This window comes from Triticum urartu, chromosome 6A, assembly GCF_056163025.1.
Source record: "Triticum urartu cultivar PI428250 chromosome 6A, HENAU_Tu73, whole genome shotgun sequence".
Classification (NCBI taxonomy): Eukaryota; Viridiplantae; Streptophyta; class Magnoliopsida; order Poales; family Poaceae; genus Triticum; species Triticum urartu.
The window spans coordinates 600332209-600404297 of record NC_141878.1 but is presented as its reverse complement, the minus strand read 5'-3'; the positions used below and the strand labels follow the sequence as shown (position 1 = coordinate 600404297).

The 72089-nt window shown below is 46.5% G+C and overlaps 2 protein-coding genes and 3 pseudogenes across 3 annotated transcripts; 1 reads left to right on the top strand and 4 right to left on the bottom strand.

Moving 5' to 3' along the window:
• Positions 1-22754: 22754 nt before the first annotated feature.
• LOC147967098 (uncharacterized) lies at positions 22755-28882 on the bottom strand (annotated as a pseudogene). Its single transcript, XR_015609136.1, has 7 exons — positions 24698-28882; positions 24389-24594; positions 23905-24034; positions 23576-23698; positions 23414-23490; positions 22915-23081; positions 22755-22828 (listed from the first exon to the last, which is right to left on the bottom strand). The product of XR_015609136.1 is annotated as an uncharacterized LOC147967098 (transcript).
• Positions 28883-32099: 3217 nt separating this feature from the next.
• Positions 32100-39402, bottom strand: LOC147967097 (putative disease resistance RPP13-like protein 1; annotated as a pseudogene).
• Positions 39403-44289: 4887 nt separating this feature from the next.
• On the top strand, positions 44290-45382 carry LOC147967096 (uncharacterized; annotated as a pseudogene).
• A 2451-nt stretch (positions 45383-47833) lies between these two features.
• On the bottom strand, positions 47834-53127 carry LOC125515610 (regulator of nonsense transcript protein). The gene is made up of 5 exons (XM_048681112.2): positions 52981-53127; positions 52608-52677; positions 50253-51058; positions 48751-49018; positions 47834-48145 (listed from the first exon to the last, which is right to left on the bottom strand). Exons 1-5 carry the CDS (start codon positions 52984-52986, stop codon positions 48126-48128), a joined length of 1170 nt encoding a protein of 389 aa, XP_048537069.2. The 5' UTR covers positions 52987-53127; the 3' UTR covers positions 47834-48125.
• Positions 53128-57284: 4157 nt separating this feature from the next.
• On the bottom strand, positions 57285-60770 carry LOC125515608 (uncharacterized). Its single transcript, XM_087529254.1, has 11 exons — positions 60525-60770; positions 59571-59843; positions 59334-59408; positions 59173-59231; positions 58954-59089; positions 58767-58863; positions 58584-58650; positions 58319-58417; positions 57995-58084; positions 57745-57899; positions 57285-57631 (listed from the first exon to the last, which is right to left on the bottom strand). Exons 2-11 carry the CDS (start codon positions 59824-59826, stop codon positions 57427-57429), a joined length of 1239 nt encoding a protein of 412 aa, XP_087385380.1. The 5' UTR covers positions 59827-59843; positions 60525-60770; the 3' UTR covers positions 57285-57426.
• Positions 60771-72089: the final 11319 nt, after the last annotated feature.

Below are 72089 nucleotides of genomic sequence, written 5' to 3'. Positions count from 1 at the left end.
TAGATTTTAGGGTTTGATCCGATTTGTGTAGGGGTTGGTCTATATATAGAGACAAAAAGATTAGGTTTGGATCCTCCGATCAAAATTGGACGGTATCGGATAACTAGGCTAGGGAGCGCAATGAAGAAAACGGAGACGTTTTGTAGACGTTTGGGGATGATCCGGATCCAACGGTGACGACTGCCCAGGTCGGGCCCGGGACAAATTTCGGACGCGCGCGCGAGACGGGCTGCGGGCTGACGAGAGAGGTTAGGCTGGGCCTAGGTGGACTGCGAGGGGGAGAAGAGAGAGAGAGAGAGGGCCCGGCAAGTGTTTTCGGAGACCGAAAACGTCCGACGTTAGCCCGGCTACTATTGCCGCTATATTTATCCGTTGGGGCGTCAAACGAACTCCGATTGTGATGAAACTTGACAGACGGTCTGTCTACACTATAATAAGACCACACGTCAACTCTCATCCCATTCCGAGAACATTTTCCAGCCACTTATAAAATACTATTTCGGACATGCCGCGGGCACGTGCAAGTGTGTCTGGGCTCAGAACGGACAACGGAGAGAACGAGGAGGCCGGGACGGATGCAAGTTTCGAAAACATGATGATGCAATGCACATGATGACATGATAAGATGCAACACGCAAGCAAATGACATGGCAACGACGGCGAATAACTGAACGACACCTGGCGCATCGGTCTCGGGGCGTTACACTTCCCATACCGGTATTTGTGTTCGTCCACCTCCATTGTAACAAAATGTGCATCGTCGGGCAGGTAATCACCAGGATTGGTACCGGGCAGCATCCCCGGCAGATTTGTGACAATATCGCTAGGCACCATCAGCGGGGGGCACGATTGGTTAGCCTGTTCGCCGAGCTAGGGAATTTTTTCCCACTTGTTCGTTCTTGTAACCTTTTATCACTTGAAGTAGTTCCCGACCGGCGCGCTTCTTGCGCTGCCTTTTTAAGAGCGCGGACATGGTTGTCATCTGGCGGAGGCGGTGGTGGTCGCTTCAGGGCATCCAAAGTGCGCTTCAATTTCACCGGATCTATCTTCTCCTCCGGAGGTGGATTTTTCTTTGCACAAAAGTCCTTCACTTGGGCTTTACAGATCTTCGCGTTTTCCTCCTCGGTCATCTCGTATGGTAACTTCTCTAGAGACTTGAGAGATGTACCGAATATGTATTGCCTCCTACCTCTAGCTATACTGCTAGACGCCAGAGTGGCCAGAGCGGCGGTAGTTGTCTTCCTTTGTTGCTTACGAGGCGGAGTGCTATGACGTGCTGGAGCAGCCGGAGCGGCGGCGGCTCTCTTCCGCCCTTGCTGACAAGGCGGAGGAGGAGGCGGGCTGCTCGACACGCCGGCGCAGGCGGAGAAGGAGGCGGAGTGCCGCCACGCGCCGGAGCAGGCGGAGAAGGAGGCGGAGTGCCCTGGTCACTCACCGCAGGAAGAGGCAGAGGAGGAGGCAGAGTGCCCTGACTCGCCGGAGGAGGAGGAGGAGGCGGAGGCGTCCAGTTCAGAAGGTTGATGAGCTCCTTCCACCATAGACATGGAGTCTTCAGAGCAAGACCCAGCTGAGTCTCCCCTTCACCGGTATGGTCGTCAAGCTCGAGCTCCTCAAATCCCTCCGTTATTTCATCGACCATCACAACGGCTTAGCCTTGTGGAATCGGCCGGCAGTGAAAAGTTGCGCTGGGTTCAAGAGGTGCAACAGAGCCGACAGCCGCCTTGACTTTGAGGTGCTGCCATCGCGTCATAAGGTGGCAATCTTGAGACTCCGTGATAGCATCCACGGGGTAGCTGGGAACCATGAAGTCAGGCTCCTGAAGCAGCTCGGTGGAACCCACGCTGCTTCTCCGCTGAGATGGCGGGGTAGCTTTGGCAGGTCGCTTGCTGTGAACTGCTTGTTCCTCTAGCGCTTGTACCTTTGCGTGCAGCTTCTGCAGTTGGGTTTGCTCCACTTTCCTCCTCCTCTCCCGGGTTTTGTAACCGCCTGCGCCAGGAAACCCAGCCTTCCACAAAACGGAGCATGGCGTGCTTCGTGTCCGTCCAGGGTGCTCAGGATTCCCGAGGGCCTGTGTGAGCTCGTCGTTCTCTCTGTCGGGAACGAACGTCCCTGTAGGGAAACGTAGCAGAAAACAAAAAAATTCTGACTTACGCACCAGCCCAGGACCACTATGGAGACTGCATACAAGGTTCGATCTTTTTCCTTACCGACTCGTAGCGCAGCGGGAAGTAGAGTCGATGACGATCGGCGGTGCAGATCCCCACAGCTAGGATTTAATACCTCCCAACCGCGAGGATGTATACCCTCATCTTCCCCTCGGACAGCCCTCCAGGAGGTGGTCAGACAGTCCCCCGGACGGTGTCGCGAACAGCCCTTCGGGAGGACCTTCGAAATCGGACAGTCACTCGGGCAGCCCTTAGGGAGGACCTTTGAAACTCGGACGGTCACACGGACAGCCCTTCGGGATGCACTCTCAAACTAAGACCAAAACTACGATCTCTCTACAGAGTTGCACACATATGATGTCATCTATCTGGCAGGGCTTTGCCGTCCAGAACTAGTTCCTGCCGGAACCCAGACAGCCTTTCGGCTCTACGAAACTATTTCGCTGGGAGGGAGGAAGAAGCCAGATCATTGCAATGGCACTTGTATGTGAGAAAGAGTGTGTCTTTAGGAGAAGCATAGTAATGAGCGGGGAGAGTGTGTGCACGTACCCTCGTAGACCGAAAGCGGAAGCGTTTAGTAACGCGGTTGATGTAGTCGAACGTCTTCGCGATCCAGCCGATCCAAGCACCTCCATGTTCAGCACACGTTCAGCACGATGACGTCCCTCGAGCTCTTGATCCATCTGAGGACGAGGGAGAGTTCTGTCGGCACGACGGTGTGGCGACGGTGATGATGAAGTTACCGGCGCAGGGCTTTGCGTAAGCACTACGACGATAGACTGAGGTGGTAAATTGTGGAGGGGGCACCGCAAACGGCTAAGACAATTGATCTTGTGTGTTCAAGGGTGCCCCCTGCCCCCGTATATAAAGGAGGGGAGGGGGAGGCCGGCCGGCTCCTGTAGGGCGTGCGAGGAGAGAGGAGTCCTACTAGGACTCCAAGTCCTAGTAGGATTCCACCTGCAGGAAGGGGGAAGAAGGAAGGGAGAGGGAGAGGGGAAGGAAAGGGGGCGCCGCCCCCTTCCCCTAGTCCAATTCAGGCCCAAGGGGGGGGGGTGGCCAGCCCCTTGTGGCCCTTCTCTCTACCCACTAAGGCCCATGAAGGCCTATTAGTTCCCCCGGGGGGTTCCGATAACCCTCCGGCACTCCGATAGTTACCCGGTACCTCTCAGAACTCATTCGAATCCCGAATAACATTGTCCAATATATCAATATTTATGTCTCGACCATTTCGAGACTCCTCGTCACGTCCGTGATCTCATCTGGGACTCCGAACAAACTTTGGTCATCAAATCACATAACTCATAATACAAATCGTCATCGAACGTTAAGCGTGCAGACCCTACGGGTTCGAGAACTATGTAGACATGACCGAGACACATCTCCAGTCAATAACCAATAGCGGAACCTGTATGCTCATATTGGCTCCTACATATTCTACAAAGATCTTTATCGGTCAAACTGCATAACAACATACGTTGTTCCCTTTGTCATTGGTTTGTTACTTGCCCGAGATTCGATCGTCAGTATCCTCATACCTAGTTCAATCTCGTTACCCGAAAGTCTCTTTACTCGTCTGTAATGCATTATCCCGCAACTAACTCATTAGTCACATTGCTTGCAAGGCTTATAGTGATATGCATTACCGAGAGGGCCTAGAGATACCTCTCTGATATTCGGAGTGACAAATCCTAATCTTCATCTATGCCAACCCAACAAACACCTTTGGAGACACCTGTAGAGCATCTTTATAATCACCCAGTTAATTTGTGACGTTTGATAGCACACAAGCACTACTAGGGAAAACCTTATACACAGAACTTTAGCAGCAGCGAGGGTCAAAAAACCACGCTGGTGATAAGTAGCAGTAGCAAGCCTGTGAAAAGCGCGCTGCAGATAAAGTTCTAGCAGCAGCGCGTCTTCCTCTAAACACGTTACTACTAAAATTCCCACGGCTTAGCCGATAGGCTACACATAGTAGTAGTGACCTGTTGGGAACGTAGTAATTTCAAAAAATTTCCTACGCACACGCAAGATCATGATGATGCATAGCAACGAGGGGGAGAGTATGATCTACGTACCCTTGTAGATCGCAACGGAAGCGTTGACACAACGTAGAGGAAGTAGTCGTACGTCTTCTTCCCGATCCGACCGATCCAAGCACCGTTACTCTGGCACCTCCAAGTTCTTAGCACACGTGCAGCTCGATGACGATCCCCGGGCTCCGATCCAGCAAAGCTTCGGGGAGGAGTTCCATCAGCACGACGGCGTGGTGACGATCTTGATGTTCTACCGACACAGGGCTTCACCTAAGCACTACAACGATATGATCGAGGTGGAATATGGTGGCAGGGGGCACCGCACACGGCTAAGGAACGATCTCAATGATCAACTTGTGTGTCCAGAGGTGCCCCCTGCCTCCGTATATAAAGGAGCCAAGGGGGAGGGGGCCGCCGGCCAGGAGGAGGGCGTAGGAGGAGTCCTACTCCTATCGGGAGTAGGACTCCCCCCCCCCAATCCTAGTTGGACTAGGAATCCCCGAGGGGGAAAGAGAGAGGGGGGCCCGGCCACCTCTCCTAGTCCTAATAGGACTAGGGGAGGGGGGAGGCGCGCGGCCACCTTGGGCTGCCCCTTTCTCCTTTCCACTAAAGCCCATTAAGGCCCATATGGTTCCCGGGGGGTTCCGGTAACCTCCCGGTACTCCGGTAAAATCCCGATTTCAACCGGAACACTTCCGATATCCAAATATAGGCTTCCAATATATCAATCTTTATGTCTCGACCATTTCGATACTCCTCGTCATGTCCGTGATCACATCCGGGACTCCGAACTAACTTCGGTACATCAAAATGCATAAACTCATAATAACTGTCATCGTAACGTTAAGCGTGCGGACCCTACGGTTCGACAACAATGTAGACATGACTGAGACGCATCTACGGTCAATAACCAATAGTGGGACCTGGATGCCCATATTGGCTCCTACATATTCTACGAAGATCTTTATCGGTCAGACCGCATAACAACATACGTTGTTCCCTTTGTCATCGGTATGTTACTTACCCGAGATTCGATCGTCGGTATCCAATACCTAGTTCAATCTCGTTACCGGAAAGTCTCTTTACTCGTTCCGTAATACATCATCTCGCAACTAACTCATTAGTTGTAATGCTTGCAAGGCTTATGTGATGTGCATTACCGAGAGGGCCTAGAGATACCTCTCCGACAATCGGAGTGACAAATCCTAATCTCGAAATACGCCAACCCAACATCTACCTTTGGAGACACCTGTAGAGCTCCTTTATAATCACCCAGTTACGTTGTGACGTTTGGTAGCACACAAAGTGTTCCTCTAGTAAACGGGAGTTGCATAATCTCATAGTCATAGGAACATGTATAAGTCATGAAGAAAGCAATAGCAACATACTAAACGATCGGGTGCTAAGCTAATGAAATGGGTCATGTCAATCAGATCATTCAACTAATGATGTGACCTCGTTAATCAAATAACAACACTTTGTTCATGGTTAGGAAACATAACCATCTTTGATTAACGAGCTAGTCAAGTAGAGGCATACTAGTGACACTAAGTTTGTCTATGTATTCACACATGTATTATGTTTCCGGTTAATACAATTCTAGCATGAATAATAAACATTTATCATGATATAAGGAAATAAATAATAACTTTATTATTGCCTCTAGGGCATATTTCCTTCAGTCTCCCACTTGCACTAGAGTTAATAATCTAGATTACACAGTAATGATTCTAACACCCATGGAGCCTTGGTGCTGATCATGTTTTGCTCGTGGAAGAGGCTTAGTCAACGGGTCTGCAACATTCAGATCCGTATGTATCTTGCAAATCTCTATGTCTCCCACCTGGACTAGATACCGGATGGAATTGAAGCCTCTCTTGATGTGCTTGGTCCTCTTGTGAAATCTGGATTCCTTTGCCAAAGCAATTGCACCAGTATTGTCACAAAAGATTTTCATTGGACCCGATGCACTAGGTATGACACCTAGATCGGATATGAACTCCTTCATCCAGACTCCTTCGTTCGCTGCTTCCGAAGCAGCTATGTACTCCGCTTCACATGTAGATCCCGCTACGACGCTTTGTTTAGAACTGCACCAACTGACAGCTCCACCGTTTAATGTAAACACGTATCCGGTTTGCGATCTAGAATCGTCCGGATCAGTGTCAAAGCTTGCATCAACGTAACCTTTTACGGTGAGCTCTTTGTCACCTCCATATACGAGAAACATATCCTTAGTCCTTTTCAGGTATTTCAGGATGTTCTTGACCGCTGTCCAGTGATCCACTCCTGGATTACTTTGGTACCTCCTTGCTAAACTTATAGCAAGGCACACATCAGGTCTGGTACACAGCATTGCATACATGATAGAGCCTATGGCTGAAGCATAGGGAACATCTTTCATTTTCTCTCTATCTTCTGGAGAGGTCGGGCATTGAGTCTGACTCAACTTCACACCTTGTAACACAGGCAAGAACCCTTTCTTTGCTTGATCCATTTTGAACTTCTTCAAAATCTTGTCAAGGTATGTGCTTTGTGAAAGTCCAATTAAGCGTCTTGATCTATCTCTATAGATCTTTATGCCTAATATGTAAGCAGCTTCACCGAGGTCTTTCATTGAAAAACTCTTATTCAAGTATCCCTTTATGCTATCCAGAAATTCTATATCATTTCCAATCAGCAATATGTCATCCACATATAATATCAGAAATGCTACAGAGCTCCCACTCACTTTCTTGTAAATACAGGCTTCACCGAAAGTCTGTATAAAACCAAATGCTTTGATCACACTATCAAAGCGTTTATATCAACTCCGAGAGGCTTGCACCAGTCCATAAATGGATCGCTGGAGCTTGCACACTTTGTTAGCTCCCTTTGGATTGACAAAACCTTCCGGTTGCATCATATACAACTCTTCTTCCAGAAATCCATTCAGGAATGCAGTTTTGACATCCATCTGCCAAATTTCATAATCATAAAATGCGGCAATTGCTAACATGATTCGTACAGACTTAAGCATCGCTACGAGTGAGAAGGTCTCATCATAGTCAACCCCTTGAACTTGTCGAAAACCTTTTGCGACAAGTCGAGCTTTGTAGACAGTAACATTACCATCAGCGTCTGTCTTCTTCTTGAAGATCCATTTATTCTAAATTGCTTGCCGATCATCGGGCAAGTCAACCAAAGTCCATACTTTGTTTTCATACATGGATCCCATCTCAGATTTCATGGCTTCAAGCCATTTTGCGGAATCTGGGCTCACCATCGCTTCTTCATAGTTCGTAGGTTTATCATGATCTAGCAGCATGATTTCCAGAACAGGATTACCGTACCACTCTGGTGCGGATCTCGCTCTGGTTGATCTACGAGGTTCAGTAGTATCTTGTCCTGAAGTTTCATGATCATCATCATTAGCTTCCTCACTAATTGGTATAGGTGTCGCAGAAACAGTTTTCTGAGATGTACTACTTTCCAATAAGGGAGCAAGTATAGTTACCTCGTCAAGTTCTACTTTCCTCCCACCCACTTCTTTCGAGAGAAACTCCTTCTCTAGAAAGGATCCATTCTTAGCAACGAATGTTTTGCCTTCGGATCTGTGATAGAAGGTGTACCCAACAGTCTCCTTTGGGTATCCTATGAAGACACATTTCTCCGATTTGGGTTCGAGCTTATCAGGTTGAAGCTTTTTCACATAAGCATCGCAGCCCCAAACTTTAAGAAACGACAACTTTGTTTTCTTGCCAAACCATAGTTCAAAAGGCGTCGTCTCAACGGATTTTGATGGTGCCCTATTTAACGTGAATGCGGCCGTCTCTAAAGCATAACCCCAAAACGATAGCGGTAAACCAGTAAGAGACATCATAGATCGCACCATATCTAGTAAAGTACGATTGCGACGTTCGGACACACCATTACGCTGTGGTGTTCCGGGTGGCGGGAGTTGCGAAACTATTCCACAATTTTTCAAATGTACACCAAACTCGTAACTCAAATATTCTCCTCCACGATCAGATCGTAGAAACTTTATTTTCTTGTTACGATGATTTTCAACTTCACTCTGAAATTCTTTGAACTTTTCAAATGTTTCAGACTTATGTTTCATTAAGTAGATATTCCCATATCTACTTAAGTCATCTGTGAAGGTGAGAAAATAACGATATCCGCCACGAGCCTCAATATTCATCGGACCACATACATCGGTATGTATGATTTCCAACAAATCTGTTGCTCTCTCCATAGTACCGGAGAATGGTGTTTAAGTCATCTTGCCCATGAGGCACGGTTCGCAAGTACCAAGTGATTCATAATCAAGTGGTTCCAAAAGTCCATCAGTATGGAGTTTCTTCATGCGCTTTATACCGATATGACCTAAACGACAGTGCCACAAATAAGTTGCACTGTCATTATCAACTCTGCATCTTTTGGCTTCAACATTATGAATATGTGTGTTACTACTATCGAGATTCATCAAAAATAGACCACTCCTCAAAGGTGCATGACCATAAAAGATATTACTCATATAAATAGAACAACCATTATTATCTGATTTAAATGAATAACCGTCTTGCATCAAACAAGATCCAGATATAATGTTCATGCTCAACGCTGGCACCAAATAACAATTATTTAGGTCTAATATTAATCCCGAAGGTAGATGTAGAGGTAGCGTGCCGACCGCGATCACATCGACTTTGGAACCATTTCCCACGCGCATCGTCACCTCATCCTTCGCCAGTGTTCGCTTAATCCGTAGTCCCTGTTTCGAGTTGCAAATATTAGCAACAGAACCAGTATCAAATACCCAGGTGCTACTGCGAGCTCTAGTAAGGTACACATCAATAACATGTATATCACATATACCTTTGTTCACCTTGCCATCCTTCTTATCCGCCAAATACTTGGGGCAGTTCCGCTTCCAGTGACCAGTCTGCTTGCAGTAGAAGCACTCAGTTTCAGGCTTAGGTCCAGACTTGGGTTTCTTCTCTTGAGAAGCAACTTGCTTGCCGTTCTTCTTGAAGTTCCCCTTCTTCTTCCCTTTTCCCTTTTTCTTGAAACTAGTGGTCTTGCTGACCATCAACACTTGATGCTCCTTTTTGATTTCTACCTCCGCAGCTTTCAGCATTGCGAAGAGCTCGGGAATAGTCTTGTTCATCCCTTGCATATTATAGTTCATCACGAAGCTCTTGTAGCTTGGTGGCAGTGATTGGAGAATTCTGTCAATGACGCAATCATCTGGAAGATTAACTCCCATCTGAATCAAGTGATTATTATACCTAGACATTTTGAGTATATGCTCACTGACAGAACTGTTCTCCTCCATCTTGCAGCTATAGAACTTATTGGAGACTTCATATCTCTCAATCCGGGCATTTGCTTGAAATATTAACTTCAACTCCTGGAACATCTCATATGCTCCATGACGTTCAAAACGTCGTTGAAGTCCCGATTCTAAGCCGTAAAGCATGGCACACTGAACTATCGAGTAGTCATCAGCTTTGCTCTGCCAGACGTTCATAACATCTGGTGTTGCTCCAGCAGCAGGCCTGGCACCCAACGGTGCTTCCAGGACGTAATTCTTCTGAGCAGCAATGAGGATAATCCTCAAGTTACGGACCCAGTCCGTGTAATTGCTACCATCATCTTTCAACTTCGCTTTCTCAAGGAACGCATTAAAATTCAACGGAACAACAGCACGAGCCATCTATCTACAATCAAACATAAACAAGCAAGATACTATCAGGTACTAAGTTCATGATAAGTTTAAGTTCAATTAATCAAATTACTTAAGAACTCCCACTTAGATAGACATCCCTCTAATCCTCTAAGTGATCACGTGATCCAAATCAACTAAACCATAACCGATCATCACGTGAGATGGAGTAGTTTTCAATGGTGAACATTGCTATGTTGATCATATCTACTATATGATTCACGCTCGACCTTTCGGTCTCCGTGTTCCGAGGCCATATCTGCATATGCTAGGCTCGTCAAGTTTAACCAGAGTATTCTGCGTGTGCAAAAACTGGCTTGCACCCGTTGTAGATGGACGTAGAGCTTATCACACCCGATCATCACGTGGTGTCTGGGCACGACGAACTTTGGCAACGGTGCATACTCAGGGAGAACACTTCTTGATAATTTAGTGAGAGATCATCTTATAATGCTACCGTCAATCAAAGCAAGATAAGATGCATAAAAAGATAAGCATCACATGCAATCAATATAAGTGATATGATATGGCCATCATCATCTTGTGCTTGTGATCTCCATCTCCGAAGCACCGTCATGATCACCATCGTCACCGGCGCGACACCTTGATCTCCATCGTAGCATCGTTGTCGTCTCGCCAATCTTATGCTTCCATGACTATCGCTACCGCTTAGTGATAAAGTAAAGCATTACATCGCGATTGCATTGCATACAATAAAGCGACAACCATATGGCTCCTGCCAGTTGCCGATAACTCGGTTACAAAACATGATCGTCTCATACAATAAAATTTAGCATCATGTCTTGACCATATCACATCACAACATGCCCTGCAAAAACAAGTTAGACGTCCTCTACTTTGTTGTTGCAAGTTTTTACGTGGCTGCTACGGTCTTAAGCAAGAACCAATCTCACCTACGCATCAAAACCACAACGATAGTTTGTCAAATAGACTCCGTTTTAACCTTCGCAAGGACCGGGCGTAGCCACACTCGGTTCAACTAAAGTTGGAGAGACAGTCGCCCGCAAGCCACCTATGTGCAAAGCACGTCGGGGGAACCGGTCTCGCGTAAGCGTACGCGTAATGTTGGTCCGGGTCGTCTCGTCCAACAATACCGCCAAACCAAAGTATGACATGCTGGTAGGCAGTATGACTTATATCGCCCACAACTCACTTGTGTTCTACTCGTGCATATAACATCAAACCATAAAACCTAGGCTCGGATGCCACTGTTGGGGAACGTAGTAATTTCAAAAAATTTCCTACGCACACGCAAGATCATGATGATGCATAGCAACGAGGGGGAGAGTATGATCTACGTACCCTTGTAGATCGCAACGGAAGCGTTGACACAACGTAGAGGAAGTAGTCGTACGTCTTCTTCCCGATCTGACCGATCCAAGCACCGTTACTCCGGCACCTCCGAGTTCTTAGCACACGTACAGCTCGATGACGATCCCCGGGCTCCGATCCAGCAAAGCTTCAGGGAGGAGTTCCGTCAGCACGACGGCGTGGTGATGATCTTGATGTTCTACCGACGCAGGGCTTCGCCTAAGCACTACAACGATATGATCGAGGTGGAATATGGTGGCAGGGGGCACCGCACACGGCTAAGGAACGATCTCAATGATCAACTTGTGTGTCCAGAGGTGCCCCCTGCCTCCGTATATAAAGGAGCCAAGGGGGAGGGGGCCGCCGGCCAGGAGGAGGGCGTAGGAGGAGTCCTACTCCTACCGGGAGTAGGACTCCCCCCCCCTAATCCTAGTTGGACTAGGAATCCCCGAGGGGGAAAGAGAGAGAGGGGGCCGGCCACCTCTCCTAGTCCTAATAGGACTAGGGGAGGGGGGAGGCGCGCAGCCACCTTGGGCTGCCCCTTTCTCCTTTCCACTAAAGCCCATTAAGGCCCATATGGTTCCCGGGGGGGTCCGGTAACCTCCCGGTACTCCGGTAAAATCCCGATTTCACCCGGAATACTTCCGATATCCAAATATAGGCTTCCAATATATCAATATTTATGTCTCGACCATTTCGAGACTCCTCGTCATGTCCGTGATCACATCCGGGACTCCGAACTAACTTCAGTACATCAAAATGCATAAACTCATAATAATTGGCATCGTAACGTTAAGCGTGCGGACCCTACGGTTCGAGAACAATGTAGACATGACTGAGACACATCTCCGGTCAATAACCAATAGCGGGACCTGGATGCCCATATTGGCTCCTACATATTCTACGAAGATCTTTATCGGTCAGACCGCATAACAACATACGTTGTTCCCTTTGTCATCTGTATGTTACTTACCCGAGATTCGATCGTCGGTATCCAATACCTAGTTCAATCTCGTTACCGGCAAGTCTCTTTACTCGTTTCGTAATACATCATCTTGCAACTAACTCATTAGTTGTAATGCTTGCAAGGCTTATGTGATGTGCATTACCGAGAGGGCCCAGAGATACCTCTCCGACAATCGGAGTGACAAATCCTAATCTCGAAATATGCCAACCCAACATCTACCTTTGGAGACACCTGTAGAGCTCCTTTATAATCACCCAGTTACGTTGTGACGTTTGGTAGCACACAAAGTGTTCCTCCGGTAAACGGGAGTTGCATAATCTCATAGTCATAGGAACATGTATAAGTCATGAAGAAAGCAATAGCAACATACTAAACGATCGGGTGCTAAGCTAATGAAATGGGTCATGTCAATCAGATTATTCAACTAATGATGTGACCTCGTTAATCAAATAACAACACTTTGTTCATGGTTAGCAAACATAACCATCTTTGATTAACGAGCTAGTCAAGTAGAGGCATACTAGTGACACTAAGTTTGTCAATGTATTCACACATGTATTATGTTTCCGGTTAATACAATTCTAGCATGAATAATAAACATTTATCATGATATAAGGAAATAAATAATAACTTTATTATTGCCTCTAGGGCATATTTCCTTCACGACCTATAACGAACCGCGCTACCGCTACTTTCTTTGTAGCAGCGCGTTTTAGTCTAAACTCGCTACTGATAGAGGATATAAAATTAAATGGAAAGCAAATAGAAAGGTAATTGAAAATGAAAGAAATAGAATAAGGTGAAAGGAAAGAAATGGAAGAAAACTAAATGAAAAAGGGGGAAAACAAGAATGGTCTACCAGTAGCGTGTATTCCAGAACGCGCTGTAGCTAACATAGCAGTAGCGCCCTGTCTGGAACGCGCTACTGGTACTTCTGACTTAACCACGTGGTTCGTCCTCCCCCATGGCCACTTCATCCCCCAAATCCAACTCCACTCTCACCGCCGCCGTCGCCCCTCGGCCGCCGCGCGCTCTCCGCACACCCTCTACGCCGCCCCCGACCCCAGATTCAACGCCGCCCCCGCCCCCAACCTCAACGTCGCCCTGGACGCCGCCCCCGACCCCGACCTCGATGCCGCCCCGGACGCCGCCCCCCCCCCCCCCCCCCCCGACCTCAACGCCGCCCCGGAGCCCCGACCACGACCTCGACGCCGCCTGCCCCTCCCTCGTCGCAGGCACCCGAGGTGAGCACGCTTGCTCCTCCCTCTCCCCTACCTCTTCCTAGGGTTTCTACCTCCATCAAATTAGTTAGGGTGGAAACGAATCGGATGCGGATGCGGCTCAAATGAGTTAGGGCTCATGTAAGGGTGGAAACGAATCAAATTTCTAAGATGAATCATAAAACGAGTAAAATTTGACCACTTATTTGACTTTATAGTTGGATAATTGGAATATCCGCTACCACTTTCCACCCCTATAGGTTCATCAAATTAGATGGTAATTAGGGCAGTAGTTCTTAGGTACTAATTAGTTAGTAAGAACTAGGTACTAATTAGGTACTAGAATATTTTTATTTATAGTAAGTTTATTTTTAGTAAGAACTAGTTGAATTAATAGAACTAGTTAGTAAGAACTTGTTGCTATTTTTTTAGTTAAAGCAATTTTCCCGCATGGACGTGGACGATGCCTATCCCGCATCCTCGTCGTCGAGTCGGCGGAGGACCACACCTGCTTGACCAGATGGGCCATGTCCGGGACTGGGCTCTGCCGGGGTGGTACTGGGAGGCGCTACCTAACGGGGGGCGCAGGTTGGTGAGGAGCCAGCCTGTCGTTGACCCGAACCTTCTTTGGTGGCGGTCGCGTGGGCCAGTGATGGTCCAGAGGCTCGAGGACTCCGCGGAGGTGGTGTGTCACCGTGTCAGTGAGGAGGACGCGCACGTCCGTCGCTACTTGTTTGCGTTGGAGCACAGGTTCTCCAATACCTGGCAGGTTCTCCAGGGATCTCAATGGAGATATGATCCCGTGATGGTTCCTTCTCTGTGGGTGTCCACCGCCCGCGCTGATACCCGTCGTGTGCTAGGGTTTTAGTTGTACTAGTGATATTATATGTATGACACTATTTGGGATGTATTAGTGATAATATTCAACGATGTACGAACGCATGAGATGATTTACTTTTGCTTATTGAATGCATGCTAATTTGAGTCTTATAAGATATTTTGAAATGTATATCTTGTGTTGCTCAATATCCAAGTGGCCGGTCATGTTTGCAGGTTACACCTCCGAGTGGCCTATGTTTTGCCGGAGTGTCGATTCATTTCCGTTCCGGCAAATTTCAAGCGCTCGATATATCCTATTTTAGCAAAGGTCATGCCGGATTTTTCCGTGAATTTTGGCATTGACTTTTGCCAGAATATGTAGGAAATATCGAGTGCCCCGGATTTGTGTGTTGAGTATCCTGGTAGTTGTCTTCTATCGATTTTCAATTAATGTTTTAACTATGAACATAGGAAATGTCTGATGACAAAAAGGATTTCGGTATTTGCAAATACTGCGAAGATGAGCGCGACCTGTGCGACCGAATCTTCCTAGATGATGATAGGCGCTTCAGCATCAAGCTGGACGAGAACTTCAAAGTGGATACAGTAAGTCTTCTATCGATTTTCAATTAATGTTTTATGTTGTTTTACCTAAGAGAGAGCAGCAGGAGTGATTAGCTAGAAATGAGTTTGAGGATGATGATGTGCTACACTATTACTATGATGATAAAATAGCTAGTGTTGATGGTAATGACTGATGATTATTATTAGCTAGTGTTAGTGGTGATTAAATAAATATTGTTGGTGGTAATGATTATGATGATGATTAAATAGCTTGTGCTGGCGGATTAGATTCAAGTGGAGGCAACATGTGGTGCACATCGAAAGTACTACTAGTCCAAACTAGATCAAGTTTGGATTAGTAGTATACTTTTGACATGCACCACATATTGCCTCCACTTGAACCTAATCCACCTTCATTTGACACACTGTTATGGACATAATGATGTAAACCTCATAACTAGTATTGTACCAATATTTGTACGATGGCGCATAAATACATTAAAAATAAAAAAATAAAAAAACAATACTAGTAGCGATGGAAAGAAAACACGCTGCCAGTAGTTACATTAGCAGCAGCGTGGGAGTGAACAAGCGCTGCAGCTATTTGTCCTAGCAGTAGCGCGTGCGGCACGCGTTACTGCTAAGCAATAGTTGTAGCGCCTTATTAGTAGCGCGCCTACCCGCGCTACTAGTGAGCACAAAAGCAGCGCTACTGCTAGGGTTTTCCCTAGTAGTGTCGGGTACTACTTAAGGTGTTCCTCCGGTATTCGGGAGTTGCATAATCTCATAGTCAGAGGAACATGTATAAGTCATGAAGAAACAATAGCAATAAAACTTAACGATCATAATGCTAAGCTAACGGATGGGTCTTGTCCATCACATCATTCTCCTAATGATGTGATCCCGTTCATCAAATGATAACACATGTCTATGGTCAGGAAACTTAACCATCTTTGATTAACGAGCTAGTCAAGTAGAGGCATACTAGGGACACTCTATTTTGTCTATGTATTCACACATGTACTAAGTTTTCAGTTAATACAATCTAGCATTAATAATAAACATTTATCATGATATAAGGAGATATAATAACAACTTTATTATTGCCTCTAGGGCATATTTCCTTCAGTACCATATTACTTAATACTGAGTTTATGAGGACCAATCTTCACCCAGAGACATTAGTTTACCTTTCCAACTGCTAACTCTTTTTTGTGGTCTCTCCTCGACGTGTTTCCATTCAGCATTTGTGAGTCTCCGATAATGTATCGGTATCCCCAAATATGTGATCGGAAACTGACCTAACCCACACCCGAACAGTTTAGCGTACATGTGGGCCTCGTCTTGAGCCTCGCCAAAACAAAACAATTCACTCTTATGAAAGTTGATCTTGAGACCTGAGAGTTGCTCGAATGCTGATAAAATTAATCTCAGATTTCTCGCTTTCTCGAGGTCATGATCCATGAAGAGAACCGTATCATCGGCATATTGAAGTATAGAGAGACCACCATCAACTAGATGATTTACTACCTCATCAATTTGGCCATCAACCTTGGCACGCTCAATCATGACCGCTAGCATATCCGCCACTATATTGAATAGCATTGGCGATATCGAGTCACCTTGTCGCAATCCCTTCTTCGTTTGAAAATAGTGTCAACGTCTTCATTGACCTTAATGGCAACACTACCTCTAGAAATGAAGCTATGGATCATAGCGCACCACTCTGTAAAAAATCCTTTCATTCTGAGAGTCTGTTGAAGAAATAGACATTTGACTTTGTCATAAGCTTTCTCAAAGTCTATTTTAGGTACCACCCCATTCAACTTTTTCCGATGTAATTCATGGACTATTTCATGAAGGATAACAACTCCCATCTAGGATGTTTCTTCCTTGCATAAAAGCAGTCTGTGAAGGACGGACCACGTGTTCAGCAACCGAATTTAGCCTAACTCGCAACCTTCGTGAGTATTTTAAAACTAACATTAAGGAGGCAAATAGGTCTATATTGTTGTATCTTTTCAACCTCATTAACCTTAGGTAATAAAATAATCTCGCCGAAGTTTAAGCGAAACAATTCTAGATGGCCATCATGTAGGTCGCTAAAGAAAAGTAGGAGATCCCGCTTGATGACTTCCCAGAAGTTCTGATAGAACTCAGCGGGAAAACTATCTGGACCCAGGGCTTTGTTGTGCTCCATTAGGAAAACCGTCTTTCTAACTTCCTCCCCAGTAAATGTGGTTGTTAGAAGGTCGTTTTCTTCATCAGAGACCTGTGCGATGTTATCTGTTCGGGACTCGTCCATTGAGAAATTTCCTTCCTCTGGGGTTCCGAACAATTTTTTATAATAATTAGTAATATAAGTTTTATGTTGCTCAAGCCCCTCAATCGTCCCCTCATCCTGTTGTAGGGAATGAATAATTTTCTTACGGTGTTTGCCACTGGCGACTCCACGGAAATATCTAATATTTGAATCCTTTCAGGATAAACTGAGAGTTACTATGTTGGTACCATTTGAGTTCCTCCTCATACAGCATGCTAGCTATCTGTGCATTCGAATGACTCTTGATCTCGATTTCATGCTCAGATAGAGGTCTAACCTCTGCCAAAGCTTCTAATTCATCAATTATAGATCAAAGACGAAGCTTCTCCTTTTTGACGATACCCACCGTGTGCCTAGCCTAACCACCAAGGAATTTGCGTAAAGCACGCACTTTGTTATTCCATTTGTGAATTGAGGTATGCCCGGCCACCGGTTTTTCCCACACCTCCTTGATCATGTCATGGAAACCATCCCGAAGAAACCACCCAAGTTCGAACTTGAACTTGCGTCTATGTTGTGGTCGTGGCAAACCAGTAGTTAAGAGAATGGGTGCGTGGTCTGATATAGTCTCAATACGAGGTAGAGCACGAACAGACACCATAGGAAATTTAGATTCCCAGTCGGTATCCATTAAAACGCGATCTAGTTTCTCATATGTCGGTTTCGGAAGACTGTTCGCCCAAGTGAATTGCCTTCCAATCATGGAAACCTCTCGCAGATCTAGACTGTCGATGACAGCATTGAAAAGGAAAGGCCAATGATTATCAAACCTACCACGGCTTTTCTCATTTGGAAATCTAAGCAAATTGAAATCCCCACCTATAAGAAAGGGGTAGGGATTATCTTTCGCCTGATTAGGAATCCTGGTTTGTTTAAGCAAATTGAAAAGGAAAGATGGGAGGAGAGGGAAGGTTAGGCTGGGGTACGGCGGCGTTGCCCGTGTCGCCCAAGAAGAGCGACGCGGGGGCAGCATTATTTTCGGATCGGCTGTTGATGAGTGGATGGAACGAAGACCGCCAATTAAAGTGCCCTACCATTTGAGCTACATCCCCTTATATTTTCATTGACATTAATTGTGCTTGAGGATAAATGTCCCGTTCCATCGTATGGTATGGTGCAAGCGCGACGCGCGGCTGAATTATCATAGTCGATCGATGATCTATACGGGTAACTAATTAAGTACAGTTAAATCTTTTCATCAAGCTCATGAGCTGTACGTAGTACTGTACAAAGAAGTGGCTATGCTAGCTTGCTGCCAAAGGCTTTTTTGATTGAGGGCTTTTTAAAATAAAATTGTGTGGATTGCTTACCACATGTGTCACGTGGTATAGAGGGCATTTTTATTAACTCAAAATGTAACATCAAGCAAATAACTGCTAAAGACTTGGTGATCTACTCAGCTACTCTCCTGTTTGCTTGCCACCAACAAGAGTTAGAAGCTGTGATGGATAGTGACTCATGTCTGTATAAATTCAGGTGCCTTCATCGCATCTGCTTAATATTTAAACAGAAAAGGACGGTAGTTGTTCAAGAACGGCTCTGTAAGATTTACCAAGCTGTTCAAACGAGGCACATTTCTTGATGTCTTGGTGTCTCGTGTTACATACATAATATATATTTTAGTACCTACACGATGAACCGTCGCGCCTTCTTTTACAAGGAAGGTGATGATCAATGTTCATGCCTGCGAAGTCTCGTTTATGTAACGGCTGCACTGAAGGTATACCAATGTCACACCGTCAGAGCTAAATGAGCATGTGCTAGCTGCTGCTTGCCTAGAACATCACGGCATGGAGGATGACCACGCAAAAGTGATGGACAGGCCGCTCGGTGTTGGCCACAATTTACACCAGCGATGTGGGGCCAGGCAGTGCCGGAGTTGAAGACGGTGAGGTTGTTGACGTAGGAGGGGCAGGCCGCTCGATTTTTTATATACATTTGAAAAAAGGGAAAAGATTTTAAGAAACATGATTTTTTTTTAAATATGAAGAATTTATTTAATGGTATACCGTGGTATGGCGGGAAAGGGTTGGCGGGAACATATGGCGGGAAGGGGTTGGCGAGAAACGGGTGGCAGGAACATATGACGGGAAGGGGTTGGTGGGAAACGGGTGGCGGGAAAATATTGAGGGAAAAGCGTTGCGCGAAAATATATTTTTTAATGTCTAAGATGGGCAATGGTTGCATAGTATTTATATACCAAAATTTTAAAAAAAAATCGCTTCGGCCTAACGTAAGCCGAAGAGTGGAGCCATGCTACTTCGGTCAACCATTAACGTGAAAAGGTGGGCCCAAGGGACTTTTCGGCCTACTCCTGATCAAAAAGGACTTTTCGGCCTACTCCTGACCAAAAAGGTATTTTCAGCCCAAGCACGCACCTTTTCGGCCAAGGCAAGGCCGAAAAGTCCATTTCGGCCAAAGGGAGGCCGAAAACACCCTTTTCGGCCCACCCGTGGCCGACGGGGTGCTAGTTTTGATTTTTCTCCATTCTTTGCTATAGTTTCCGAATTTGCTATAAAATGCGTCATAGTTTTGAAAAAAATCCATAAATTGTGCCACCAATTGCTCCAGAGCAGTCTCGAATCATGATTTTCTTTTCCAGGGCTTTGGTTAGTAAATTGAGAGGAAAACCTGAATGATTAAACCAAGTTCACATGTTAATGCAATGCAAGTCCAAGAATCCAGCAGATGGTACAGGGGTTGCCACTTTTACCAAAAAGGCTTTCACCCCGCTTTATATATAAAGCACCAACCAACCACAATATGATACAAACACACGCCACCACAACTCACACACACACCCAAGGCTAGATACATAGGCGCTAGACGCAGCAACACCACACCCAGCCAGTACAATAGCTACCGGGATCCTCAACCGTGAACATGCCACCGCGAAGAGATGAAGCTCCAGACGATGGACCATGAGCTCCAAGGCGGTGCCTTCAGGAAGGTTACGACACTTGAGTGCCGCCACCGCCCGAACCGAGGGTCAGGGTTTCCCCTGGAGCAACACGGCGGGCAATGAGGACCGCGACGGCGCCTTCAAGAAAGGGACGAACTCGCCGCCGCTGGACTGCCCAAAGACAGCAGGTTTTCACCCCGGTCCACGCTCACTGCCCCTGGCAAAGGTACGGAAGCCGCACCACCACCACCGATCGTCATCCCCCCGGCCACCACGCCGCCCACACGGCCATGGCCACCGGGCAGCACCTGAGCCACGGCCTCCGCCCACGAGCACCGGGCTTCCACCACCAGAGCCGCCGCCCTGGCATCCAAGACCACCCCACCTCCTTCCACACGGATCATCGGACGCTGCTATCAGAAAGGCGAGCCCTTTGGGCGAGAATGGGACCCAGCCGGCTGAAACAGGGCAGGGGAAAGCCACCGGCGGCTGCCGGGAACGCTGCAGCCACCTCGCCATTTCTCGAACCGGGGCCGGGCCGCCGTCGCCACCTCTGGCAACAGCAAAAAACCCGGAGGCACCCTGCCAACCCCCGGAGCGCCCCAACCACCGTGGCCAGCCAAAGACAAGGAGCGTCGAGCCACCGTGCTCCACCCTCTGGCCACGCCTCCGACCACAGCTCCAAGCACCCCAAGCATCAGGAGAGGGGGGCCGAACCACCGCTACTGCGCCGCCACCCCAACCAGCCGACATGGCCCCGGTCGAGGCGGCCGCCCGCAGCGCAAGCCTTCCGAGGCCCGCACCGCTGAGAAGTCAGATCTGGCCGAGCCGCCGCCAAAGTCGCAGCCGCCGTCCCCGACCACCAGCACGCACCACCATCCCCCACCTCCACCAGGCAGGGAGGACCCGGCAGAGGTGGCCGCCCGCCCACAGCACCACCCGCGGCCCTCGTTGCCACAGGGCCAGATCTGGCCGAGGCGCCACATCCAGACCCCGGGCACGGCCCGCCTCGTTGCAGCCCACCACGCCCGCCGGAGAGCCCCGTGCCACCCGCAGAGCCGCCGCCGCGTCCCGCGCTCCGCAGCGCCCTGGTCCGACCGTGCCGGCCCGCGCCAGCCCCAGCCGCACAAGGGGGTGAGAGTCCCCACCGCCGCCGCCGCCGGCCGGGCTTTGCCCGGGCGCGCCCTCTCGCAGCGGCGGGAGGGGGGAGAGGGGAGGGGGAGAGGAGAGGCGCCGGCGGCTAGGGTTCTTCTCCTGCCGCCCGCAGGGGCGCCAGAGGAGGGGGAAAGAATGACAACCTGACCTCTGGAAATTGTGGTCGGTGCAGCTCCTTCAGAACACACCATTGTTGCAGTTGTTCTAAATGCAAAGCTGCTAACTGCGAGAGAAACAATTGACCTTCGGTTGCGATTGTCTGCAGAATGAGTGAAATACTGAGGTCGAAAACAGAGATTCAGTTTGTTCGTGAGGTAACAGCAGGATCTGGCATGCTGAATCTTTCGGACGGAATCAAAGCATGGGAGGTCGAGATGTCAAAACTAAAGTAAGTACCAGCATCCCAAATTACACCGGTGACGTGGGCACATGCCCTGCCGGAGACGAAGATGGCGAGGTCAAAGAACGAGTTTGGACTACAGGGGAATAGCAGAGCACATGGCTAGCGGGCGGGCACACCAAAGGCAGGCGATGTGGTTATCATCAATCGTTAGCATCTGGGATTTATTGTGTAAACACACAAGCGCTTGCCACTCTCCACTGTATAACAGAAGAAAGATTCAATTTATTCATGAGTTAGCAGCAGAACCGAAATCATAGAACCAGAAGTCAATTGTGTGAAAACAGGTACTGCATACCAGCATCAACCCCAGAGCCTGGACACAGAATACGATACCCCAAATTTAAGCTTGAGAGTAAACATTATTGCATATCAGACACTGTATATGTTTTGATGACTGTTCCTCCTTGTGGGCTGAAGAAAATAGGGCACTAAATTAAAAAAAAGGCAACGATGATTTCATGGGAATTAGAGTAAACATTATTGCATATCAGTAAAGCACCTTCTTTTGGTTCACAGCGAACTGGACGAATTAACTGCGTAATTGCTCCATGAATAATATTGGGAACCGAAGCATCCATGAATTAATCATGAGAATGCCTTGTTTGGCTTGGCCAATAGGAAGCACAGTTAGCGGAAAACCTGGAAGATTACACCAAGTTTACAAGTCATTGCGACGCAAACCCAAAAGGCCAGCATAAGCAACAGGGGATGGCCAGTTTTGACGGACAGAACGGCCAACTGACCTTTCCTCCAGTGCTCTTATTTTTTGGATGGAAGAGCTACGTCCTGAAGGAAAAATTGCCTACTGATAGAGCTTTTGCAATTGTTCCAGAGTCTGAGTAATTGCACTTTGTGAGTTTACTGCAGAACTGGATATATTGAAATCTACCAAAAACATATGAAATCAATATGTCAAAACTGATACGCACCAGCATCTACACGGAATAGGGTACCATGTCTTAATCTTCAGAGTACATGATTGGATACTTGTTCCAACCAATGGGTGCAGAAATGAATTGGCAAATGGCCAATGGAAGTCAAGTACAGAACCTGTAGTGTTCCATAACATGGAAGTTAATTAGGATCATCTTTCAAACCTTAATGAAACATTACAATCACCTAATAGTACGTGACACGACAAAGATAGTGTCTCGTACCTCCTTTTTTAATTGATATTACAAATGAAGGACTGGTGAAGAAGAAATGCCCCAAAGTATGTGTCACAAACATACCTACACAGTCAGGATGTTATCATGATTTATTTTATAAAAATAAAGCTCGCAACATTGGAACACTCTGTACGAAGATTGTCTCTTACCTCCCTTTCTGTTTGATACTGCTCCAACATTGGAATTGTGAGAAAGCTACCATCAGAAGTGTTGTTTCTCTCCGAATGAGGCACAGTTTGCAGAATGAAATCAGGCTACCAACAGAACGATTAAACCTGCTGTCAAATGCTCCAATTATTCGGGTCTGCTGAAATTTCTGAAAAAAGAAAGATTGCAGAATGAATTGCCATAATATTGCAGATAGCAAATTCGTACATGATAACGGTGCTCAAAAGAGAAATCGTGCAGCTGCCACATCCATCCTAACTGTAATATGTCATTGCAGAAATAAGTGCACTGTAGTAAGAGAGGGAAGAAAACTAGCAATACTGTATATGATATCAAAAAAGAAGTTGTGCTCCTATGAGTTACAATGTGCAAACACAAATGCATGTGATTGGGCTACAGATTCCGTATGTAAATTAATGGGTGCATGCAGTGTGAATGGAAAAATGAACAAAGGAGCAGAAGTTGATTTTTGGTACTTACCTGCGGATTGACTTGAATGTGTGATCCTAATATAACTAGCTCCACAACGCTGACAGGATACATCTACATCACTGCAACTGAAACAAGTAGCCCATCAGGTCTCAGAAGCTACGCAAATGGGGAGGCATCACCTCAAATTAAGACTGGGGACAGGTTACGTACGTGTTTCTTAAGAAGTCTATCCAGAAGTCCGAAGACGGTTATCAATGCATTAATGCACAAGAGAGGCACCTGATCAATTTGAAATTTGGTACAGGCATTAATCCAGGCTAGGTACAGGCATTCCTACAAAAACAACTTGAGATTTGGTAAAAAAAAAAGGCACCTGATCAATTTGAAACAAAATAGTTCTCTTCTTTCAAAAAATTTGAAACAAAATAAAAAGGAACATAGTTCCAATAAGGGGAATCTGAGACCATATTCTTCTCCAATATAAGTTCTGCTCAAGTCTCGAATGAATAGAAGCTAGTGCCTGAATGGTAAGTGTTTACCTGTTGCTCACTTGTCAGCCGAGGAATAAGATGATGATGAAGACAAATCAATGTCCTCTCCTTAACCCTGCAGCTGCCACTCTGGACCTTTGCCATTCAATCGCCTACTATAGTTGAACTCGGGGGCCACCTAAATTTTTTCAGCAACAAGTGATGCATACATCAATCCATTATCATGATTTATAGACAAAGAGGGAAATGATATGAACTAAGCTAAGAGGGAAATCATGCCAATTGAGCAGGCACAGACAAACTCATCACATTTTTATTGTTTGGCATTTCTAATCGGTAATCAACCATGAAGGGACCAATTTGGTAAATCTAGGAGGCCAACGCACCACAAATCCCTAAGGATTCAGGGGAATGTGAGCTGTTGCACCTCCTAACATGCCGACCTATATCCACCGACACACGCGCACGAACAGCTCGGACGAATGGCACCGACAACAAATTAAGGCGCTGAGAGAGAGAGAGAGAGGTGTACCACGGTCGGGGGCTGATCACGACCAGCTCACTGCGATTGTGCGACCCCGCGACCATCCCCCGCTGGCCGCCATAGTTCCGCTCCACCGCCGCCCTCGCACCCCACCGTCGGCGACGGTCGAGAGAGAGAGAGAGAGAGGGGCGAAGATTCCCACCATTCCCAGATCCCCCGCGCACGAGCTCCCTGGTTAATTTAGTTCAGTATGTCTGCAATGGAAAGCATGTTAGAGCGTCAGGTCTTAGAAGCAAAGGCAGGCATATGGGGAGGCATCACCTCAAATCATGTTAAGACTGGGGTGGGTTAGCGTACCTGGAAGGGGGAGACAACACTTACAGAAAACCATGGGTCACTTTCTTTCAGTTTTCTGGCTTTTTCAGTTAGCTCACGACCGCAACGCCATACTCTCAGCTCTTCCAGTGAAGTGGGGAGGCCCTCCTTGGGCGGCAGGCATAAGATTTTCTCACAACCCAAGATCGTTAGTCTCTTGAGAGAAGAAAGGTCACGTAACCCTTGAGGGAGGGACTGCAGATTATAGCAATATCGAAATTCGAGATGTTTGAGGAAGACGAGGAGCTGCAGCGCTTGCTCTTGCTCTTCCGTGAAGGTTGTTGCCCGCTCATCAGAACTGAACATCAATGTGTGGAGGCTTGCGGCAAGGTGGCTGAAGATGGGAGCAGTAAGCACTGCCGAGATGCTATCCACCAAAAATTCTTCCAGCTGGAAAGAACCTGCACGCACTAATTTGCTCCTTGCAATCTCTGACAGCAGATCCCCTGCAATAGACATGTTCTCTTGCTTCGAATACATAGCATCTACGGCAAATTTCTTGAGGTTGACTGTGATGAGAGGATTGAACCCATCCATTGTGAATTCCATACAACTTGACAGGGCCAGACTGGTGAGGGACGTGAGGTTTGAGAGCAGACCCATTGACTGCATGCTTGGCTCTAAGAAAATCCTAAGTTCCTTGAGGGAAGTAGGGAAAGGCTTGATGGCGCGAGCTCCTCCACCTGCTTCTCCCTTGGGCCACCGAGAGAACAACTTCCCACAATTGTATCCTGTAAATGATTGGAGCATCTCGAGGCCCAAGAGTCCTCCATCCTCCACAGGCAGAAGTTCAAGGCTCTCACACTCTCCCATGGTAAGCTGGGAAAGGGCCGGGAAACACTTCAAATCTTTGAGAACAATTCTCCAGTAATACATAATTCCTTTATACCAAGTTTCTGAACTGAACAGATGACAACACTATCAGCCATTTCTGCAGAAAACATGTCGTCGCATTTCTTGAAATATAAACTTCTCAATGAATTTAGTTTTTGGAGATCTGAAAATGAAATGTGTGACACATCTGTAATATGCATAACCTCTACTTTATCCATACTGTGGAAAGCCAAAGCACCGGCATACCCTTCAATGCACAATTCCTTACCATCATATAATAGCTCTGACCCATCATTTTTCACATGAATACATGTTATTGTGGAGGTGTGAGGCATGGGTGGGAACTGAGACAACTTGGGGCAGTTTTCGATATGAAGACTACACAGGTTGGTAAATAGGTCAGAGCACTCCATGAAGGGAAACAAGCTGAGAAGGGGACAACCTCTAAACTTGATGCTTTCAAGCCTTGAAAACAAATGGCTATTAGGTTCCCTGACCCACTCCACAAGCTCTGGCATATTCTCAAACTCAAGTGTCTTCAGGTGCATGAAGCTTCTTTCTGTAACACCACTAAAGCCAGGCCCGAACACACTCAACCCAGCAATATTTTTCAAAGTGAGACTACTGAGGTGTGGTAGCTGCTCAAAAGCTGGAAGAGGACACCAAGAAAGACCCTCCAGATGAAGAGACTCCAACCTTTTTGTGCTAATGTCACCACACAACCATCTAGGACAAGGTGCAACACCAGGATTTATAATGCCAAGCACCCTAAGATTAGGGTGTGGTTGAAGACCATCAAGAACATCATCATCTATGGTTTGGTGCTCCGTACCCCAAACTAATTTCAACCCTTTCAGATTCTTTTTATTCTTCAGTTTAGCAGCACTAGCTTCCCCCTTGGACGCCACAGTTTCAAGATTGCATATGCGGAGTTCTCCTTTTAGCTCTCCCAGTTCCCCCAGCTCTCTCAATTCAAACCCAACACCCTCTTTCTTAACATGGAACTCTTTTAGCTCTTGTAAGCACTTCATCTTGCCAACCTCGGGAATATTTGAGTGGAGTTTTTTGGAAGAATTGAAATGGCGTAAATTCACAAGGCAGCTAATGTCTCTAGGCAACTTTCTACTACCATTCCAAGCTTGTAGGTCCAGGAATTTTAAGTGGTAAAATCTAGACAAGGTGCTAGGTAAAGTCATTTCTAAGTTATAGGGTGAACCAATCTTAAGGTATTGAAGGTGGATAAGTTTTGAAAAGTTGTTTGGCAGAGATGTTGGCATGTTGATTGCTATAAATAATACTCGGAGGCCCTTCAATTCCTCAAATGTGTCTTTCAAAACATTAGCTATGCTTGCATTACATAACCCAAAAATCATCAAAGTCCGCAAATTTGCAATGTCTAACCTACCCTTCAGTTTACCCATTTCTTCTTCAAAACTTTCATCATATGTATCATTTATGGTGATTGACAATTGTCGAATAGATTGTGGGATGTTATCAGCACTGAAACTTAAACTACTTATATTGTCACATTCTTGTGACGACACATTACGGGATAGTTCATGCAATCAATCGTGCATCACATAGTATTGATCATCATACCTATCAACTCCCTTCATGAGAAAGCCATTGTCTACTAGTTCCTCTAAATAATTATTATTGTTTTGGTAACTAGAGTCTATGATACCTATGGCAGTCCAAAAGCTAGTAATTTCCAAATTATAAAACTTATAATCTTCAGGGAACAGAGCAAAATATGAAAAACATTTTTTTAGTAGGAAAGGGAGGTAATCATAGCTAATTTTCAGAGAAGGCATAATATCATCATCATTTTTTGCATTTTGCCACTCATTCTTTTCAAGAACTCTAATCCAATATTCCCGAGAAATGTTATTCCTTAATAACCGACCAACTGTATTGGCTGCTAGTGGTGAACCCTTTAGTTTCTTAACAATCTCTCTTGCAACATCAATTAGGTCATCTTCATAATGCACAGGTTTGCTATGACCAAATATGCATACTTCAAAGAATTCCAAAAAGTCATTAGGCTCCAGACCATGCAGCTCTACTAGATCAGTTGTTTTCACCATATGTGCTATAGAGGGAAATCTAGTGGTGACAAGAACCATGTTGCCCTTTGTTTCCCCCCTTTTAAATGGAGCTAAAAGGTTATTCCAATCACTTTCACTGTTGCATTTCCAAATATCATCCAAGACAATTAAAAACCTTTTGGTCTTCAGTCTCTCTGCAATGGATTTCTGAAGCTGGTCTAAATTGGCTGTTTCAACACTGCAGTTGTGTTCCTCTTTTTCAACTGCAGGTATGCATCCAAGGATCTGCCGTGTGAGGTTTGGCACATCAAAATAAGTTGAGACACATACCCAAACCCTGACATTGAAGTGCCCCACAATGCTTTCATCATTATACAAGTGTTGGGTGAAGGTTGTCTTTCCCATACCCCCAGGACCGACAAAAGGCAGAACAAAAAGGGTTTCACCATCATATGTGCCATTGGTCAGAGCATTTATAGTTTTCTCAAAAATGGCACCCCTCCCGTACAGTTTATCTTGTGCAACTGTTGAACCCGTGTGGAGCCTTTTGGTGGTGATAGTTGTGTTGTTATTTGGGATTTTATTCAGCAAGTCGGAGACAGGATCACACAGGTTATGTATGCTCTCTATTACTGACTTGATTTTGTTGGACATGGCCACTCTATCGAATTTCAACTTCAGAACACAGCCACCATCATCACCGCTATCAGACTTGGTTGCATTGTGTGGGTTACTGGTAATAGCAATAGCAGTACCACAACCATCATCTTGTGTACGAGAACGTGAGCAAGAAAAGCATGGAAGCCAGTTACCAATTGTGTGGCGAGCAGCATGGCGACCATGGAGAGCATGGCCACGTAGGCCATCGCCCAGATCCGGGCCTGCCTCCTTGGTGCCGTCCAACTTGTCCTGGATCATGAAGTAGTGGAGCTCGTCCAGCACATCCTCAGCCTCATCAGCCTTGTTGCTCAGGTCCTCCAGTAAGCTCTGCAGGCCACGGTTGCTGCTCACATCCCTGTCCTGAGCCGCATCCAGCAGTCCTTGCATGTACTTGAGCTTGGTTTTGATCTGCTCGGAGTTGAAGCCGAGCTCGGTGCTTGCCACATACGAGGACACCAAGTCATTGGACAGCTTATTCAGCACCTTGCCGACGAGCCAGCTTGCCGCGCCGATCGCCGTCTCCATCTCCTCCTCTTCCTCCTCCGGCAAGTTATTAGTGACTGTGTGGTGAGAGTACTGCAAAGAACAGCAGGAAGTTGTAATGTGTGCGCAGTTTCGAGGAGGCCTCAATGACTTGCCTTATAGGGGTGGGTGTTATTGATGGCCTGGTGGTATTCAAGCCAGGCCGGCATAGTTAGGTGGACAGGTCCAGGTGGTTGTCACAGACAGACAGATCGACGCACAGGTTTACATCATCACATGGGGTAGCGAGAAATTTTCGGTGCTTGTCTGGTGGTCCGCGTCCTGCAAAGGACTGTACCAAGTTTGAGTTGTCACAGGTGTTCACACATGTGAATCTTTGGGTGGGATTAGGTGACACCGTGACAGCGGAATGACCTGACCCCTGTTTGCTGTGCAGTAAGGGCCTCGATCAGATAATCATAGTTAATCTGAGGCATTTCCACAAAGATGGAGAGCAAAGATGACGATGTAAATAAATCATATAACGCCACCGAACTATATATGAAGCATTTTACCGAAGGCAAAGACCAAAGAGTAGAAAAAGCATATATATAATCTACAAAGAAGATCTGTCAACAACAGTGTTAGTTGAGCTATTATTTTCCCTATGTTTGTGTGATGGCATTCAAGCCGGGCCTGCGTGCACAGCTAGCATTGTTGATGACAGGCTCACATGGTGGTTGGGACAAGCAGATTTAAGGATACATTTGATCATTGGTGGCAAGGCAAGGACGCTTGTCGCCCAGAAATCATTTGATGTACAGTGGATCGGTCCAGGGGCTGGGCCAGGCCAACGGAAGGTCGAAAAAGATGTGATGCAGGATCATCTCGGAGTCTAGTACCATGACCATGGCAGTGTTTCCCAACAGGAGCTAGATTTTTTTTACTGTGTTTTGTCATTACCCACAGCAAATTGCGTGTTAAAATACAACAAATTGATAGGAGCAGACTCCTAACCCTTACGGTCCTCTATGTCTTACCACAGCCGCTGCGGACTTCCGCTTGAGCCCGTTTGCCGCCGCCGTGTAGCCGCTGCTGCTCTGTAATTGGGGATTGAATGGGTGGCCGACCTCCCTTCGATCCCCTCCTGGCCTCCATCCGCTACGCCGAGAAGCCTGGACGGCACCCCTTGCCCTAGATCCAGCACGCCGCGCACCTCCTCCTGCCACGCCGCCCGCCGGCGACGCAAACGATGTTTTTTTTTTTTTGAGAAACAGAAAGGAAGGGCCTTTCGGAAAAGTGGATACGTGATGGGCCTCCATTCTAGGACTTATGATCCAGCTTTCTCCTGGGCTGGTGTGATTTGAACTCCATCCTAACCCACTGAAAGAATGATTCTACCTGTAAAAAAAACTGAAAAAATGATTCTCAAAAAATAAAATCACTGAAAGAATAATCCAGCTCAGCGGAAAACACACTACCTCAATGCTCTTGCCTATCCAAGACTGTTTCAGTGGGTGAAAATGAGAAATAGTTTGTATATATTTTTAACTAGAAGATAACCCACAACGTCGTCACGGAACTAATGCCGTGAATATTGGATTGATTGTGAAGTACTCTCTCCGTTCCTAAATATAAGTCTGTTTAGATATTCCACAATGGACTACATACGGAGCAAAATGAGTGAATCTACACTCTAAAATATGTCTATATACATACATATGTAGTTTGTAGTGGAATCTCTAAAAAGACTTATATTTAGGAACGGAGGGAGTAGATGATAGGGTAAGTGCATGATTTGTTGATGTGGAAAGGCTGCATGCATAGGAAAAAAAAACAGTAGAGAAATGGCAAGTTGATGACATGGCATACATGCTTGATTTGTTGATATGAAAGAGTTGCATGCTTAGGAAAAATAATTACTGTGTTGCAACTACTTAAGAATCGGCCTCAGATGATGGATGCAGCAACAACATGCGAGCAGAGCCGTGGCGAGGCCAGCGGAGGCTGGAGCTCGGGTGAGGAGGATGTGGCCGGACGGTGAGGACGTCCTTGGATGACGCCAAGGTAGTCAGAGCCAGGATTCAGAGTCGGATCAATTTTCCTTATATATCGCGTGAATGAAGATCGCCCCCTTGATGCCTGGAAGGCCGACGCCTTGGGGCAATGTGGCTTCAACTGCTGATCCACACTAAAGAGAATCAATCAATATGTTCCCCGAGCGTTCTATGTGTTTGGTCTAGTTGAAAACACAGGGCGAGTCGATGTGTTGTCGATCTTCCTGGTATCATATAATAATTTAGATTATTGAACTGTTGCTCTTAGCTCTGCTTTGCCACCGTAAACACTGTCATTCTGATGGCACCTTGCCACTAAGCTGTGAAGCCTAAACATACAAGACCAACTGCCCGGATTTTATTTATTTTTACAATCAACAACCACTTGATATGTTGTAGACATGTTGCTACTTTTTGGAGATCCGCAGCTTTGAGTTCCATCACCTTCAATGTTTGTAAAATCAGTCTCAATAATTAGACGCGATTTTTATGAGGAAAAGAGAGAGTGATCATTAGTTCTTTTTGGGTGGGAGTGATAATTAGTCGCGATAAGTCCGTGCGGGTGATGGCCCAACGTTGTTACATTCCATCGGGTTTTTTAGAAGAACACTGCCCTTTATTTCATTCAATAATGTTTAAAGGGATACAAATGTGATCCGGTGGATCAATAAGCCACACATGTCTACCAATACAAAGTGTAGTGGATGATCTAGCTAATCTGTGTGCCTCGTCATTACTTGCACGGTGTTCGTGGACAAACTCACAATTCTGTAGTCTCGTCTTTCTATCGTCAAACTCTCTAAGGATCATGCAGTACTCGCCTAAGTTCCGCTCGCTCTTTAGGTCCTTTTTAGTTGCAAGAAATGTGGCCTAATAATGATCCAAGGAACAGCCCATGTAGCGTCACACATAGTGTTTTTTTAAATTTTCTTATCGATCCCCCTGCCTCTTAAATGCCAATTAATTGTGCTCTATCATTTGAGCTACATCCCCTTATATTTTCATTAACATTAATTGTGCTAATTAATTAATATATATATACTAATTAACTGTGCTTGTGGATCAATTGTTGGGACAATTTAAGCAGAATAAAATATCTATTATTGATTTTTTTTAGAATGGAATTACTCTCCCGTTCCATCCTACTAGTATGGTGCAAACACGACGACACACGGCTGAATTAGCAAAGTCGATCGATGAATATGGGTAACTAATTAAGCATACTTAAATCTTTTCATCAAGCTCATGAGCTGTACGTAGTACTGTACAATGAAGTAGCTGTGCTAGCTAGCTGCCAAAGGCTTTTTTGATAGAGGGCATTTTTATTAACTCAAAATATAACATCAAGCAAATAGCTGCCAAAGACTTGGTGATCTACTCTCCTGTTTGCTTGCCACCAACAACAGTTAGAAGCTGTCATGGATAGTTACTGCTCTCCTGTTTGTGTACATTCAGTTGCCTTCACGGCATCTGCCTAGTATTTAAGCAGAGAAGGAGGATATCTAGTTCTAGAATGGCTCTGTAAGATTTACCAAGCAGTTCAAACGAGACACATTTCTTGATGTCTTGGTGTCTCGTGTTACATACATAATATATATTTTGGTACCTACACGATGAACCATCACGCCTTCTTTTACAAGGAAGGTGATGATCAATGTTCATGCCTGCTAAGTCTCGTTTACGTAACGGCTGCACTGAAGGTATACCAATGTCACACCATCGGAGCTAAATGAGCATGCGCTAGCTGCTGCTTGCCTAGAACATCACGCAAAAGTGATGGACAGGCCGCTCGGTGTTGGCCACAAATTACACCAGCGATGTGGGGCCAGGCAGTGCCGGAGTTGAAGATGGTGAGGTTGTTGACGTAGGAGGGGCAGGACACAGCTAGCGCGCAAGTGAAAACGCCAGAGGCACATGACGCGGTGAACATTGAGGACCTCGTACACATAGAAGCAGTTGCCGCTCCGCTGTAAAGTACATCACGTACAAACAGGTTAGGCTGATAGTTGGCAGTAGCAAAATTCAGTTTATTCAAGAGGTAGCAGCAGGATCTGGGTGTACTGAAATCTTTCGGACGAAATTAAAGCAGAGGAAGTAATTCCGTTAAAAAAAATACACTACGTACCAGCATCGGTCGTGGATTCCTGAACACAAAACAGAATATCACTTTGAACTTCAGAATATATGATCGGGTAGCTGTTCCTGCTGTAGGGACTAGGGACTGAAGATATAAAAAAAGAACTGGAATCAAGGCAATGATCTAATGGAAAAGCACAAGAAATGCTGCCGCGCATCAGTAAGGATTACCTTCATCTGCTTCGTGATGAATTGGCCGAATTCGCAGCAGCTCAGTGTCGGTCTGAGGCTACTCCGGTGACGTGGGCACATGCCCTGCCAGAGTCGAAGATGGCAAGGTAGACGTACAAGTTGGGCTACAGGGAGTAGCAGTAGCAGAGCACACAGCTAGAGGGCATGCACATCAAAGGCAGATGTTGAGGTTAGCATCGATCGAGCAAGAGCAATCACAAGCCACCAAGTGGAGCACAGCATGCTGGTGCGGAACAGGAGGGTGGCCCGGTTCTGCGAGCAGGATGGCGCGGGCCGCGGGAAGCGCGTCATTGAGAAAGTGGGATGCCATGGCTTGGTGCGTGTCGTTGCCGTTGGAGAATTGTTGTCTGCACATACAAGTGTTTGCCATGCCGCTGAAAATTAGGAGCAGAAAGATTCAACTTATTGTGAGTTGACAGCAGGATTTGGTATATTGAATGGAAATCAAAGTAGGGGAGTCAATTATGTGAAAACAGTTACTACGTACAACATCAATCAAAGAGTACGCACAATATGATACCAGCAATCTGAGCTTATGAGTGGCCAACTTACCTATCTCGAGTTCCTGCTTCAGAAAAATCTTCCTTTGCTGTTATTATTTGGATGGAAGATTTGCCAACTGACAGAGTCCTTCCAGTTATTCTGCAGAATCTGAATAATCGCACTTCATGAGTTAACTGCAGAACTGGATATGATTGAAATCTATCATAAGCCATCAAAGTATACGAAATTAATATGTCAAAACAGATATGCACCGGCAATTGTCCCCGAACACTGAATAGCATACCAGTCTTAAGCTTCAGAAATCAGAATACATGTTTTGATACTTGTTCCGACCAATGAGTGCAGAAATGAATTGGCAAATGGCCCATGGAAGTCAAGTACAGAACCTGCAGTGTTCCATAATATGGAAGTTAGAATCATATTTCAAACCTTAATAAAACATTGATATTACAATTGAAGGACTGATGAAGAACAAACATACCTCCTTTTTTTAATTTGATATTACAAACAAAGAACTGATGAAGAACAAACGCCACATAGTGTTTATCACAAACATACCTAGACGTTCAGGATGTTCCTGAGAGAAGGAAGATCATAATCAGAACATTATTTTCTAGAAATAAAGATCACAACATTGGAATGCTCTGTACGAAGAGTCTCTTACCTCCTTTTTTGTTTGATAGTGCTGCAACATTGGAACTGTCAGAAAGCTACCATCATAAGTGTTGTTTCCCTCAAGATGAAGCACAGTTTGCAGAATGAAACCATGCTACCAACAGAACGATTTAACCTGCTGTCACATGCTCCATTATTCAAGTCTTCAGATAGTTCTGAAAAAAGAAAGATTGCAGAGTGTATTGCCTTAATCTCCTAGCTAGCAAATTCCTGCTTGATGTCATTGCAAAAATAAGTGCGCTGTAGTAAGAGAGGGAAGAAAACTAACAAAACCGTATATGAAATCAATAGTCCAGCTTGCAAAAAAAGAAGTTGTGTTCCTATGACATACAATGTGTAAAAACACAGAAGCGTGTGAATGGGCTGCATGCGGTGTGAATGGAAAAATGAACAAAGGAGCATAAGTTGATTTTTGGTACTTACAGGCAGATTGACTTGAATGTGTGATCCTAATGTACCTAGCTCCACAACACTGACAGGATACATCTACATCACTGCAACTGAAACAAGTAGCCCGTCAGGTCTCAGAAGCTACGCAAATGGGGAGGCATCAGCTCAAATTAAGACTGGGGACAGGGTACGGACATGTTTCTTAAGAAGTCCAGAAGTCTGAAGAAGATTATCAGTGCATTAATGCAAAGAGAGCAAGGATTCCTACAGAAACAACTTGATCTTTTGTAAAATAGCACCCGACCAATTCAAAATGAGTTCCAATATATAAAGGGAACCCGGGGATCATATTCTTCTCTAATCTGAGTTCTGCTCAAATCTCGAACGAATAGAAGCAAGTGCCTGAATTATAAGTGTTTACCTGTTGCTCATTTGTCAGCCGAGGAATAAGATGATCATGATGATGAAGACAAATCAATTTCCTCTCCTGAACCCTGCATCTGCCACTCTAGACCTTTGCCATTCAATTTCCTATTAACTCGGGGGGCACCTAAATTTTTTTAGCAACAAGTGATGTCTACATCAATCCAGTATCATGATTTATAGACAAAGAGGGGAATCAGGCCAATTGAGCAAGCACAGAAAAACTCATCTGACTTGTATTGTTTTGGCATTTCTAATCGGTAAGCATTTCTGAACGCAACAACCATGAAGGGACAAATTTGGGAAATCTACGAGCCCAACCCACCACAAATCCCTAAGCATTCAGGTGTTGCACCTCCTAACATGACGACCTAGATCTACCGACGCACGCGTACAAATAGCTCAGACAAATGACACCCACAACAAATTAAGGCGCTGAGAGAGAGAGAGAGAGGTACCAGGGTTGGGGGCGGATCACGACCGGCTCACTGCAATTGTGCGACCCCGCGACCATCTCTGCGCTGGACGCCCTCGTGCCCCATCGGCGGCGATTGTCAGGAGAGACATGGTGGAGGGGGGCAGGAAAACCCCGAGATCCGAGAGAGAGCGGCGAAGATTCCACCACTCGCAGATCCCCCGTGCGCGAGCACCCTCCCTCTCTCTCTCTCGCTGCTCCTCCCTAGTTTAGCCCTGCAATTGAAACATGTAAGACCGTCAGGTCTTAGAAGCTTCATCAATTTAAGACTAGGGTGGGTTACGTATCTGATCCTATTACAAAAACCATGGGTCACTTTCCTCCAGTTTCCTGGCTTGCCCAGTAACCTCAGGACTGCAGAACGACACTTGTAGTGTTTCCAGTGAAGCGGGGAGGCCCTCCTTGGGCGGCAGGCATTGCATTTTCTCACAACGGTACATACTTAGTTCCTTGAGAGAAGAAAGGTCACGTAACCCTTGAGGGAGGGACTGCAGATTATAGCAATATCGAAATTCGAGATGTTTGAGGAAGACGAGGAGCTGCAGCGCTTGCTCTTGCTCTTCCGTGAAGGTTGTTGCCCGCTCATCAGAACTGAACATCAATGTGTGGAGGCTTGCGGCAAGGTGGCTGCAGATGGGAGCAGTAAGCACTGCCGAGATGCTATCCACCACAAATTGTTCCAGCTGGAATGAACCCGCATGGATTGGGTTACTCCTTATAATCTCTGACGACAGATCCCCTACTATAGACATGTTCTCGTATTGATACATAGCATTTACAGTAAATTTCTTGAGGTTGACCATGATGAGAGGATTGAACCCATCCATTGTCAATCCTTGACAACATGTCAAACTTAGACTGGTGAGAGACGTGAGGTTTGAGAGCAGACCCATTGACTTCATGCTTGACTCTTGGAAAATATCAAGCTCCCTGAGGGAAGTAGGGAAAGGCTTGATGGCATCAGCTCCTCCACCTACTTCGCCCATGGGCCACCGAGAGAACAAGTTCCTACAACCCGATCCTGTAAATGATTGGAGCATCTTGAGGCCTGAGAGTCTTCTATCCTCCATAGCTAGAAGTTCAAGCCTCTTACACTTTTTGATGGTAAGCTGGGAAAGGGTCGTGAAACACTTCAAAACCTTTGAGAACAATTCTCCAGTAATGCATAATTTTTGCATGTAAAGATTCTGAACTGAATGGAGGAAAATACTATCATCCAGTTCTGCAGAAAACATGTTGTTGCATTTCTTGAAATGTATACTTCTCAACAAATTTAGTTTCTGGAGGTCTGAAAATGATATGCGTGACACATCCGTAATTTTCATAACCTCTACTTTATCCATATTGTGGAAAGCCAAAGCCCCGGTATAGCCTTTAATGCTCAATTCCTTACCGTCATATAATAGCTTTGACCCGCCAGTTTCCACACGAATATCTGTTAGTGTGGAGGTGTGAGGCATGGATGGGAACTGAGACAACTTGGGGCAGTTATCAATATGAAGACTACACAGGTTGGTAAATAGGTCAGAGCACTTCAAGAAGGGAAACAAACGGAGAAGCGGACAACCTCCAACCTTGATGCTTTCAAGCCTTGAAAATAGACAGCTATTGGGTTCCCCGACCCACTTCTCAAGCTCTGGCATATTCTCAAACTCAAGTTTCTTCAGGTGCATCAAACTTCTTTCTGTAAAACCACTATAGCCAGGCCCGAACACACTCATCCCAGCAATATTTTTCAAAGTGAGACTACTGAGGTGTGGTACCTGCTCAAAAGCTGGAAGAGTCCCCCAAGATACACCCTCCAGATGGAGATCCTCCAACCCTTTTATGCTAATGTCACCACACAACCATCTAGGACAAGGGGCAACACCAGGATTTATAATGCCAAGCACCCTAAGATTAGGGTGTGGTTGAAGACCATCAAGAACATCATCATTTATGGTCCGGTGCTCTGTACTCCAAACTAATGTCAGCCCTTTTAGATTCTTTTTATTCTTTAGTTTGGCAGTACTAGCTTCTCCTTTGGATGTCACAGTTTCAAGATTACATAGACGGAACTCTCCTCCTAGCAGTGCCAGTTCCCCCAGCTCTCTCAATTCAAAGCCAACTCCCTCTTTCTTAACATGGAACTCTTGTAGCTCTTGTAAACACTTCATCTTTCCAACCTCAGGAATATAGGAATGGAGTTCTTTGGAAGAAAGGAAATGTCGTAAATTCACAAGGCGATTAATGTCTTTAGGCAACTTTTCACTACCATTCCAGCCATTGAGGTCCAGAAATTTCAAGTGGTAAAATCTAGACAATGTGCTAGGTAACGTCATTTTGTTCCAGCGATAAGGTGATCTAATTTGAAGGAATTGGAGGTGTAAAAGGTTTGGAAAATAGTTTGGCAAAGATTCCGGAGTGTTCATTGCTATAACTAGAACCCGGAGACCCTTTATTTCTTCAAATGTATCTTTTAAAATATGAGCTATTGTTCGACCATGTAATCCAAAAATCATCAAATAACGCAAACTTGCAATGTCTATCACACGCTTCAGTTTACCTATTTCCTCCCCAAAACTTTCATCATATATATTCTTTGTGGTGATCGACAAATGTTTAATAGATCGTGGGATATCATCAGAACTAAAACTTATACTACTTATATTGACACATTCTTGTGATGAAACACTCCGGGATAGTTCATGCAATAAATCATGCATCACATAGTATTGATCATCAGACTTATCAACTCCCTTTATGAGAAAACCATTGTCCACTAGTTCTTCTAAGTAATTATTCTTGTCTTGGCAACTAAATTCTAAGATACCAATTGCGATCCAAAAGCTAGTAATTTCTAAATTGTAAAACCTATAATCTTCAGGGAAGAGAGAAAAATATGAAAAACATTTTTTTAGAAGGAAAGGAAGGTAATCATAACTAATTTTCAAAGAAGGCATAATATCATCATAATCTTTTGAATTTTTCCACTCATTCTTTTCAAGAACTCCTAGCCAATATTCCCGAGAATGGTTTTTCTTCAATAACCGACCAACTGTGTTGGCTGCTAGTGGTGAACCCTTTAGTTTATTTGCAATACCTCGTGCAACATCAATTAAGTCATCTTCATAATGCCCAGGTTTGCTATGACCAAATATACATGTTTCAAAGAATTTGAAAAATTCATTAGGCTCCAAACTGTGCAGTTCTACTGGATCAGTTGTTTTCACCATTTGAGCTATAGATGGAAACCGTGTTGTGACGAGAACCATGCTACCCTTGGTTTCCCCCTTAGTGAATGGAGCTAATAGGAGGCTGACGCATATATACCTCCTCCTCTAATACCCCATGAAGAAAGGCATTCTGAGCATCAAGTTGACGAAGAGACCATCCGCGAGTAACAGCCAGTGAGAGCAAAAGTCGAATGGTAGTGGGTTTAACCACCGGACTGAAGGTATCCTCATAATCAAGACCCTGATGTTGTTTGAATCCTTTAGCAACCAGGCGAGCCTTGTATCGCTCAATAGAACCATCGGCATGTCGCTTAACCTTAAACACCCACTTAGAATCAATAACATTGACACCTGCCCTAGGAGGAACTAAACACCACGTGCCATTCTGAAGAAGAGCTTGGTATTCTTGTTCCATCGCAAGACGGCAGTGTGGAATGCTCATAGCTGCCTGAAAATGCCTTGGTTCACCAGTAGGATCCGCTTGTGCCTGCGCCATGCAAGTCGCGAGCCAGGCAACAGTCCCGTTCGTGCGCTTCTTCGGTTGAACCACGCCACTCTTGCTGCGTATATGAGGACGCAACACAGGAGCGGGGGCAGGTGGTGGTGAAGGAGCCATTGACAGCGGCAAGGAAACCACCGCCTTAGAAGAGTCCAACGGCGAGGAAGCCGGTGAAGACGTGGCCGATGGCGACAGAACAGGGGACGACAGTCCACCGGAGGACAAAGCTGGCCCAGGCGACACGAACGGCCCAGGTGAGCTCAGCGTAGGAGACCCGACAGGCGAGGCCGGCCCAGGCAAGTGCGGCGTAGTGGGCCGAACAGGGGAGGCTGGCTCAGCTGAGGCCGGCCCAGGTGAGGCCGGCGTGGATGCAGCCGGCGAAGGAGTCCCGGGCCCAGGCGAGGCAGTCCGCTGAGCCGGGGCACGGCCAGCTGGCGGGCAAGCTGCATGGGGCATGCAGGTGGCCAGCTGATCGTCGTGCGGGGTCGTGGAGGAGGGAGTCGGTGGTTCTTCCTCATCCAGAAGCTGCAAGCGTGCGCCTCTTCCAATACCTGTGCCATGGTTAGACAACAAAAGGGGCGAATGTGCAGCATCTAAAAGTTGACCAGGCAAGGTACTGGAGGGGTGCACAGGCGGTGTGGAGGCGGCAACAGATGCGGGTAGAGCAGAAAAGGGAAAAACATGTTCATCAAAGACAACATTGTGGGGAATATACACACGATTAGATGGAACATGAAGACATTTGTACCCTTTGTGAACAGAACTATACCCAAGGAAGACACATCGTTTGGATCTAAACTCAAGCTTGCGATTGTTATAAGGACGGAGGTGTGGCCAGCATGCACACCCAAACACCTTAAGGAATGTGTAATCAGGAGTTTGACCAAGCAAGAGTTCAAGTGGAGTTTTCATATGAAGGATCCGTGAAGGGAGCCTATTTATAAGAAAACAGGCTGTGGTGAAGGCATCATTCCAAAAATGAAACGGAACAGATGCATGTGCTAGCAAGGTTAGCCCAGTTTCAACAATATGACGATGCTTACGTTCAGCCGAACCATTATGCTGATGTATGTGTGGGCAGGACACACGATGAGCAATCCCAAGTTTTTCAAAGAAAGTGCTAAGATTGCGGTACTCACCCCCCCCCCCCCAATCCGACTGCGCATGAATGATTTTACGATTGAGAAGACGCTCAACATGTGCTTGAAACTGAAGAAATACATCAAAAACATCAGACTTGCGTTTAAGAAGATATAACCAAGTAAACCGACTATAAGCATCAATGAAACTGACATAATATTCATGACCACTAACAGACAGCTGGGCAGGGCCCCATACATCTGAAAACACAAGCTCAAGAGGAGTTTTGACTATGTGGTTGGAAACAGAAAAAGGTAACTGATGACTCTTGCCTTGCTGACAGGCATCACAGATAGCAGCATCATTATTTCTAGACTCTGACGGTAGCTCATGACGGTGGAGAACATGGCGAACAATGGGTAACGCAGGGTGACCAAGACGTGAATGCCACAATGCAGGAGACACGCGAACCCCGCTGAAGACCTGAAGATCAGCAGCGGCAGCAGGCACGGTGGTGGGCGCATCCAGAGCATACAAGCCTCGGTGAAAACGACCTCTAAGAAGTATGTCCCTCGTAGCTCGGTCCTTAACAAAAAGATGAAACGGGTGAAACTCACAAAAGACATTGTTATCCTAAGTAAGTCTAGGAACAGAGAGTAAGTTACGAGTAACAGAGGGAACACGAAGAACATTTCTAAGATGCAAATTCCTAGAGGTGTTCGTGAGAAGTGATGCCTGACCAATATGAGAGGTGTGCATACCTGCCCCATCCGCTGTGTGAACCTTATCGTGGCCATGGTAGGGTTGCTGAACGTTGAGCTTGCCCAGTTCATTCGTCACGTGGGCTGTTGCTCTAGTATCCATGGACCAGGAAGGATCAATAGGATATGAAGGCGTATGTCCCTGCTGCGCCATAAGAACTTGGCGATCATTGCCCTTGCCGTTGTTGCCGAGGCCGAGGAAGTCGGTCTTGAAGCGACGATGTCAGCGAGAGGCAACATGACCTGGCAGACCACAGAGTTGGCACGGCTGGGCCGCTCCACACGCAGCGCAGCATGCACGTGGACGGCCATCAATAGTGACCACAGAGGAGCCAGGACACGAGGACGGCTGCTGACCCGAGGATGTACTACCACCGGATTTGCCCCCCCCCCCCCCAGCCGAGGAAGTAGAAGGGCCGCGGCCACCTCCTTTGCCACGATACGCAGCGTTAACAGAGAGGTCCACGGGAGTGTCCGGGCGGTGTGCGTTGAGCCGTTGCTCCGTTGAGAGGAGGCGGCTGTAGAGATCCTGAGGACGGATAGGAACCTTGCGTTCATTGATCACTTCCGCCAACGAGTCGTAGTCGCTATCCAGGCCCGCAAGGATGTAGGATGTGAACTCAGTGTCACGAAGAGGTTCGCCAATGGAAGCAAGAGTGTCACCGACCCGTTGTCCTTGCGAGTGTCAGCAAGTTTAGCGCGGATGGACATGCTCTGCGCAGTAGACTGCGAGGAAAAACTCGACTCCAGGATGTCCCACACCTCATGAGATGTCACGGCAAAGAGAACCAGGCCGGCAACACCCTCGCCCAGGGAGGATTGTATCGCCGAGAGGATGGCCTGGTCCTGAGCAATCCACGCACGAAACATCGGATGATGCGGAGGCGGACACGGCAGGGTACCGTCGACGAAGCCCTCCAAGTAATGGCTGCGAAGCAAAGGTAGCACTTGCGCACGCCAGTAGAGGTAGTTATCCGGCTTGAGCTTGACCGGGAGGAGGTGCGAGAACAGGAACGACGGCGAGGAGATCGCAGCCAAAGTAGCTTCAAGATCCATGTAGGGCGGCGGCGCGGACGGGGGTTGATGTGGAGCGCCATACGCCGCAACGCCGTGGGACGACGGTGCACCGTACGCTGCCGGCGGACCATACAGCGAGGAGGCCGCGGGGGTGCCGGACCGAGGTGCGGGCGAAGAGCCGTACGGGGCACCATATAGAGGAAGGCCACCATAGCCGCCGTAGGCCACGTGAGGGGCATCGGCGACAGACGAGCCCGCTGCGGTGTAGACGACAGCAGTCGGGTCAGACACGGCCGGGCGCATCATCGGATGCGGGGCGGCCGAGGGCGGCGGCGCAGGTACCAGCGGGTACGAGGCGGCCGGAAGCAGGGTAGATGCAGAGGGCGACGAGGAGTAGCCGGCGTACTGGTAGGCGACGGGGCCGGTGTACTGGTGGCCTGCAGATCGCGTCGACAGGGGGCCGAGCGAACCCTCCGTCGTGTAGGGCGCAGCCCCTCCATTGAGGAGAGCCGCGAGCGACGGCGGTAGGAACGCATGGTCCGTGGCGACGGATCGGAGACCCGCACCAGCGGCGGCAGTAGTCGATGCGGTGGCGAGGGACGCTGTAAGGGCAGCGGCGGTGTCGGCGGCCGGATGCGACATGACGACGGCAGCTGGCGGCGGGGTTGGAGCGGAAGACGTAGGTTAGATCGGTAGGCGTGATACCATGTGAAACAAAGGGTTTTAGGGTTTGTGGCACACCTCCAAGCGTGGAGTGACCTTTGTATTATATAGGGGGTACATCATCGTGTACAAATACAATTACAACTATAACACATTTAGGCCCAGTATATACAGAGTCTAACAAGAAGATACAAACACAATGAGCACACACCCGGCCTCTGCATAGCTAGGATGCACACAGCCAACACCAAGGCACGCTCACAAAAAAGCGCCAGCAAATAGCAAAGTCATACAAGACAAAAGCTATGCGTAGGCGAGGAAAAAAGAAAAAAAAACAAAGCGATCACATCACGATCGGCAAACTATAATAATGACCATATCTGCATCGATAATCTCATGACAACACGCGGACGACAAGGTTCTTCAACAACAACGCCTTAAGGAAGAGAGTGACATTCATGTGTCACCATCACCGGATCCAGCCACTCAAGGCTAGAATCTAGGTTTTCACCCTGAAGAATCAGTCCAAACATTCCGAACAATGCCTTCAACAAGGTAACGACGTCAAAACATCGTCATTGTTAGGTATACCCAACTCGGGCCAGACCAAGGTTTTCATCTCAGAGCTCAAGACCGGGTGCTCAAGTAGCACCACCATCAAGGTCATTCATGTGTTGTCGCCGTCACTTTTCCACAATCCCAGCAGTTACAAACGATATGGCCGCCGCCACTGCACAACAATCCCTCTGCATCAAGACATCGTCCATTATTTGCTTCTCGCCACCAAAGTGAACCACCAGATCTGCATATATGAAACTCTCACAATATCTTTTGATGGCGACCACAATCCGTGGCGAGGCCGCCATAATCCCGAATCCAATCCCCATGACCTAGTCAAAAGCCAGAAAGCAGATCCACCACACTGGACCGATAGCCGCCAAACGCCGGCGCACTCAGCCAGGAACTCCGCCTAGACATGCCACTCGGCCATGCAGCTGGCCACCAAGATCTAGGTGGACCCCAACAGCCAGTACCATGGGTTGCAGCTAGCCGGTGCATGCATGCTATGAGCTTATGAACATGAATAGATCCGTAAAAGAAAAGAATAGATTGGGTCTTCATATATAGCTCCTCTCCATTGACAACAAGACGAGAAGGTCAATCTAAGCATAATTTTTGGCAGAGGAAACACAACTAGTTTCCTGTTCGTTTTTCCTTTTTATTACAGCCAACGTGTACTCTTCCTAGTATATCGGTCGGAACTCAACACAAGAAGCTCAACGGAGACGACTTAAATGAATTTTCTAGACCATGGGGAAAACACACGTGTACACGTGTACGCTTGCACCTAGTATGTTCGTACGGAATACGGTCTCCGAACTCAATCAATCAAACAGATCCTCGATTCGTCGGCGCGGATCAACGTACGGCCGCCGGTGGCGGCGCCGTGTATCTAGCTAGCATCCGACAGAGCGCGCCACTGATGACGTCAACGCACAACTGGTCCGATCTCCCCGGTGATCTCCTCCATGTGGTCTACGTCAAAGTCCCCGGCTTGCTCCACCGCATCCGCTTTGCCGCCGTTTGCAGGTCGTGGCGAGCCTCTGCAATCGTGCCGCGGCACACGGCTCCGCCCACTATACCGTGGCTTCTCTTCTCCTCATCGTGCGACAACAGCGTCAATGACATCAAGACGAAGAACATATACTGTCCCGAGGATGACCAGTTCTTGCACATCCCTCTCCCGAGCAAACTGATTGGAAAGCGGTTTGTGGGAGCTTACGACGGTGGCTGGGTGGCCACGCTGGGACACGACATGCAGCTTGCGGTCGTGAACCTCTTCTCCGGTGTTGAGGTGCCACTCCCTGCAGAGGACATGAGGACAGTCTTGTCGGGCGACTCAAGCAACATAGTTCAAAAGGTTATCTTCTCGGAATCCCCCACCATAAGTGGATGTATGCTGGCCACCATCATCCCCCAATGCGGCATCGCCATCTGCCCGGTTGATTGTAAGGACAACATGTGGACAGTGAAACAACTTGATCGGCCGAGACTTAAGGACATCATATTCTACAATGGATGACTCTATGGCCTTACCTTCTTTGAGGACCTAGTCAAGTGTGAAATAGGTGTGAACAAAGACGGCAGGCCGGTAATCACTTGCAAACCTCACCGGCTTCCGATCCAAAAGCTTAGTGACCTTGCCGTGTGTCGAAACTACATCATTGAGTTGCATGGCAAGCTGGCGATGGTTGTGAGGAATTTTTGTGTTTCAACTTGCTAACGAATCAACTTTAACGACGGAGTGCACTCATAGGTGGGAGGAGGTAACGAGCTTGGGTGACAACGCCTTATTTTTAGGGGAGATGTGGTCCAAGACCGTGTACACGGCGGCTGCTGGATGCGGCGGGGTGCAGAGAAACTGCATCTATACCGACGATCTCGCAAATTCAACTTGCTTGGATGACCAAGTTGACCATGTATATGACGACGCCATGTGGAGTATCAAATCAGCTGCCTGTTATGTAGCTAATCACGCTTCATGTCGCATATGGGTTCTCCCTCCAAACATCTAGCCGATCAAGAATGGTCTGAGGTGGAAAGTTCTGGAAACACAAATTATGTGTGATGTGGGAGATGTTTGGTTCTAGCTGTTGGTCTGCGTTTTGGCTGTAATGATAGATATTTGGTTTCGTTAATGAAATCGAGGGGATCCCCCCCTTTCTTTTTTAAAAAAAAAAGAATGGTCCGAGGTGGCATCTTTTTTATTTTATCCCTGGTGTCTAAGGCCAACATTTAACATAAATTGGAACATATATGTTGTGGAAATACCAATAATATATAAATATGCATTTTATTATAAGATATATATGCCTTGTTAAAATAGTTGCGCAATTTGTGTAGCATGGTTTGTATATTGTCTCGTGACATACAATTTTTTTTGAATTATTCATTCTTGGTTTAGTTATGTTGATTAATATCTTTACGTGTTTTGAACGTGATTAACTTTATATTCAGATTGAGTTCTTATGTGATTCAAGCATGCATGCAAATCATATAACGGTATGACTGTAGATTGTGTAGTAACAACAATCCTGACCAAAACACAAGCATGTTGTACTGTTGTCATCAACTTGGATGACCACATAACGTGATGTCCATAGCATAGCTCATGCTAGCTACTCCCACGTGCTACTCACAGAGGATCATGGCGAAAATGTGGTCCAAGTCGGTGTATGTGCCGTCGGTGAGGCGCAGCGAGGTGCAAAGCAACTGCATCTACTCTGACAACGTGACATACTTGGTGAAGTTGGACGACCACGGTGAGCATATATGTCCTACACTAGGCGAAAGCAGTGAGGATGCCATGCGGCGGATCAAATCAGCAGGAATTATGACAGTCCTCGTTCTTTAACTGGCATGTGGGTCCTCCCTCCGGATTGCTAGCCGATAAAGTGTAGTCTAGCATGGAGACCTTCAGCTTTATTCCTAGCATACATGGTATTAAGGTCAAGCTTCACCCTAATTTGGGTCATATAGATCAGAGAACTAGTAGTACGTACAGAGTAACGTTTGACTCAGAGTTATATATAAGCCTTGATAAAATTGCCGTTTCCTATCTATGAGATTATTTGTTCGATCTTGGCTTGTGTCGTTCAATGTTATGCTAGTCGGTTTTGGGATTCCTTTTATACATGTATCGCATGTGAGAGCTAAACACGATGGTGCAATAGAGTCCGAGTAGTACTTGTATTAGCATCCGAGTAGTACTCCAAATACAGGTAGTAGCCGACTAGGTTTGCTCTTAGGCTATGTTCAGCATATATATATGCGTGTACCCCCAGACCTTGTAAAAAAAAACGAAAAAGCAATACAAAGAAAAAAGCCCAGGAGCGACACGCTCCTGTAGCTATCAACAAAGTCTCGTCCCGGTCAGTTATTTCCGTTCGCCAAAGTTACGTCGAGAGTTCCCGTAGAGATCGATCGATCCTGTGGTCGCTAGTCAAGCCAAGTTCACTACATACGTTCGTGGCTAGGTGTGCATGTGCTTAGGCACTGTCCATCAATTAACCAGGCTGCCTGCTTGCTTGCGTACAAGCATTGCACGTACGTATATCAGCTCTCCGGTGATTTGTTCTAGCGATCAAAAGCCAACATCGCACACTGCTACATATATAGATTCAGATTGGATCCTTATAGTTATGTAATTTAAACATGCGTGCATACGCAGAGCACTAGTGATGGCTACGGTGCAGGTTGGATCAAGGGTATATTTAGACCGAACCTCTGATCTATATTTTGCTACCCAGTGAGTTTTCAAACTGTTAGACCAAATCCGATGGAATTGGAGAGATTGAGGGGGATTTTGACTTGCAAGAGATCTAGTCCTCTTCAACCTCATTCCCCCTAATAATTGATGGAAGTGCCTAGAACTCATCTAGATGAGATATAATTTGGTCTCAGTCATCTGAAAAACAAAAACATATACAAAGTAGTACTACAACCTATGTCAGCACACACGCATCTTATAATATCATCAATGGCTATAAAGGTGAATGAGACATAACTAGAACTCAGCTAGATGAGTTATAGCAAAACCGATAATTGATCACAAAGAGGGCCTTCAGGCATTCATGCTTAGTTAGGCCCGGACGCCTGGTCCTAAAATCAGCTACATGTCCCGTTGCCTCCACTACATATACCTTTGCCATCAGCTACATGATGGGTAGATCAGCAGCACACGACTCACGAGATCAATCAGAAAACACGGCCAAGTAAGTGTGCTCCTATCGTTTGGATTTGAGTGCGTACTTGTCATTGGCGGCTAGATAGCTAGGCCCAGGCCGGCACGAGATGACCTGGAATAGCCTACGCACCAACCAGCCTGAAAGCAATCTCTCCAATCATGCAATGCAAGCAATCCACTAATAAGAGTTCATTCTTTTTTTTTTTGCGGGGGAATAAGAGTTCATTCAAGAGGAAGCAAAGAAAGAGCAGGCCCTACTACTGTTGCACCCACACAAGGCCATCAGCTAAGTTCTCAAAGCACCAATCGCATCAACAGGAGGCAAATCAAATCTTAGTACACGTCGTGGTGATCTCTGTCACAAGCCCACAGGGACATGTACACATCACCACACACTTGATTGATATAATTTCACAGTCGTTTTCCCTCTTTATGCTCTTGACACATACAACACATTCAGGGGGATAAGGATTGGAAAACACATATGATACATACTCACTATATATGCTCCATTCGTTCATCATCACGTTCAGGCCAACAGTTGTTGATTCTTCCTGCTTCCTTGCATCCATCTATAATTCCAGTACCAGGTCTGCATCATCAAAGTCACAAAGACGTACAGGTCGAGTGTAAGTACAGCGCATACAGTGGTATCTGGTTGGAGATTCTCCAAATGATAGTAAGGAACATATCTCTCACTGTCAAGTGTCCATTTTAGTGATGGGGTTACTATGCATGCTAGCTAGCTAATTCTTGAACATTCTCCAAAAATAGTAGGGAATATCTCGCTGTCAAGTGTCCATTTGAGTGATGGGAAAGAACAATTAATTACTATACATGCATATGCTAGGTTGTTTCGAGAATGAATGATGGGCATGCACCAGCACTAATAATTTAGAAAAAAAACACTGTTAATTAATTGCACTCACAGTCTGCGTCGGTCTTTATCCATTTTAGTGATGGGATTACTGTGCATATGCTAGATTGATATAGCTGGCTAATTCTTGAACGTTCTCCAAAAATAGTAGGGAATATCTCACTGTCAAGTGTCCATTTCAGTGATGGGAAAGGTTGTTACTGTGCATGCATGCTAGGTGGTTTCGAGAATGAATGATGGGCATGCACAAGCACTATTATTAACACTGACTGATCCACTAGAAAGAGAAAGAGAAGGCAATATTAATTAATTGCACTCACAGTCTGCGTCGGTCTTGATCCAGTGGCCACTCTTGTCGCCGTTGAGCTCCTCACCGACGTCGTCAACAAGGGAGGCGCTGAAGGAGCGCTTCGTGCAGCAGCAGCCGAAGCTCAGCCTGCGTGGCCCGGTCTTCTTCGGAGTCGGTGAGGGCACCGACTCGTCGGTGGCACCGCCACCGCCGCCGTTGTCTGGGGTACCCCGCTTGCGGTTCTTCTTGGTCAGCATAGTGCTTTCAGGGTAGACTTTCCTGTGGAAGATTTTCAGGATCTGCAACACACATGAGCAAATTAGCACTTCTTCCTTTGAATGAACTCTCCCTCGAAAAATAAAACATATATTCCAATTTAAAGCATCATGTCAAAGGATCAGGCCAGGCATCTTTCTTAAGTGGCTAAGGATAAACTGACAAATGAAATGGTCCATCAAGAAAGTTGGTATGCATAAAGATAGCATTAGACAGGAGTTTGCAAACAAATTGCCATGTCAACTCAATGCGCCCACTTTTACCAACAAGTTGACAATACCTAGTTGGCACATGACAGCGGTACGCATTGATTAGAAGCTAGATTGGAATGGACGTTTCCCATGGGAACATAACTAATAATTATGATAATGATGGTTGAAACGAAATGATATTACTGAAGCAGTGGGATATAGAGGAGCACTAGATCATCTAATTGCAAGGTCTCTTCTGATCAGTAATAGGACTTTCAGTGCTGCTTTGATCTTTTGCTTGGTAATTCATTAACTATATATAAGTGAATTGTTAAGTACTGTTGGACCAATTTCCAACACACCTATGCTGAACCCTAAAGCAAACTGCCAAAGAAAACAGACAATGATTTTTTTTTCTTTTGAAACTGTAACATGCTCAGAGGTGATTGATTGGACAAAAGATCATAATCATTTCTGATAATTCTACTGAAAGATCCATCAAATAATTAGGTCTAATGGTTTTTTTTCTTCCTTTTCGTCCCTGATTTTCATGGATTGGCAATGTTTTAGATTCATAAATACATAAATATTCCAAATAAACTCAGTTTATTTTTCAATTTTGATAACTAGCTGGGTAACTGCTTAAAATGTTCAATTAAGCTATAATTTAACTAGTGTTTTTAATTTGAAAATTTAGTGCAACGTATAGTGATACAGTAAGTAGGGATGATATTATTGTGACGTGAGAATATGGTCTGCCTATGTCTTAGGATCGGTTCAAAGTGCAAGTTGCAATTCTCATTAAACCAAATTGTATTTCCAAAAATCTAGTTGAGACACAGAAATATTTCAATGGACTGAAAAATAGCAAAAATGGTTAAAACATATTGACCAGTCATACAGAACGTAACACATATGCAATGGTCAAAGCCCAAAGAGAGAAACTCAAACAATAATGTTGATGTTTAGGAATTAACAAAAGGTAGAGTAATTTACAGCCAAAGATCAATTAATTTGTTGAATTTATAGACGATGTGCCAAAGGAAACGAGGAACAAGAAGTGTACCTTTTGAAACTTGCTCTTGGCCGTTGCACTGGCTGGCACTCCGTCACCGCCAGCGCCTTTCTCATCCTTCACCCTCCACTTCTTCGTCCTTTTGTGACCGCTGTCTCCGCCTTTCCCTACTTTCCCTTCCTCCCTCTCCCCACCATCCTCGCTCTCTTGGACGGCGACTAGGGCCCCCTTCTCTTCCGTGAAGCGTGTCCGCATGAACAGCTCACCAAGCGAGGCACGACGTCCACCGCCGTTTGGCTTCTCTGGCCATGATTCAGTGTCGCTGCACACTGGGGAACCAAGTAGGAAGCCCTGCAATGGGCAATCGATCCCCATGGCGAAGCTCACCCGCGCCGACGGCACGTTGCTGCCCCCGAGGAACTTCTCCAACTCAGCGCTCACCAACATGAGGTCGTCCTCCGTGGTGGCGACGTCATCTTTCTCCGCGATCGCCTCGACGGTGACCATCACCTTCTCGGTGGTGGTAGCCTCAAGCTGGGGGAAGGTGAAGGTAGGTGTAGCGGCACCATCCTCAACATCACCATTGTCAACTTCCCCGATGGTGCCATCGATGCTGTCAAGGTCAATGTCGACACAGTCTTCATCATCGACGTCATAATCTCCATCACCCTCGTGTTCTCCAGGAACGTTAACGGCGGCGAAGCCTAGCGTGCCAATGGTGAGGAGGCCACTGCCGCCGAAGGTGAAGAGGTCGTCGGCGTTGACCGGCGGTGAAGGATTGTTGGCGACGAAAGCATCATCACCGTAGTACTCATCGTCCGGTGAGGCTAATCCAGCGATGCAGTTGCAGGCCCCACCTGCAGTGAACACATTAAGAGCCAAGCACTTGCTGAATCATTTCAACTTTTTTTTTTCTTTTGGTGAGATAGACCATTTCAATTGTTAATCATGTGGCATTCGTAACTCCACGTTCAAAACAAAATAGAGACGCCAATGGACATGCATGTATAAAGGCTTGACGCCTTTGATTGTTAGAAATGACGGAGCAATGGTCCTAAGAGCACACTGAACTTGCTTTAATTTTGCTAAACAAAATTTATGATTTATTTGATAAAGCTAGAAGAAAAATTGGCTAGCCAAACTATGAGACAGAGCAACACTGGTTGCTCACAGTGATGCCAAACAGGTTCCTAGGCCACCAATCCCCAGTTGTATAATGGTCGACAACGTCGTCGTGTGTAGGGCCAATCATCTCTGTGAGAATATGCCCTCGTGATCCAGGAATACACACGGGCATTTGGAAAGAGAAGAAAAAAATAGACTGAACAACGTTGGTGTTGGTTGGAGTATCTATCTATAAAGAAACACTCCGTACTATCTATATCTATGGAATGATAGGGGTGCTCAAGCTGGAAAGGAGTGGCATGTGTGTAGGCCGGGTTTGCCATGCCCAATGCGACCAAGCGCAAGATGGCAAATCAACGTGCATAGATTTCCCTGGGTGGTCCATAATATATACTGTTCAAATCTGCGGTGTGCAACTTGTACACTAACGGCAATGATCCACCCTTCACGTACCAATTATCCTATCAAATGATGCATGTATTGAGATCCAATGGAGGAGGAGCTCTGTCGAAAATATATTAAGATAAAGCCCACCTGGGTGAGACACCGAAAATTCACTTTCGACGGGAGTCGAACCCCGGTCAGAAAGGAAGCGCGACTGCAACCTTACCATTGGGCTATTGCTCGGTTCTCCAAGTTATGCATGTCTATCCCAATTCAATTTTTGAAGCCGCTAAAAATGTCGTTGACGCTTGTGTCTCATATCTACCCGTATATATTTGGTCCGTGGTAATTGTTTATGTGCACCCTTGGGCTAGTGCAGAGCCTCAAAGTATCGTCCTTCCACTATCTAAGAAAAACTTGGATGTATCTTCAAAACCACGTAGAAACTACTCCCTCCGTCTCATGATGTAATATGCTTTTTGACACTAGTGTAGTGTCAAAAAATGTCTTACATTATAGGACGGAGGGAGTATTTAGTATGATGGATCAGACTGTCGTACTACCAGTATATATACTTGGCTCATAGCATTGAATTCGTACGCTAACCAATTCATACAAAAGTTCAAACTAATAAAGAAAGGTGGGCAATATATTTTAACATGTATTAATTGGTTATGTGCACCCTTGGTGCAGTGCAGAGGCCAAAAGTGGTGTCCTTCCAATATCTAAGGAAAACTTGGGTGTATCTTAAAAATCATGTGGATACGATTTACGTGGATCAAACGGTCATACTACTGCCATCTATTAGACCGGGAGCATGACCAAAAGATCATTATACAAAAAGCAGCCCTTTCGGCGAGTAAACGAGTGCATCGATCGATAGTACAGCGAGCGTACCTCCGGCGGTGTTGAACTCTTTGAACACGTCGTTATTACTTCGCAGCTTCCGGTGCATCCAACCAAGGAGCTGTTAAAACCAAGAGCACAAGAGGGATTGATGAACGGAATTGCTATTTGCATTAAGAGAATTAACTGAAGAAAACTTGACGTTGATGAAAATGTTTCATCAATGAAAAACACAAGTCACCGACAAATTAGCGCTCGTCACGGACAAAATGAAATGGAGAATTGCGAACAAGAGGAGAGGGTCGTGGAGTTAGAATCGCTATAGCCAGCATTGAACCAGTAAAGAAAGAAAGAAAGGAAGGAAGGAAGAAAGAAAGATCCTGGGGGATCGAGGAAGCAAGGGAGGGAGGCGCTGACGGCATACCGTCATCTTGGAGAGGCTCGGACGAGTAGGTGATCGGAGAGGCGGAGAGGGCGAGGAGGGCTTTAATAATGGAGGAGGAAGAAGAAGAGAAGGTAGGCACTGCAGATGCGAGGCAGGAGAGGGTGATCGGGTGATGGGTAGCAGTCGGTAGATGGAAACATGAGGAAGGCTACAAATGGAATGGCCGAGCAGGGTCCCGTCCGTCCCTCCCATGTATGCTTGCTAGGCAGGCTAGCTAGCTAGCTACTGTAGCCAGTACTTCGCCCATGCACGCCCACATCACATGTACTTTGTCCGGCATCTCACCGCAACGTGCGCGCGTGTCAGACTCATCAGTCAGTGATCTCGCTCTCACTCTCACTCCAGCAGATGGTACGTGCGCGATCGTGTGGTGCTTTTGCTTTTGCTGTCGAGCTATATCCAGGTAAAAAGTAAGTCGCGACGTGGGCGGAACTGGGAAAGGGGCAGCTGGTTAGAGCAACTTCAAACGCGGGGACCCAAATGAGAACATGTGCTTTGTTCACTCTTCGTTTGTTTGGATCGGCTCGTCCGTCCCCTTTTCCGTCTACTTCCGCCATGCACCCGATGTGCAGACGCATTTTTTGTCCTCGTAACCGTGTTGCGGCTATTTTTGGCTCTTTTTGCAACATTGGAACTCAAACAAAATGCAATATCTCATAGTTTGACAACCAAATAAATATCTCGTAGTTTACAGGTCAAATAAAAATTAAATTGTCTCAAATAGATTTGAAAGAAAAGATATCCGATACATCTATACTTGTTGTCAATGTGAGTCCACATATGCTCAATTAAATCTCATCTTGCAGTTGACTGTGGGTTCCCAATCATGCATTTGATGATGAAATTCGGTGAAACTGTGCAAACATTGCCACTCCTTCATGCTGAGGCACAACATTTTCACCCTGAAACTGAAACCCTTGGTCGTAGTTACGTTACGGGCGCTTATCCTCTATGGTCATATTGTGCATAATCACACAAGCAGTCATCACCTCCCACGAACTTCCTGGTGCTCCAAGTTCTAATGGGATACCGTATGATGCACCATCGATATTGAAGAACACCAAAGTTACGCTCCACATCCTTCCTAGCACTCTCTTACTCTTGGGCAAATCTCTTTGTTGTAGTGCTGGCCATTGATCTCAACATTGACCTCCGGGCAGTTGCCTTCTGTAAGCCTTGCAAACACCGGAGAGCACTAAAGCACGTTGATATCGTTGTGAGATCCAGCCATGCCGAAGAAAGAGTGCCAAATCCAGAGATCTTGTGAAACCACGGCCTCAAGTATGATAGTGCAAGCTTTGACATGGCCCCTATATATACTGCCCCTGCCAAGTAGAAGGGTGGTTCTTCCACTCCTAGTGCATATAATCTATACTACCAAGCATCCCCAAAAAAGCCCCTGCTGGCATTGATGCCAACAATCAGGTTGTATCTGCGGCAGTTGGCTCTCTCAAGTACTCCGGGCCAAGCACTGCTATCACAGCCTTGCAGAACCTATACATGGAGTCTAGGCACGTGGACTCGCTCGTTCAGACATACTCATAAATGAGATCACCGGGAACTCCGTATGCAAGCATCCTCCTTGCACTCGAAATACTTACCGTACGCCATCACCCCCTCCCAGATATGGCTGAATAGATGTCTAGCCATCACCCTCTCAATGAAGAGCGGGTTGGGAGACTCGAAGTAGTCCTGCTAGAGTAGGCAATGGCCCCTCTCTCGGTTGCGATCCAACGATGGACTGTGCCCGGGATCGACCCCTGAAGATCGGTCGCTACCTACTAAGGTGGTCATGGACGACCAAAGCAACAGTCATAATCTCCTCATAATCGGATGAAGAATCATCTGAATAGCAAAAAAAATTGTGGAAAAAGTACTCGTTGCCGGAGTCCATTTGTACCTTGCGAGCAAATTAACCGTAGAACAGCTTGCAGGCGTCGTGGAAGAAGCCAGCTGGTGAAGAGCCTCATGCCTCTTCAAGACCAGGTAGCAGGCCTGTCGGCGATCGGCAAGCATGGCGGTGTCTGGAGAGCGAGGTTGTTGAGCTTGAGTACTCGTCGCAGGGGGTGGTGGCTTGGTGGCGTCGACGTTTGGGGTGCGGTGGCGGGGAAAACGGTCTACCAAATGCCGAAGAATGTGGCTGTCCGGAGGTGGTGTGCTGCTAGGGGAGGTATGTGGGTGCAGACGGCTGGCCTGGGCACCGGAATTGCGTGATGGTGATGGCCAATGAGGAAGCGGTGAAGTCTGACGCCCTTCTCATGGAATCCATTTAACTAGTTTATTATCGCTTAGGGTTATCAATATCTATGTGACAATAAACATTTTTGTGTCCGATTGTATGAAATTTTAGACGATCATTGTAGGAAATTTGTTATTCAAGTTTCTATGTTTGCTAGTGCTATGTTCAAGTTTTATCTACGTAAAATGTTGATCACGTTTCATAGGTAGTATAGATCCGAGGGGCCAAATTTGAGGAAGACACTTGCGAACACCAAAAAACGAGCGATGGCCGGTCGCTGTTCACGGAGGCGCCCGAACGTGTTAGTGGTCGCATAGAAGGTCACACTTGCAAGTTGCGGTTGTAGATGCTCTTACCCCTAGTGGCCGCGGCTGGACGTGGTTGGGGACGTGCCGGGGCTTCACCTCCACCCCCCTTGTCTCATGCATCTCAGGCGGTTGCTCGTGCCAACGTTTCGCGGGTGACTTCAAACCAGCCCTCGCCGCGGGCTAGAATCCGGCGCGGCGGAGGACTCTATGCCGGCGGCCCGACGAAAAGGGGGTGGGTGGGAGTGGGACGGTCTCCGTCGGTCGGGAGTGCACGTGTCGATGTGGATATCCAGTTGTGGAGTGGGCCCGAAGCAAGCCCGGCCCAGGTCCTCTCAGCGCCAGCCCGGCCCAGCTCCTACGCCTCCGACGAAACATATGCGACGGCCTCGCCGCCGCCGGAGGGAGGCGCGGCCATGACACAGCAGGCCAAGGTTCCTTGGCAGCGAGGCACATGGGGTGCAGGCGACCGTGGCACGCCAGGGCACCAGCCGTGCCGTAGCTGCTGGCCTGGGTTTCGACGCCGGAGGAGTGGTTGCCAGCGCTCTGCAACTCTTGCTGATGCTGGAGCCACGTCCTGCTTCCGCGGGTGGCTGCTCCGGCGTTCTCCTCATACCCGGAGGCTCTGTGAACGTGCTCCAGCTTCCCGCGCCGACACACCCGACACGTGCTCGACGAAATGCCGCCACGCCGACGCCGCCGTGCGGCTGCCCGGGTTCGCCTGGGAAGCGACGCCGAGCGAATCCGAATACTCGGCCACTGTCATGCTCGATGGGACGCCGGGCGTGCCTGCCGACAAGGCGGACATCTCCGAGGTGCTCACCGCCACCAGCGCGGTTGGAGATTTCTCCCTGTTTCTAGAGCTATGCGTGGATGCTACTGCCTACTAGCCTGCTAGCCTGCTAGTACAATAATGGCATCGGAGTTCCAGCTGTTTCTTATAGCAGAATTGATAATCCAGTCGGCGCAGGCGCAGTGTGCAAATACTAGTGATTGGATACGTTGTTAGGTTGACACCTTTGATCTGCTGGTGAACCATACAAACAGAGGAGGAGAACCATTTGCTGGACACGCCATGGTTTATTAGCACAACCTGCTAATGGATTCAGTTGTTTGGGACGGCAGCAAGTCGGTAGTTCAGCAAGCACTGACAGACGTTCCCAGAGAATCTGCAGCCACTTTTATGTTCAGAATTTTGTGCATGTACCAAAAAAAGAACGGTCGCTCGCCGGATTTCATAACTCTGCCAAGATTCAGGCTCGCATGGCGTTTTTCGAAGTGGTTCAATGGTGCAGCTCAAGGACCACGGTTTCTACAAGAAAATGGTATCTGGATGTATGGTTTCGGTCAACACTGATGCAAAGAATGTTGGGGCTTACAGCATTTCCTGGAAAGAAGATGCAACTGCGACACGGTGGGATCCTGGAGTCATGAAACTTATTTGTCACGGTACACTGGACGCCTCACTACTGGTTTTTCTATGCTGCTTCAGTGGAGAATACATATTGTTGGTGTGACATTTACAGCGGCATTTTCCTACTCCCCGTTTGATGGTCTTGTGTCCTGCATCTTCGGCAATATTGTGCCTTGTAGCCCTTTCTACAAGTGATCTGGTGTTTGTGATACTAGTTAGAGATGTGGAGGTGGACAGGTACATCCTTGCAGAAGAACACATGGCAATTATTCTATTTCGGTTGATGAAACTAGCTCAAGAATGTTATTCCTTTCTGTGACTGGCATTTCCAGAGTGTGCGGTTCAGTTCATCTTCTGATTCAGTCACAAATTAATCGTCCATCCATCGACGGGAAGGTACACATAAAGCTGCTTAATTAGGATCCAGTGAATCAAGGACCAGCATACAGACATGCTTCAGCTAGCAGCTAGTCATTTGCAGAAGCAGCGTCTGTGCGAGGAAGCCGGTACTCCTCCGGCTGAAGGGCCACCGCGAAATCCGGCAGAGCCGGCACCATGTCATGTGTCCTGTCAACATTGCTGTAGAGGTCCTTGTTGATGCGGACTTTGCAGTTGGAGTCCTTGTGGATCTTGTCGTGGAGGTACTTCATCGAGCCCCATAGGGTCGGGCTCCTGCAGTAAAATTCAGAACAACATGAAAAACACATACAGATAGCTAGCATCGATCTCACCTTGCTAGGTAAATTAATGGCAAATTTTTGTTTTTGGTAATATGTGTAGATTGCCTTGAAAAGGGGGATGCGGTGTGGAAGGCTTCGCAGACGGCCCTGCTCTCCCTCAGGGACTCCTCCGCGGACTGCAGCGCCGCCACGGCCGCCCGGTGAGACTTCTCGGTGTTGCCTTCGTCGAGGATAAGCCCGTGGTAGTAATACGCCGCAGCCTGCATGATATAATTACTTTTTTGCTTAGTGACCAAAATTCAGTCATTTTATCATTTCAGAGTTCAGAGATATGAGCAAAAGCCTGCATATGTACTTTTGCTTCCATGTGCTTCCACTTGACAAAGAGCCTGTGCTTTTCACCCCAGCCGTCGAGCAGAGGTATGTCCGCGATGCTTTCATGTGCCTGCGGATGAAACCATCATGATTGTACATATTTTAGAACTAGGAGGGATTATATATTTTTCTATGTTTTATTTGTTTATGAAATTATATTATGCTTCATGCGAAGATGAACAGTACATATAGCTGGCATTTTCAAACATAAGCAGAACTCTGGCATATATACAAATATCATTACCCGAATAGAAGATGCAAAATAACCAGAAATCAGTAGAAATGAATCAATGATGATGCCTACCTGCTGCCAGCACTTGACCATCTCACATGCCAGCCTCCTTTTGACAGCCAGGGTAGCCTTTGGACTGTCAATTGCCAACCCAAGTTGAACATCAATTGCCTGGCACACACATAGATACCATGGTCGATGAACTAACCGAGAAGCCGACATCTCAACTGCATGCTATCTTACTTGCACCAGGCATGATGAATCATGTGATCTCTCTCTGACTCTCTCTCTAGTTACTATCAGATAATAATATGAAAAAGAAAAACGTTGTTGTTACCTGACCGAGTGCTTGCATGCAGGTAGCTTTCAGGACCCCTTCAGACAGGTCCACCGGAAGACCTTTCCTACACGAAATGGCAGTCAGTACTCAGTCCTTACTGAACAATAACTGAAGAAAAATGGAAGCTTGGAGCATTGCTCATCCTGCCGGGCTGGCTAGGGCAAGCGGCAAGATCACCACCTCTTTTCGGGCGACATCCTGGGAAGAACATTCTGCATGGCGCACTCCAGGTGCCCGGCCGCCTTGAGGAATATCTCGACAGAAGCCCGTTTGTTCTCTGGGAAGTGGAAAGTACAAGGGTACAGACATTCAGAAAGATTGAAACATATACTAGTACTTGTTTGATTCAGTCGCAGTGGGAATTAACCTTCAGATACTTTGGCATGGTATCCTTCAAGAGACGTCTTTGGCAGTAGCAGGGAGTTTGCTTGTGATAAACGGAGCATGGCCATCATGTGCAGAACCGACAGCACCTCGTACCAGGCGCTGGGCAGTGCTGTCTCCTGCAAACATGGAGACAGGTTAATAATCTTCAGGTTTCATCCTTGCAGAAGACAAAGATTGGCTATATCTGTGCAGTGCAGACCTCTGCATCATCTTCTTGGTTCATCCATGCAAACTGTATCTTGTCCTCGAGCTCGCTCCCTGCCAAGAGTGGAGTAACAATGATGGGAACGCAAAATAAGTCTGAATCTTCAGAGAGAGATGGATCAAGCACAAGGTGTACAGGTTAAAATGATGAACTACCATCTTTTGCCATCCCCAGAATAACTGGCAGGTACTCTTCCAAGGCCTGCACAAGATCAGCCGACGTTGACGCCCCTGCAAGCACAAGATTCAGACCGTCAAATGCAAGGTTCAGACTGCCAGTTCCCAATTTCAGAATGTTACATGCTATAGATTCAGACTGTCAGTAACCAAATTCAGACAAACACTAGCACTATCAAGAAGTGCGTAACACTTTAAGCATGGACGATGACTAACCATGCTGGGTGGCGGCACGCCTGCGGGGCTTGGTGACGGCGAGCGCCTCGCGGGCGGCCATGTTGGCGATGCGGTCCCTTGACGCGGCCAGCCGCTCGGTGAGCCGCCTGGGGAGGCTGTCGGCGAGCGGCGGGGGCAGCTCCAGGGGCTCGGGGACGCGCAGCCCCGGCACGAAGACGGCCACCTCGCCGATGCTGGCGGGCCGCCTCCTGATCAGCACGCTGGCGTCATCCGGCTTGGAGCTGAAGCACCCCATCTGTCAAAACCTATCTCCTGCAAACATTTGCAGAAGTGAGATCGTGAACTGATTGAGAGATGAAAGTTTTTGCTGGACAGAGAACAGAGCAGAGGTGCCACCTCAGAGCTCCCTGGTATGAGCTGAAGCTGCAGCAGGAACAATGGTGGTGCAACTTGCATGAGGGAGAGGTAGGAAAGAAGAGGAGAATGTGAAGCATGGGTGCTAAATAACTAAAGGTGCGGTGATTTTTGGTCAAATTGGACGCCAAGTTGCCAACTAACAAACAGAGGGAAGGAGACCCCAATTTATGTCGCTCACGAGCCTCACATCCACGTCCAACAGCTAAGCAAAGTGGCCGCAGGCAAGGATCACGAGCATGGATCACAGCCGCGTCTCACAACTAAATTTCTCGCCTTTTTTCCTCTTCTCAGCGTCCATTCATGAAAACCTGTCAGTTCTCACCTTCCCAATAGTCCAAATGCAGAGGAAAGCTAGCAAGTTGCGCCGCGACTTTTAACTAGTCTTATAACCGTACATATTCATACATGGTAATGATGTACAAGTCAACTGCATACGAGATCCAAAAATTGGAAAAGAATTCGTGCTTCTTTTGAGAAGTACTGTAAGTGTTAGGAGCATTTCAGTTGGAAGTCGTCAGTATGCTGGTCTGAGCTGAACCACAAGAAAAAAGAGGCTGAGGTGGTTACTTAGCTAACCTGCTGTGGTCACTGCCAGTCGACGCTGCCGGCCCTCGACGACGACGAGGAATGAAGACGGTGGAGGAGCAGGCGTGTGTCGCCTGGGAAGAGAAGCTCCTGGAAAAGAAAATGGCGCCCAACACCAACAGCTGGGAGGGAGGTTTGCTTTGGCCTTTTTAAAGCAGGGAGAAGTGATCGAGTGATGAGTCTGACCAGCGGGCCCCTCCCATAATCCCTGCGGTTTTCTTCTTCGGTTTATCGTTCCTGACTGGTTCGATCTGGTTGCGACGATGAGTAGGAGGCCTCGCCGGCAGGGTTGATGAGGATAAGACCATGGCTTGATCCAGTTTAAGTCCACTGCGTTGCATGCAAGTAGGCCAACTATATGCGAGTGACGTGAACGTCGAGGATGGACACACTTCAAGCTTTGCCATGCCATGCAGACCAATGCAAGTTTTCTCCCTCCACCTTATAATTAATTAATTTTCTATGTATATGCAAGCAAAAGGTTTTGAGCGCATGCCATATTGCCAGCAGTATAAATTATGGTATATATTGTACACTTGGCGTACGGTTTGAGCTTTCTTCATTGTAAAACAATGGTAGTACGCCAGAATTTGCTAAGTTAGGGCTCAGAATGATACTTGGTCCGGCCCCTGGACACATGTCACTATATATGTGATCGAACTTAAAATAAGACTGACGGCTGTCTCAAGGAATGGAAAAAAAATACGCAGGCCACTTGATGTAAGTCATATACCTCCCGTTTATTAAATAGAGAAAAGAAACGTATTGATATCTCACCGCCGAGTGGGTCCCGTGATTATAGAGGCTGTCAATATGGCGATTCTGACTTTGCGCTTGGCCTCGACGGCCTCCATAATCTATATAGAGTGTGTTTCATATGGATACGAAGATTGTTAATATGGCAACTCTGCTAGAGTTACTCTAACTACATGAATGATTGTTTTTTATTTACTATATATGCATATTAGTTTTTTATCAAGGAAAATTTTGAAAACTTTGACCAACAGACGGTGGATGATGTCGCCAAAGAACCACGTCCTCGCGGCAGAGGCATTTGAGACAGGTGAGAGGGGGGGTCGCCACGAAAACCACCCGGTTCCGGTGCTTCCAAAGCCACCAGCAGCATAGGATGATGATTTCTTTTTATAGAGAGAACATGATCCGATCAATTCAAGGTAACCCATCGATCATTTGCAGAGGATCAAGTTTAAACACATGAGGTCGATGCACGCTTGTGAATACGTCAAGAAACGCACCGGAAACAGAGAGTGAGTACGTCAAGAAACGACGCTGGATCAACACAGCCGTCACCTGCATTATTATTATTTTCCAAAAGGAGCTGCACCTGCATTATTAATTGCCGAGTACAAGTTCAAGAGAGAGGGATAGAGATAGAAACATGAAAACAGTCTGGACTGAAAGCTCCTACCAAGCAAGGTTGCTCTAAGCTGCGGGGCGCCGGTCACTTCAATTCAGTGCGTGCGATATGATAGCTGCGTGCCCCCTAGAACTGTAATTAGCGGCGACATGATAGCTTTGCGCCCCCTAGCTAGAACTACAATTAACGTTGATTGTCTGAGCGATAACTATGGGTAGTTAATACCAGTGGATGGAGATGTATCATATCATGTACTCCCTCTGTTTCTAAATATAAGTCTTTGTAGAGATTTCAATACAAATTACATATGGATTTATAGATGCATTTTAGAGTGTATATTCATTTATTTTGCTTCGCATGTTGTCAGTATTGGATCTCTAAAAAGAGATATATTTAGGAATGGAGGGAGTATGTACTAGCTGCACGGGATCACTCGCAGTCGTGCAAGCTAGTCATGTTCTATGTATGCCACAGCTACAGTTCTCTGACTTGGTCATTTTGAACCGCCGGATCAAAAAACGGGTGGTGATGATCATTTTACTGTATACAAGTATTGTGCAACACTGTGGCATTTATTCCATTAATCTTGTAGCATCGAATCTGTGTCGTTAATCTCAAGTCCGGTGACTTGCAGAGCGGTAAGTCAGTGCCATTGTTGCATTGTGACTTAGCCACGCCAAGTCAGTGAATCCCAAGCGGTTAACTCTATCCATCTTACGTACGGCCGCAGTCGCACGGGAGGGTCGTCGCATCGTTTGTCCATCGACGAGCTTGAAATATATCGATCGCAGGGCAAGAGCTTGGCTGGAAGCTAACTTAATTTGACATAGTTCGTTCTATAATTATTTTACCAAAACTTGTATAGTCTTATGTGTTCAAATCTATAGCATATTTTGGCTTGTCTAAGAGAATTCAATCACACTTTTCTAAACGTATGATATTTACTTGACACAAAAATTATAAGCACCCACCTAACTTAGTAGAACTAGCCTAACACGAAACGTGTCAATCTTTTTTTGTTTCTGAAAAAGAAGGTTAAAACCCCGGCTTCTACATTAATCGATGCGTACAACCATCTTTATTAATTATTCAACAAAGGTCTGATAAGAACATACATCAAGCCACCCGTAGCCACCACTCATACCTACAAACTCGATACTGTGGAGTGCTCTCACTTCCCCATATCTAAAACGGGTGCGCCTGCCGAACAGGCATGACACAGGGTAGCACCTGTGCACCAAGCATGACTTGACATCTCTACCGAAGGTCCGTGCAAGACGAAGCTGCTCCACCTTCTGCCTCTTTCGTCCAACGCTATTCCATAAACGATGCTCCTAAGAGAGAAATGACACCACAGTGCCACCATTGTCCGATCCAGAAGACCAAATCCTAGGGTTTTCCTAGAGCAGCACGAGTGGGTCGACAATAATTACACGGTGATGCCTTCATCAAGGTAATTAACAACGCAGAACACCGTCATCGCACGCCGTCGGCTCGGTCTCCACCGACAACTATGTCTCCCCGACTCGCGACGGGGACTCGATGACGGATCTCGAGATCCGACCACCCAGCCTTCAGGCCGACCACCTCCAACGAAGGAGATGACCACCACCACAAAGCCCAGGGCCGCCACCTCAGGTGTCCGCGTGATGACGGAGGAGAACCGATCTGGGGTGGGAAACTCCAGATCCGGTGCCGCCAGCCGCCATGGCCGGCCCAACGCTGCCCCCGCAGCCGTGGTGGCGCAGCCACCACCAAAATCCCATCGGGCCGGTGCCCAATCGTGCCAACTCCGCCTCCACGCCAAGCCTAGGGTCGCTGTCGCGTCTCGGCCAAAGACCCCCTCGCGGAGAGAGGAGGATATTCCGCCGTTCGTTGGGCGAGCTTCGCTCACCGGTCTCCTCCGACGGCGGCGGGGAAGCAGGCAGGGAGGGTCGGGGCGGAGGCGCTAGGGTTCACCCGAGCCGCCCCTGGAGGCGACACGAGTGTGGCTGTTGACGAAATGCGTCAATGTGTAGCTAGGAAACAAACAATTCCTTAATAGTTACTTTTTCTTGGTGAAGTTCGCAATAACAAGATATCAATAAACACATATGATGAATAATCATCATATTGGACATTTTATATGAAGATTCAGTGGGTAAACTAATCTATCTGCGCCCAATGCATGGATCTATGATGTGACGAGTAACAAGGGGAAGAAGTTGATGAGGGAGCCCTGCAAGCTAGCCTCGACTGGTCGACAAGTTTGCACGACATGTAATGACCTCCCCACACGCAAAAAAACACATGTAATGACCTCCCATTATGCTTATAGGAAACACCGATGTGGAGGCTAACACGCTCCTGGATTTAGGACGAAGGACATGAGAAGAAGCATGGAATCATATGGAGGCATGGAGAGGATAATTGAGGACAATTTCAAGAGGACACCAACTCAAATGAAAAAATGGGGCTAGTAGGACAATGACACGAGACAACAAGTGCGCCGGGGGGAGGGGGGGGGGGGATGAAAATGGTGGTTACGTATGTCGTATAGTAGTATACATGTTAGCATATGACCATTTAATTTTCTTGTCAAACAAATTATTTACGATTTTTTTTCATGTCTCGTTCTCTCCTCTCTTGACCTACAATCGAGGGAAAGGAAATTCAGTTGACAACCATAAATATGCAGTAGGTGCTCATAGGCTTTTGTCCCATAGTATGTCTCTCGAGACCATGAGTGATAATGGGCTTGCTACACGAGCTTGATCACACCCTTCTCTTTCTTACCTCTTCCCTCTCATACTTTGATTTTGGTTGATAAATGACAAACAAAGGAGCCTGGCGCAAGGAAAACAACAATTGGAAAACCAATAATATCAAAATATCACCCTAGCATACATTATTGGCCAAATCGGAATGTTCTTTTTTGGTTGCGCGCTTATGTATTGTTGACAACCTCCCTGTAAAAAGCTCTCTCTACCCACTCGAGAGTGGAGTGGCCCAGCAACACAACAAACAAAAAGATTGCCCCTTCCCACAGCTGACGACAATGACACCATGGCATCACACACCTAGCACTGGTGGTGGTGCGCCCATTCCTACAGGGTGATCGGAATAGTGAGGCGACCCATCCTTGGCAGCGCTCTTGGTGTCATCAATAAGATCACATCACGACACTTTCAACATCGACGTGGGGTTGAGTTTCCCCGTCTTGCCTTCGCCTTCTTCTTCAGGTTGATGATCCATACTCAGATCATCGTTGCCGCCTCCTGGCAAATTTTGTGACTTCTCGACCTGTTGGGGAACGCAGTAATTTCAAAGAAAATTCCAACGCACACACAAGATCTATGTGATGCATAGCAACGAGCGGGAGAGTGTTGTCCACGTACCCTCGTAGACCGTAAGCGGAAGCGTCAAGTAATGCGGTTGATGTAGTCGAACGTCTTCGCGATCCATCCGATCCTAGTACCGAAAGTACGACACCTCTGCGATCTGCACACGTTCAGCTCGGTGACGTCCCTCGAACTCTTGATCGAGCTGAGGTGGAGGGAGAGTTCCGTCAGCACCACGGCGTGGTGACGGTGTTGATGAAGTTACCGATGCAGTGCTTCGCCTAAGCACTACAACGATATGACCGAGGTCGAAATCCGTGGAGGGGGGCACCGCACACGGCTAAACAATGTCAACTTGTGTGTTCTAGGGCGCCCCCTGCCCCCGTATATAAAGGAGCAAGGGGGGAGGCCGGCCGGCCCTAGGGCGCGCCAACGAGGGGAGGAATCCTCCTCCTAGTAGGAGTAGGATTCCTCTTTTCCTAGTCCTACTAGGAGGGGGAAGGAAGGAGTGGGAGAGGGGAAGGAAGGGGGGGGGGGCGCCACCCCCCTCCTAGTCCAATTCGGACTCAAGGGGGAGGGGGCGCGCGGCCTGCTCTGGCCACCCCGCTCTCTCTCCACTAAGGCCCATCTAGGCCCACTAGTTCCCCCGGGGGGTTCCGGTAGCCCTCCGGCACTCCGGTTTTATCTGAAATCACCCTGAACACTTCCGGTGTCCGAATATAGCCGTCCAATATATCAATCTTTATGTCTCGACCATTTTGAGACTCCTCGTCATGTCTGTGATCACACCCGGCACTCCGAACTACCTTCGGTACATCAAAACACATAAACTCATAATACCGATCGTCATCGAACGTTAAGCGTGCGGACCCTACGGGTTCGAGAACTATGTAGACATGACCGAGACACGTCTCCGGTCAATAACCAATAGCGAAACCTGGATGCTCATATTGGCTCTCACATATTCTACGAAGATCTTTATCGGTCAAACCGCATAACAACATACGTTGTTCCCTTTGTCATCGGTATGTTACTTGCCCGAGATTCGATCGTCAGTATCTTAATATCTAGTTCAATCTCGTTACCGGCAAATCTCTTTACTCGTTCTGTAATGCGTCATCCCGTAACTAACTCATTAGTCACATTCCTTGCAAGGCTTATAGTGATGTGCATTATCGAGAGGGCCCGGAGATACCTCTCCGACAATCGGAGTGACAAATCCTAATCTCGATCTATGCCAACGCAACAAACACTATCGGAGACACCTGTAGAGCATCTTTATAATCACCCAGTTACGTTGTGACGGTTGATAGCACACAAAGTGTTCCTCCGGTATTCGGAAGTTGCATAATCTCGTAGTCATAGGAACATGTATAAGTCATGAAGAAAGCAATAGCAACATACTAAACGATCAAGTGCTAAGCTAACGGAATGGGTCAAGTCAATCACATCATTCTCTAATGATGTGATCCCATTCATCAAATGACAACTCATGTCTATGGCTAGGAAACTTAACCATCTTTGATTAACGAGTGACACTCTGTTTGTCTATGTATTCACACATATACTAAGTTTCCAGTTAATACAATTCTAGCATGAATAATAAACATTTATCATGATATTAGGAAATACAAATAACAACTTTATTATTGCATCTAGGGCATATTTCCTTCACGACCATAGTTACGATCACTATCTCCACGGTGTGGGTATGTGCAACATCAATCTAGGTTCCCGTCGCAACACTGGCTTGTACAAACTAGAGACGAGGATGAATTCTCCTTGAGTCTATCTGTAAATATTATCTATGCAAAGGTTATTCTTGCAAGTCTTAGATCTATTTATTATATAGCTTCCCACCATCACAAACAAACACACTTTTTATTATCAAAAATTTATATTTATGCGAGTTTTACTTCCATCCCTCACAAATAAAAAACTATTCTCTTAAGTCGTAGTGGAGTTACAGTTGCTGCCATTAGTGCTTAGCATCTTCCCATTTTGGTGGTCGACCGTGGTGGTCGTGGAGGCCTCGACAACGCCGGCAGTGACGGAGGACTGGTCGGTGGCCCGTCTGGCCACGGTTGCAGATGACTATCGGGTGGCCCCTCCAATCCCATCTTCTGCCAGCATGCACACTCAATAATTTCCCCTATCAACACGGCTCCTCGATCAGACGGTTATCCAGGAAACTGCTAACATCCATCTGCAGTGCATTTATTAACAATTAGGTTTAAATATTTATAACTCCTTTAGTCCATTACCCGTAAAACTTGTAACATCTATAGTCAACCGCACATTCACTAATAATTGGATTTAGCTATTTATACTGAACTCTTTTAATTTTATAAGCAACTTTATTCTTTGAGAAATTGCATGTCATTTGCTTATGGTTCATCTATTAGTATAAATTTCTCTTGTTATTTCTCAAAGAAATCAGAAATACCTATGTATGGGTCATTATTACAAGTACAAAACGATGAAATGACATATACATTTTTGCTAAAAGACATACTTTCCATGACAATTTTAGCATGGGTTATTATTATTAAGCAGGTCATTTTTTCCTAAATCTTAGCAAATTGAAGATATCAGATTTAGTGATGAACTAAGTTCTACCACTTAATGTTTTATGGCTTCCAAATATTTAAATATATCGGTACAATATTCTAGGCCACTAGTCTAACAATATAAATATCCTGATATAGGACATACTAGAGTACAAGACCTGAAATAACAAATAAGTAAGAGGAAAATTTCACGAATCATGTATAAACACCTAATATACTCAGTTTCATATTTACTTACAGCCAAGATAGAAATAACTCTAGAAATTCATATCAATAAGTTTGTTCGATTGTACACTTTACATCCTTGGTCAATATATTTAGGAATTGTTCCGAAATATTTACACTGTAACCTATTTCTTTAGCATTGGACCGATATGAATAAGAAGGAAAAAAGCAAGGACGAATGGAACAAAGGATACTAGACTAGGGTTATGAAGGACAAAGGGGACCAACAGAATTTACATCAAAAATGAAAAAATGAAGTTTGAGGGAGGATAATTGTCTTAAATTTAAGAGAATTAGCTAAAAAAGGGTCTACTAGGGCTCCTTCGACTGATATTTAACTAAACTAGATGACCTGTTCCGCCCCTGGCGCAAAGACCAATTGCAGCCAAGAAGCCAAGAAACCTATAAATGACAACATGGGTAACTACTCTTGGATCATGAAAATCTTGTTGTGTTGGCCGCACTTAGCCACGACCTCCGCGTCGAAAAGTTCGAACACGATAACCCTGAAATTATCCTTAGCCAAGACCTTGAAGGTGAGGAAGTACCCCATCTTCACCTGGAGAACGACCACGAAGCCAGGCCACACTTGGTCAATGGTGAGTCTCCCATTAAGCTCATATACCTTCACCTTTCATGCTACAACAGGTGGTAGTGCTGAGACGCCTGTGAAGCTAGAAGGTCCAAGTTGGAACTTCTCAAGGTTCTCCAAAAGTCTTTGTAGATCATCCAAAAGGTTCTCGTCGACAGGCTTGACTCCATTTTGCAGGCCTAAGAGGCAAAGACCATGTGCTTGACCCCCCTCCTCATATGAGCGAGTGATGCTCAGCCGACATGTCTGGACATACGAGGGCAGATGACTTCTCGTCGTGGCATCCTTTCAAGCAGTGACCTCCCACGCCATTAGTTGCTGAGAAACATTGGGATCTTGGACTTGGGGAGTGTCTTCCTTTCTATCCATGAGCTGAGAAGATAACCCTCCCTGCATAGAAAGCAAAGAAGTTGTAGAAAGGGATTGGGGATCATACGTAACTCCATCTCAAGTGCAAAACTCACCTTCCAAAACTGGGTTGGACACATGCCCTCCTAGAAGTGACAAACGTTCACCAGCCTTCCCCAACGCTTCTTGGAGGGCCTGACCCGTACCACAGATCAACCCTTGGAGCAGCTGCCTAGAGTACTATTATTGATGACAAACTTTCTTACAAATGTCTGTAATGACAAATATCAGTAAACACACCATTGATCACAACATAAATCAAACTACAATCTACATCAAAATAAAACCTAAACACCCTAGCACATGCACTTCACCTCGGTGAAGATCACCATCCAAGACAGTTTTAACCAAAACGTTCCTCGCGCAAACCAAACCCTCCACCCTTAATCAAACTTAGCCTCTTCCAACTCAACCCTTAATCAATGATAAAACTGATGACACTCCACTGGTTTGGTCAGCGCATAAGCAGATGATGATTCCAAGATGTATGGTATTATTTATGGTTACTCTGAGCCTACACAGTAGGCTTTGAGGAACTTTACCATGCTCGCACACTAATTTTTGTGGGTTTTCCCTAGGATATGTATTTTGGAGCAAATGAACTAATATGGAAGATATCATAGGAAATTATGGTGGTATCATGTCAATCAATGTGATTATCACCTACCATAAAAAGAATAAAACATTTGGAGGCATTCAGAGCCTGCATGGCTCATCCAAAACACAAGACGGCCAAGCATACGAGTACTCTTGTATGAGCGGTCGTATGAAGCGGCGCCACCTCCCCCTGGCTGACTACTTTAACACTGTGTGATGGATCAGGAAACATACACATTCGCACACCAAAAACTCATATGGAAGGCAGAACCCTAGCCATTGGAAGGCATCTGGAGGGGGAATTGGCAAAGAGGATGAAACACCGTTGATGCGACTATAGCTCCCACGTGCCGAGGCACGACTTAGAGACATAATCGCATTGAAGGCATATGTCGCAAGTTAGGCAATTTTCACAACATCCCATGTAATATGATAATAAAAGGGGAGATAACATAGTTGGCTTACACTCGCCACGTCAATCAAGTACATAAATAACATTACATCATCCAAACACTCATGGCCCGACTACGGCGCCAAAATAAAAGAGAACCCAACATGCGACACGGTCCCAATCACCCCCAACTGGGCACCACTACTGATCGTCGGGAAAGGAAACGTAGTAACGCTGAGAGTCTTCGTCGAACTCCCACTTGAGCTCATACGCGTCTCCTGAAGCGGAACCATCAGGCCCTGCATCTGGTGTAATAGTAATCTGTGAGCCACAGGAACTCAGCAATCTTGCACCCTCGCGATCAAGACTATTTAAGCTTATAGGTAAGGCAAGGTAAAAATATGAGTGGAGCTGCAGCAAGCGACTAGCAAGTATGGTGGCTAACTTATTCGCAAAGGAGAGCGAGAAGAGGAGGCAAAGCACGAGCGAGAAACTAGAGAGCAACCTACGCAAACATTACTCCAACACCGTGTCCACTTCCCGGACTCCGCCGAGAAGAGGCCATCACGGTAACACACTCAGTTGATTCATTTTAATTAAGTTAAGGTTCAAGTTATCTACAACCGGACATTAACAAATTCCCATCTTCCCATAACCGCGGGCACGGTTTTCAAAAGTTCAAATCCCTGCAGGGGAGTCCCAACTTAGCCCATGACAAGCTCTCACGGTCAACGAAGGAATAGACCTCCTCCCAAGACGTTCCGATCAGACTCGGTATCTCGGTAATTCAAGACACTTCGACAGGTTAAAACAAGACCAGCAACACCGCCCGAATGTGCCGACAAATCCCGATAGGAGCTGCACATATCTCTTTCTCAGGGCACACTCAGATGAGCCAGACGTCGGGTAGGCCAGCCCAGAGTTGCCCCTGGTAGCCCTGGACATCGCTCGGTTGGACCAACACTCAGAGGAGCACTGGCCCGGGGGGGGGGGGTTAAAATAAGATGACCCTTGAGTCTGCAGAACCCAAGGGAAAGAAAAGGCTAGGTGGCGAATGGTAAGACCAATGTTGGGCATTGCTGGAAAAGCTTTAATCAAGGCGAAATATTAAGGGGTTCCCATTATAACCCAACCGCGTAAGGAACGCAAAATCCGGGAACATAACACCGATATGACGGAAACTAGGGCGGCAAGAGTGGAACAGAACACTAGGCGAGAGGCCGAGCCTTCCACCCTTTACCAAGTATATAGATGCATTAAGATAACAAGATAAAATAATGATATCCCAACAAGTAAATAGATGTTCCAACAAGGAACGGCCTTCAATCTTCACCTGCAACTAGCAACGCTATAAGAGGGGCTGAGCAAAGCGGTAACATAGCCAATCAATGGTTTGCTAGGACATGGTGGGTTAGAGATTTGACATGGCAATTTGGGAAGCTTGCAAGAAAATGGTAGGCATCGTAGCAATGGCATAGCAAAAGAGCGAGCAAACTAGCATAGCAAAGATAGTAGTGATTTCAAGGGTATGATCATCTTGCTTGCACAGTTGTCAGAGTTGACTGGATCCTCGAAAGCAAACTCAACGGGCTCCTCGTTAGCAAACTCGTCTCCCGGTTCTACCCAAACAAGACAAACAAGCAACAAGGATAGAATCAACCACGTGCAAGACCAAGCAATATGATGAAATGATGATATGCCATGCGGAATGCGATGCGGGATGCAAAATGCAAGATATGACAGGAAATGCATGAACCTGGCCTCAACTTGGAAATCCAAGTGTGCCACTGGAAAGATGAGATGAAATCGCTTGAAAATGATATAAAGAACGCCGGAATCGGAGTTACGGTTTGGGAATGGCAAGCGATTCAAAAATGACACCGGTCTGCGATTTACAGCAAGTAGGCATCTAAATGCAACGAAATGAACATGCTACAGCACCCAAACATGACAACAAAATACATGGCAGGGATGCACACAAGATGCTTAACAAAAATCTAGCACTGAGCTACGGCCAAATCATCCATTAACAGGTTCAAACAAGCATGGCAAAAATGCATATGGCAAACAGATCT

Bases quoted from the DNA above. Each gene is read 5' to 3' on its own strand.
- LOC125515610 (XM_048681112.2), bottom strand. The intron at 49,019-50,252 runs GTACACTTCTTG...TGTGTGTTGCAG, and splicing joins CCAAGAGCAAGTTTCAAAAG to ATCCTGAAAATCTTCCACAG. The intron at 48,146-48,750 runs GTGAGTGCAATT...TTGATGATGCAG, and splicing joins GATCAAGACCGACGCAGACT to ACCTGGTACTGGAATTATAG.
- LOC125515608 (XM_087529254.1), bottom strand. From the start codon at position 59,826: ATGGGGTGCTTCAGCTCCAAGCCGGATGACGCCAGCGTGCTGATCAGG. The intron at 59,232-59,333 runs GTAGTTCATCAT...CACTCTTGGCAG, and splicing joins TCTGGGGATGGCAAAAGATG to GGAGCGAGCTCGAGGACAAG. The intron at 57,632-57,744 runs GCAATCTACACA...ATTTTACTGCAG, and splicing joins ACCGCATCCCCCTTTTCAAG to GAGCCCGACCCTATGGGGCT.